Source organism: Petaurus breviceps, unplaced genomic scaffold, assembly GCF_028583685.1.
Source record: "Petaurus breviceps papuanus isolate PSGF00001 unplaced genomic scaffold, PetGlider_PUasm1.0 90644, whole genome shotgun sequence".
Lineage (NCBI taxonomy): Eukaryota > Metazoa > Chordata > Mammalia > Diprotodontia > Petauridae > Petaurus > Petaurus breviceps.
This window is the reverse complement of record NW_027187298.1, coordinates 4770527-4842615: the sequence shown is the minus strand read 5'-3', so window position 1 is coordinate 4842615 and position 72089 is coordinate 4770527. Positions and strand designations below refer to the sequence as shown.

General features: G+C 37.8%; 3 pseudogenes; 2 read left to right on the top strand and 1 right to left on the bottom strand.

Moving 5' to 3' along the window:
- Positions 1–22290: 22290 nt before the first annotated feature.
- Positions 22291–22955, bottom strand: LOC138143515 (jupiter microtubule associated homolog 2 pseudogene; annotated as a pseudogene).
- Positions 22956–29339: 6384 nt separating this feature from the next.
- LOC138143514 (WD repeat domain phosphoinositide-interacting protein 2 pseudogene) lies at positions 29340–31122 on the top strand (annotated as a pseudogene).
- A 6403-nt stretch (positions 31123–37525) lies between these two features.
- Positions 37526–37884, top strand: LOC138143513 (cAMP-responsive element-binding protein-like 2 pseudogene; annotated as a pseudogene).
- Positions 37885–72089: the final 34205 nt, after the last annotated feature.

Genomic DNA, 72089 nt, shown 5'->3' with positions numbered 1-72089 from the left:
ATTCAAAGCCCTTCATAACCCAGCCCCCCTCCTACCTTTCCAGTCTTCTAATACCTTATTCTCTGCCCTATGTATTCTTTGATTAGGTAACAGTGACCTCCTGGATAGTCTACAAATAGCACATTCCATCTCTTGATTCCAGGAATTTTCTCTGGTGATCTCCATGCCTGGAATGCTGTCCCTTCTCATCTGTTCCTCAGCTTCCTTTATGCCCCAAGTAAAAGCCCATCACTTACAGGGAGAGTTTTCTAATGCCTCTTCATTTTAGATCTAGTCCTTTCTTATTTATTCCCTATTTGTCCTGTATATAGCTTGTTTACACATATGTGTTTATTTTTGTGTCCCCTATTAGATTGTCAGCTCCTGAGAGCAGGGACTGTCTTTTGATTCTTTGAATATCCTCAGCATTTAGCACAGTGTCTAGCATATAGTAGGTACTTAATAAATGTTTATTGACTGAGTGGATGGCTGATTTATTAAAAAGGAGATCAATTAGATTCAAGGAGACTAATTTGGAATCTATTGAAATAGTCAATTCAAAAAGTGATGAGGGTCTCAACCAGAAAGTTGACTGGAGAAAGGACAGGTAGCAAAGCTATTGTGGTGGTAAAACTGACAAAACATGGCAAATGATTGGATATAGGAGATAAAGAATGGGAGAAGAAGATTTCAAACCTGAGTTACTCAAAGGATGATGTTAAGCTGAACAGGAAAAGGGTAAGTTTGGAGGAAGAGGATGTTTAGAGAGGAAGAAAATAAATGTTATTTGGAAAATGTTAAGTTTGAGATTCCAATGCTATATACATGAGGAGCCAATTTGTAATGTGAAACTGAAGTTCCAGAAAGGGATTAGAGCTGGTACAGATTTTTAACTATAGTTAAAAACTACAGTTAAACCTATAGGAACAAATTAAATCAGGGGAAAACAAAAATAAAGAGAAGATGGAATAGACCTATATTGACCTTCGTGATTATATGCCTGTAGAAATATATTGAACTAACAGGGTAGCCTAAGGGAATAATTCAAGAAATAGGAGGAAAATTGCATAGAAGCCAAGGAAGTACAAAGTTTTCAGAAGGATGATCTGTTTTGACAGTGTCTGAAGCTGCAGAGAAGTCAGGTTGAATGAGGACTTTAGTGTTCTAGGAGTAACCCAGAAGGATTCTATGAATTCTTAGGTCAAGGAATTTAGGAGTTAAGAGATCACTGGCAATTGATCTAATCATTCTGGGAATCCATCTATAATTATGCTAAAATATTCAAACGCTTTGATGCCAAGGTCCATTGGTACACATAGACTCCAAGGAGCTAAAAACTAGACAGGTTCAACATAAACCTATTTATAGCAGTATTTATTATAGTATGCAAAATACTGGAAACAAATTAGATACTCCATGATTGGAGAACAGCCAAATTGTGTCCCATGAATGCAATGGAATATTACTGTTATGAACATTAATATTGAAAAGAAACAATGAGTATGAAGAATGCTTGGAGACACAGGAAGACATGAACAGATGAACAGGGATGAACAGAAACAGAAAAACAATTTACGGAGTGACTGCATTTGTAAATATAAAGGACAGTAGCAACATTGACAACAACACAAATCAGAACTTAAGACTGCATAATTATAATTATCAAGTTTGAAACTGAAGACAGTATTTGAAAAAAAACCTTTCCTCCCTTCTTTGCAGATGTAGGGGAGTGATTTAGAGATAGAATATAGAATATACTGGATTCAAATCTGTGTGTTGTTTAGTTTGTTGAACTGTTCTTCTCCCCCACTCTTTTTTTGTGGTGGGGGCAAGGCAGGGCAATTGGGGTTAAGTGACTTGCCCAAGGTCACATGACCAGTAAGTTTTAATTGTCTGAATCCAGATTTGAACTCAGGTCCTCCTGACTCCAGGATCAGTGCTCTATTCACTTCACCACCTAGCTGCCCCTCCCCCACTCCTTTTAAAAATTCTTTAATATATGAGACTGCTCTCAGGATGTGGAAGGGGGAGAAATGTATTGGAACATGATGGCTATCTAAAAACAAAATGTACATGCATACATACCCATACATATATGTGTATTCATAAATACATACATACATATATATATATATACATATATATATATATATATATTCTTTTTTCCCCTAAAAGGATCATTTGCAAACCTTGTTGTGAACAATGTAATATGAGTGTTTCAGTCAGAAGGCAGATTTTAAGGTCTTAAGAATTCAATGATGGGTGAAAAAGTGGGAAGCAAGGAGTATAAAAACCTCTTTCTAGGAACTTGCCAGTGAAAGAAAGAAGAGACATATGGAAATAACTTGAGGGTATAGATAGTAGATGAAATTAAGATTTTTCTTTAAGATAGGCTATACCTGGAAGTGTTTGTAAGTAATGTAGAAGGAGTCCATAGATAAGGAAGATTAAAGATGGGGCAGGCATATACGAGTGGGAGGGACTGATCAAAGAATCATGCTCCCAGAAGAGATAGGAAAGGATGGGATCAAAGGCAAAATTAGAAATGTAGGCCTCTGCCAGAGGTTACTCAGACACTGGAGTAAATGAAGACAGTAAGGGTTTTCAAATGTGGCTTAGGGGGGAAAGGGGAGCTCCTATCAAGTGGTCTTGATTTCTTCAGTAAAATTGAAAGTGAGGGCTTAGCCTTAGAGTGAAGAGGAAAAAAAAGGTAGAATAGTACACTTGAGAAGAGAGTAAAATTTGGCAACTAGTTTTGGATGTATGACAGTCAATCAGTGAATAATCAGAGGATTGATGTGCATCAGTGACAACCCATTTGAGATTATATGACAAATTTATAGTGTAGCTGAATGGAACCACTGTGTTGTTTCTTCCAGTAGCATTCAGTAGCATGCTAACAGAATCAGGAATGATGGGTCTGGTAAGAAATGAATAGCAATGTGACAAAGAGACAAGGGATTCAAAGGTAGGCAGTAGTGTATTGTTGAATGGTCAATTATAATATCAAGAATGTGAAGATAGTTGAATGTGGGGTCAGAGTAGGGATGATTGTTTAGAACAGAGGACAGATAGAGATAGGGGGGACTAGAGTTGTGGGAAGTGTGATAAATTTGAAAAGATCAAGACAAATGAGTTGAAAAAGGTAGAAAATTATAATCAGAGGCGAATTTCAGAGACCAGGATCATGGAAGTAGAATAGTTATGGATCATGAGAAAATTGAAGGTATGGTCATCCCTGTGGGTGGTTGAGCTGGAAAGAGTACATAGGTCAAGAAAGTTTAGGTTCATTAAATAAGAGACTAGAGTGTTTGAGGGAACATTGGCATATATGCTGAGGCTGCAGAGGAAAAGGGCAGGCGTTTGGGGATGGAAAAGAAAACTGAACCTGATATTCAGCTCCTTGGAAAATAAATAATTGAGAGTAACCTGGAGGCTAATGGGTGACTTAATTTCGTGAGAAGGGTTAGACTGAAGATGAAGGCTTGGGAATCATGGTTAGAGATTGCTAATCTATCATCATTGCACTCAACAGCTGGAGGATGTCACCTTTTCAGAAAGTATTGAATAGTGAAGATATTATAAGATTTCTTCATCTTTACAAAATGGATTAGCACTCTTTAGGAATCCACCATTAAATATGACTAGAATAATTGAACATTACTACTGAAAGGATCCCAAAAAGCCATTCAGATCACACCTTCATGTTATATATTAGGAAACTAAAGCTCTGAGAATGTCATAAAATTAATCATGAAATATTCACTTCCTTCTAAGACAACCCATTCAACATTTTTGGAGAGCTCAGAAATAAGTTAATCAAAATCCCATTAAAAAATAAAGCATATGTTTTTTGGAGGTGGGAAGGCAAGGCAATTGGAGTTGTGACTTGCCCAAGGGCACACAACTAGTAAGTGTGTCAAGTGTCTGATGTCAGATTTTAACTCAGGACCTCCTGACTCCAGGGCTGGTGTTTTATTCACTATGCCACCTAGCTGCCCAAAATAAAGTATTTTTATAAGTGATATTGGATTTAGATAAGAGGGATTAAAAAAAAGCTGACAGTGAATAATGTGAAAGGTCACAAGTTATGACCATAAAAGTCTTGATTTGTGAACATTGTGAAAATACTTGAGAGATTAATTATTTCATCATTTTAGGTTGCACCCACCTCTGATGCAGATAACCATCTCTCCATGCTTTAGTAAACATTTTCCTGAATTATTGTGACCAAAAACTTTATGCTCTGTGTGATATTCTGGGGCTGAACCTCTTTGAACTTACCAAACTTGATCCTCAGACAACAGATGTAAAGGGAATTAGTGAGTTATAACCTTTGAAACATTAACTGAAGAAATGTAAGTCTATATTATAGTAGTCAAAAGACAGATTTTAAAGGTTTAAGAATCCAATGATGTATGAAGAAGTGAAGACAATGAGACTAAGAACCTCTTTCTAGGAACTTGGCTGTGAAAGGAAGAAAAGACATAGAAATAGAGTCATATGGAAAATGGAAAAATATTAGTTTTACCTTTCCTTTTTCCCTTCCTCCAGATGCCTCAATGGCATGGTCTTGACTGATGGTTTTAGAAGGCTATGGCAATAAGCAGAACTGAGGTAGACTGGAAGTCAGGGAACCCAGGTTTCAAGTTTGGCTCTGATATTATCATTTTACTCATCTGTAAAATGAAGAAAATAAAAATTTCACCCCTCACTTCTAACCTCTCTCTCTCTCTCTCTCTCTCTCTCTCTCTCTCTCTCTCTCTCTCTGTCTCTCTCAGTAAGGTGTGTTGGAGGTGGAAGAAAGAAGTGCACCCATGAAAGCAGAGATATTTAAAATACAGTCCTTCCTTTTCATTTCTCAAATTCATCAATGAAATTGGTTTATTCACCAAATAAAAAGATCATTCCAAAATCCAGAGCAATGATCAAGATAATGCTGAATGTAATTAAAACCCTGCTCCCTCTGAAAGTCTATTCATTCAGTCCATTTCAAATCCACAAACATTTATTAAATGCCTACTAATTATATTCAGGGCAGTGTGTGAGGAAGAAATAGTCCTCATCCTCAAGGACATTACATTCTACTGGAAGAATAGAACATGTATAGAAGTGACCAAACATAAATTAATTTATTATTAAACAGTGCTGGTCACATGACTATTACAAATCATAGCTAATATAGTTTTTATGATAAAATGAAAATATTCAGGTAGCATTTCCTCAACTAAGTACAAAACTGATTAATGATGGTGACAGTCCATTGTTCTGCTGCATATAAGAAATGTAACTTCTTGTAAGAGATTTTAAACTTTATACATATAATATCTCTTATAAATATACATATTTATGCATACATATGTATATGTATACATACATATCCTTAGAACTTATTCTGTCAAAAAAGAAATTAGCCTTTGTTTATCTTTTTCATTTGAATAATGATCTCAAATGATACTGACTTTTTTACTGATTAGTAAGCTCTTTTTTTCTTAAGCTTGTTCAGGATCAAAGGAGTTTCCTCTGACTGAAAAACATTTCCAGCTTCTTAAGTTCACAAATGAAATATCATTTACAAGACTTTTTTCTTTCCTTTAATAAAAACATAATTGACCTATTTGACAGAAGTATGTTCACACAAGAGTAGTATTTATAATGCACTTATTCTGTTTATAGTCATTATTAAGAGAGATTACATATTATGCCAATGAGCAGGTCCTTTGGCATAATTTCCAAATTTATGTGATGTTTCTCTCATTTTCAGTTGTCCATTAAATGGAATCCTAAAATGATGAAAAAGAAGGGGTCTGAGGGATTACCTTAAGCAATGATTCCTTACCTCTTGTCTACTCTCAGCAATTCTCACAACTGACAAATGTTTAAGTACCAAAGATCCATGCTTCTTTCCAAGAAGCAGCAGAGTATATTAGGAAGCTAGTTAGACCAAAGAGGAACTTTGATGAAGAACAGGAATAAAGCAAACCTAGGGCAGAAAGAGAAGATGTACATTTGCTAATGCCCTCACTTTGATGAGATCACAGATCCATTTGAGTTGAATTGAGTTGCACCATTAAGTCAGGAGAATTAGGTTTGAATCTTGGCTCCATGTATGCTCATTATCCTTCTCTGTAAAATGGAGATAATAATATTTCCAACTCACAGGGTTTATTATGAGAAAGGTAATAGAGATCGCAAATCCCTGCATAAATATGAGTTATTCTTTAAAAAATTTGTAAAATAAAAAAAAACAAATCTGAAGATTTTTATCTTCCTTATAAAGCAATGGTTCTTAAACATTTTGTTTTATGTATTAGTTTTACTTGGTTTATTTTTAAATGTTTTTTATTTGCTCGAGGCATACAGACCGCTGGATATTAGCTCCTAAAAGGCAAAGAATACTATGATACTACTGTTGAAGAACTGTTCCCATCTTGTCTCTTCTTCCACTCCTCAGTAAAGTCCAGCTGTTGTTCCCTATTTCATCCAGGATCAAATAAAATATCCTCTGTTTGGCATTTAAAGCTCTTTATAACCTGGCTTCTTCAGGTCTAACTTATTCTTTCCTCTTCATATCCCTCTACATTTCACTTCTATTTTTGAGTCTTTTCATACTTTATTCCCCACCATGCATTCAATGATCCAGGTATATTAGCCTACTTGCATTTTACCCAAATAGTGCCCCTTTTCCTAACTCTACAGCCTTGTCCTACCTGCTGCCCATGCCTGAAATGCTCTCCCTTAAGTAGGTGTTAAATTCAGTTATTTCATCCTATTTGGAATCCAACAAATCTGCCTTCTAGGAATGGAGAGAAGAGATGATATTCTTATAGCAAACACATGCTTTGGGGGAGATGTTTGAAAGAGGGCTTGAATTCTTTCCAATCTCCCCAAAATAAAAACTCTCAAGATATAATGTTATAGCTAGAAGAGACATTTGAGACCACCTGATACAATTAATTGAGCAGCTATGTGGCATAGTGGATAGAGTACCAGGCCCAGAATCAGTAAGACTCATCTTCCAGAGTTCCAATCTGGCCTGAGACACACAGATGTGTGACCCTGGGTGAGTCACTTAACCTTGTTTGCCTCATTTTCCTCTTTTGTAACATGAGCTGGAGAAGGAAATGGCACACCACTCTAGTATGTCTGCTAATAAAATCCCAAATGGGATCTTGAAGGGTTACTGAGTAACAACAATACAATGCCTTCACTTTACAGTGGAGAAAACAGAGGCCCTGTGATAGAAGAGGAATTAGAACCTAAATCTTTGAATTCCTACCTAGGCCACATAGAGGACATGGGGGTGGGCATGTGAGTAGCTACCACTTACATGTTCACCACTCCAGTTCCGGCCCTCATCCCTTCTTGTCTGAACTATTGCAATAGCAATTGTAATTGGCTTCTCTGACTTGATTTTTTTTTCTCTGCTCTAATCCATTCTCCACACAGCTGCCATAGTGATATTCCAAAATTGTAGCTCTCACCTTGTTCTCTTTTGGCTCAGTGAGATCCAGCTCCCTTTTGCCTAAAGGAGCAAACATGAACTCCTCTGTTTTTCTTTGAAAGCTCTTTGAATTCTGGCCTGAACCTATGTTTTCTAAACTTATTCCATATTAGTCCCTATGTACTCTTCAGTCTAGCTGAACTAACTTTTGTGCTGTTCCACACAACTATTAATGATTTTTTTCCCCTAGCTGTGTGTCTTTGGGGCTATTTTCCATGCCTGGTATGCACTGCTATCTCTACTCCTAAGAATTCCTCCCTACCACATAAGGGCTTTCATTCTTCCACCATCTAATGTCCACACCCCACAAAAAAGTTACCTTCAATTTACAATGCTTTGATATATAAATACATGGAAACATATACATACACATATATGTATATATATTTTTATGTTATGTGTATAAACATACATATCTATATCATGTATCTGTCTATCTATCTATCTATCTATCAGCTGTTAGTACAGTGGATAGAGTACTAGACCTGAAGTCAGGAAGACATTAATTCAAAAGTGACACACACCTACCAGCTGTGTGGCTCTGGTCAAGTCATTTAACCTCTATTTGCCTCAGTTTCCTCATCTGTAAAATGGAGATAATAATAGCATCTATCTCCCAGGGTTGTTGTGAGAATCAAATGAAATATTTATAAACATGCTTAGTTAGTACCTGACTCATAGTAGGTGCTATATAAATGCTTATTCTCTATCTATCTCCTTATATGTGCTTCTGTTTCCTTTCCTGATAGAATGAAAGCTCTTTGAGAGTAGGATCTCCTGCATTTTTGCCCTTATTTCCTTAGCTTCTAGCACAGTGTCTGATACATGGTAGGCTCTTTAGAAATGATTGCTTATTGGTTGAGTGAATTATGAGAGGATAGAGAGGGAAGAGTTTATCAGAAAAAGGCATAAAATAAAACAGAATGATTTGAATTGATGCAAACGTGTAAGTTGTGGTGGCCAGGACCACAATATGAAACAGGACACAGTTCAGTGACTGTTCCATTTTCATTTCACAAACATTGGATGTTAACTGAGAATCATTCACCAGATTAAGAGATGTTCCATTGTTTCCATTTGATTTTTTTCTTTGCCTTCTCATCAAAATCTTTCTGTGAATCATATCCAATGAAGACAACACTTCCCAGAGAAACAAAGGTAATAAAATGGAAAATTCTGAGAGTCAAGAGGAAGGGATTTTAGTGAAATTGCACTTAAAAAAATTCAGAAGCTTCAGAACTAGAGATTCAAATTTGGAATATTTGAAACTGAAGGCAATATAACTCAATAGCTAACAAAGTGGGCTTACTGGTAAAATATATAAATAACATCTTCAGCTTCAGAGTATTGCATGAACATAAAGAAGGGGGATCATGAGCACTAAAATACGGAGAGATGTTTAGTAAAATTCATACCCATCATTTTCTGCCAAAATCACTATATCAATTGATAACAATCTTTTAAACAGTGTGCATTCTCAGCACTGAAGATACAATTGCCATTAATGAAACAATCGCTACTCTTAAGGAGTTAGAGGAGACAAGTACACAAACAAATATATAGAGAATACATTTAAAGAGAGTAAATATAAATAAATATATGGTACTGAATACAAGTAAGTTGTGTGATACTAGAAGTTGGAGGAATTTGGAAAGGCTTCATGTTACAGGTAGCGTTTAAACTGAAAAAAAAAAAAAAAAGGAGGATTATGTGAGGCAAAGGTGAGCTCATTTCACCCATGGGAAATGGTCTGGTAAAGACATTTTTCCAGAGACAAAAGATGGTGTGCTGACCCTAATGAACAGGAAGAGAGTCAGTGTAGCTGCATCGTAGACTGTGGGAAGGGAAATAATGCCCAATGATCCTGGAAAGATCCAGTGATTCCAAGTCGTGATAGACTTTAAAAGAAGAGTTTATATTTAATGCTGGATGCATAGGGAGCCACAAGATTTTATTGAGGAGGGGAGTGATATGGTGAGTTCTTCACTTAAGGAAAATCATTTTGGAAGTTGTATAGAGGTTGAACCATTAAAAACATTATTAAGTGATCTCTTCCTATCATAAATTTCCTTGATAATATCGTTTATTCCTGTTTTTCAAAGTTTCTCGTTGTATGTTGCAATCTGATTGCACTTACCCTATATCTTTCCATTACACTCTTTATGAGAATCATTTTCAAATCTTTGGAAACTGTTAGATGTCTTGTCTTACTGCCCACTATATGCCCAAAATGATTTTAATGCCATTATTGTAAGATAAAGGAAAATAGTAGCTGTTTGATAGCTTGGTGTCCGGGTCATTAGAAAGTCATTCAGTAAAGGTTTATTAAACAGGCTCTGTTTGCCAAGCCCTGTGCTAACCTCTGGAGATAAAAAAGAAAGGTGAAAAATAGTCCCTGTTCTCAAGGAGCTCACACTCCGTGTAGGCCGCACTACCTTGCTCATAGAAGGTATTGATTGATTGTCTATGCTGATTCAAACAAACAGCAATGACGCGTTTCCTCCATCCTGGGGAGGCAATTGTATAACTTTCTATCATAATTTTATGGGTTTTAGAGCATAGACCTTAGAAATCACCTAGTCCATACACTTCACTTAACAAATGAGGAAAACAGTCTTTGCGAGGTTATCTTCCTTATCATCACATAATTAGTCAGTAGCACATTTGGGACTTGAATTCAGGCCTTCTTTATCTAAGTTAAGTCTTCTTTCCTCTGCAGCATTGCTTAGAAAGACTTTTGGGTTGGTGGGGTTTTTTCTTTTTCTTTTTAAATCAACCATCATTTTTAAAAGCCCAGGATAAAACAAAAAGGCGGCCGGTTGGAATTATAGACAAGCAAGAAAGTTTTGAAAGTTACATGTTGAATTTATTATGTACTTGAACAAAAACACACATGGTACATAATTCAGTTTCACATACAATCTTCTTGGTCTGCTCTGCTATATAAATGGAAGTGCTCATTTTATTTGGTGTTTGTTAGGTTCAGAATTATAAGTAAAAGAAATGGTACAAATGATAAAACAAATCATCTCTCCTTTTGCAATCCAAGGCCCTTGTTTTCATCCATTGCTCAGGAATCCACAAGAATTGTCTAGAATGTACTTTTTAAAAATGTCTTCTCTGATTTTAGGGAAATTGTAGGAGCTCTATTAACGATGTGCATGTCTTTGCTAACTGTTCATCCCAGAGGCTCACAGCTGGCTAGAATACGCAAAATGTGCTGAGCAAGCTTGCCATGTGTGCATTACTCCCAGCAGGCTAGCCCAGTAACTTATAGCGGCTTCCTTGCTGTCTCAGCAGTCCAAGAGGGGCGATTTCACAATTGGAATTTGCATTACCATTATCTTATTACTAATCCACATCCTAAGGGTCTCCTTGAAGTCAGTCTCTTCAGAAACCCCAGGTTCCTATAGATATTACCTGGCAAACATACTGTATACAGTAGTAAAGAAGTACAGTTGATTATGTATTATAGAACCTATTTCTTCATCCAATGGTTATTTATTGAACATTTATTTCAGGCAAGACACTGAATTATTTGTAAAATGTCTTATTTATAGGCCATATTCGCAACAATTCTGTTTTGTTATCATTATTCCACAGTGAGGAAACTGAGGCACTCATTCAGAAAGATCTATGTCCCAGGGCACCATTATTTCATTTATGATTGTAAAACCAGTCAGTGCTTTATATATGAAAGTAGTGGTTTTTTTGCAGGATGTGTGAAAGCATTTTCTTGATGTAGGAGCTTTAAAATTACAATGTACTTTATTACTGAGAGCCAGAAAACATGATTTCTAGTTCTGCAACTGGCTAACTGTGTGACATTCAGCAATCCCACTTAACCTCTTTGGGACTCAGCTTTTTTCTTTGGAAAAGGAGAGAGATGATGACTGGGATTACTTTCAGATCTGACATTCTATTGCTCTATGTTCTAAGGATCCTTCTACCTTAGACATTCTATATCCTATACTCTAACATTGATGGCTGTGTTACATTAGACTTTTGCCATAGCTAATCTTTTCATCTTCTGCAGTACCTAGCATATAGCAAGTGTTTAATAAGTATTTGTTGAATAACTGAACAAATGAATGAATTTCAAGTAAACTACATTGTACTAGAGTGCTACTATAATTCATCATACAATAAAATTCTTGCACATAAAAGAAGTTTATTAAATGTTTGATGAATTGAACATTACAACATATCATTGGGAAAATTAATTTAGAATGCTGAGAAAAGAACTAAAACCCAATCCGTGACACAAAACTTCACAAATAGTGGGAATAAATATATTTCTGAAACCACACATGCTTACTAAAACTTCTCTATAAGGAATTGAGGAGAGGATGGTGTTACAATGTCTAAGCATGGTGGAGAATCATACGTTTCATTAAATATTTATTTCACAACTCTTAGTACATGGAATTATAAGATCTTTATCTAGTATGGAGAATAAAGTAAGGGTCATCTCATATGGCATTTCAAATCTTCAGTCATTCCTTTAAGGGGTGGGGGGAAGGGGGAAGGCAGTAAAAATCATTCCTGTGCATACATTGAGCCAGCTAAATGGGGTCAGATTAAAACAGATGCAGTGCAGGCCATGTAGTGACTTAGAAAACTGGATATTAACATGATCTATGTTCCATTATATTTTTATTTGTTTTGTTAAGTATTCCCCAATGACACTTTAATCTGTTTAGGACTACGATGGTCTGTTTGATACCTCTGAGCTAGGCCATGTGTCCCAGCTAAGGTCACTGATAATGGGATTGCACAAGGCTAGCCTTTAAGACTATATTCCTGAGATCTAGACTCCAAGGCAATTGGGGTGGGAATGAATGGATGCCTGGAAGAATGAGGGGGTCAGTGCTTTTGTAACAATGTTCTAGAATAGGAATCAGAATATTTAGGTCCAAGTACCCACTTTTTGGGCAACCTCATAAACTTCTGTGAAGTTTAATGTCCTTATTTTATAAGAACAGACTTTAGATGATTTCTAAAGTCCCTTCCCTCAACCAACAACCCTCAACTCAAGCAATCAATAGGCATTTATTAAGCACTTATTATGTGTCAGGCTCAGTGCTGGGTGCTGGATATAAAATTCAAGCTCTACAATTTTATGTTCTGTGTTAATATTGGTGATCTCATCCAATCCCTTGTCTTCAGCTACCACCTCTAGCTAAATGACCTACAGGTCTCCTACTCTAATCAATCACCTTTCTCCTGATTGTCAGACAAGCATTTTCAAATACCTATAGGAATACAAAACCAAAATATGTTTTCCTCAAATTCAGCTGGTCTAAGATTGCATTCATTTCCCCCTTAAATCTAGATGGGGGCAGCTAGGTTGCAGAATGGATAGAACTTCAGGCCTCAAGTCAGAAAGACTCATTCATCTTCTTGAGTCAGTTCTGCCCTCAGACATTTACTGTGTGATCCTGGGCAAGTCACTTCACCATATTTGCCTGAGTTTCCTCATTTGTAAAATGAACTGGAGAAGGAAATGTCAGAACACTACAGCATCTCTGCCAAGAAGTGGAGTCACAGAGTTAGACACAATTGAAAATAACTGAACAACAACTAAATCTAAATGTCCTTATTTCTATCAATGAGAGCCTCATTTTCCAAGTAGCTCATACTTACTATGTCAGAGTGACCTTTAATTGGTACCTCTCCATTATCTCACACATAAAATTGGTTATTAAGTCCTGTCAATTTTATTGCTCTTATATCATTTCAGTCCCCTCTTTACCATTCCTATTGCCATTGTGAAAGTTCAGCTCCTCACCTCTTACCCATGCTATTCCAAGAGCCATGAAATGGGTTTCCTTGCATCCAATCCATTCACACACTGCTGCTAGATTTGTCTTCCTGGTACAAAGGCTCCTATTTGTCACTCCAGTCCTCCCTTAAGTGGCTCTCCATTTACTTACACAATAAAGATAAAACTTCATAACTTTTCATAAAAGACCTCCTTAACAACTTTGTTTCAAATTGCATATCCAGCCTAATCCCACATCAATTCCCTCACTCACAAAAACTCACATATCAACCAATCAAAAACATTTGCTTAGTGCTTATTATATTACTATGTGATTAATATATCCCCATGCTGAACTGAATGATTCTACGTGCCCTGTAGCCTCATGTGTTCTTTCGTCTTAGCCTTTGTCAAAACTATTTCTATGTCCCACATGCTCTTCTCTATCCGAACTATTAGTATTCTACCAATCCCTCATGGTTCGTGCTATGGTTCCTCAAACATCTCACCAGGACCTCCAAGAATAGCATAGAGAAAAACTGATTTAATCAAAATATTTTATTGAGACTAGACTAGGATCAAATAATCAAAATATGCAGAGCCCTTTTCAAGACCCTCTTCTTCCTCCTTCTCTTCCTCTTATCTTCCTTCTCTTGTCTCTTCTCTCCTCTTTTTTCTCTTCTTCTTTCTCCCCATCTTCCTGTCCTTTTTCCTCTTTCCCTTCTTCTTCCTATTCTCCTTCTACTCTACCTCATTTCTCTCTCCTCCTCCTCCTGCCCTTTTCCTCTTTTTGTCTTTTCTTTCCTTTTCTTCTTCCTGCCCTTGTTTTCTTCCTCCTGATCTCCTTCTCTTTCTCCTGTCCTTCTCCTCCTCCTCTTCCCTCTTCTATTTTTTTCTTCCTGCTCTTCTGCTTCTTCCTCTTTTCCCTGTCCTTATCCTTTCTTTCTCTTACCATTCTCCCCACCTCCTTTTTCCCCTTTTCTTCTTGCCCTTCTCCTACTCTTTTTTCTGTTTCTTCTTTTCCTCCTATCCCTTGTCCTATTCTTCCTCCTCCTCTTTTCATTTCTTCTTTTCCTCCTTTTTTCGTCTTCCTCCTCCTCTTGTGTTTCTCCTGTCCTTCTCTTTCTCTTTCACCTTAAAGTAATTGGAAGAGAAGCTCACGGTATAGTTTGAATATTTTACTCCCTAAGAGTACAGGGCAGTATCTTCATTAAGATAATGTCTTTCCCCATTCCTATGACATAGATACTATTCTTCCTTCTCTCCTATCTAAGTATCATTTAATCATCATATCTGAATGTTCTAGGGTTTAGCCTTAATTTATAATTAGCATATATGTCCACTATTTTCACACAATCAATTCAAAAACTAGTTAGTAAGATCCTCTATCAATTGATGAATAAGTACTTATTAAGTATCCACCATAGCACCTGCTAGGCTCTTATGATATCAAACAATGAATGAAACAACCCCTACCCAAAAGGAGCTTACATTTTCATCCTGATAAGGATCTCATTGTCCTATGTTGATGCCTCAGTTAATTAATGTGTCACCTCAGCCTGGTTCTTGCTGATTTGTTACTCCTGTGATCTTCTGGGATATTTTCATCACTTGTTTTCACTTTCAATGAATCTGAAAGAATTCATAGGTCCAGTACCTGTCCTGGCTCTTTCTGTATTTCTTACGAGAAAATGTTTGATGGGAAGACTTGCATGAACTGATACAGAATTAAGCAAGCAGACAAGAAAACAATACATATAATGTCTGCACCAATGCAAATGGAAAGAGAGAAAGAAAATGAGAGAATGAGAAAGAAAAAAGGAAGAGAGGAAAGGAAAGAAGGAAGGAAGGAAAGAAGGAAGGAAGGAAGGAGCGAGCAAACTCAATGCTTTTTTACTCATAATGATGAAGCATGTCCCCAGAGAAGAGCAAAGAAAAAGTATCTATTTCCCCTCTTTGTAGAGAGGAAAAATGATAGGTATGGAATACTGCAAATTCTTTCAGACTTGATGTGTTTGTTGGTTTTGCAGAATTTGTTTCTAATCTTTTATTTCTAAATCTTTGTTGCCAGAAATGGCTTGCTGGGAAGGAAAGAGGGAGAGATACATAGAGAAATTAAGGTGCTGCTAAAACAAAAGATATCAATAAAATAAGATAAAAATATAAAATACCTGATCCAAATAAAATGAATATACATTCTTAAATTATTATACAACTGAAGCTAGTGAGGTAATTTCTAAATGTTATTTTGACCCATCCTGAACAGGCTCCTGCCCACCTTTCTTTCTATTTTTGCTGCTCTTCTTACAAATTTTAAACATTTTAGCTCCCATAAAAAAGTATGTATGTCGCCTCCTCTAGGAATCCTTCTTTGATTCCCCAAGTTGGAAGGTATTTTTTCCATCATATGATACTTCACATAACCACATAGCAATTTATATGTCCTTTTGTTCTAATCTTATTATATTTTTTGTATATATAATATTCCAGGCTCCACTCAGACAGGCCCCAGAAAAGTAACCAAAGGTTTATAGCCAGTCAACACACTCAAAAACAAAAAATAAACCCTACCAATTTATAATTTTTATCACCCCCAAAAGACCACATTTATCTCAAAGCTGTTAATCAAACAACATGGCAAACTAATTAACAAGAAAAATTCCGTCCATGATTACAAAGGTTTGATCCCCTTTCATCTAGATTAGCATACCATTGGTGCAGAGGGACATCTGAAAACATAGATGACCAAGAACCACCTGTGAAGGTGTACATCTGCAAGCTTCACATGTCATTAGGGCAACATGTGGAGGGTACGCTTATAGTGGCATATATGTCTAGAGCGATTCACCTCTCCAGTGCTACAGTGATGCTAAGCCAGGCCTTCTGGTGATGCCATTGGGCCTCAGGAGGCTGTTCCTAGCCAGTCACCATTGGCCTCAGGACTACTTAGTTGTTTTTGCTACTATACCCCAGCTCAGTGAACTGTGGGCTATCTGCTGATCTTTGCTGGAATTTGCTGGAATGTGGCAGCTTGTTAGCCTCTCCCTAGAAAGAAAGAACTAATGTTCTGTTAATGAATAGTCTACAATTATCCAAACAGACAACACAAGCTAGCACAATGCTCCCAAGATAAGATTTTCTTTCTTTTGACCACTTTTTTCTTGGTGCTAATTTGAAGTGCTGACTCCAATACAACTACTACTTTTAGGGTTAGAAAATTCTTTTCCTCTTCTTTATACCTCATTGTCATTTTAAAAAAAAATTTCCTTCTGGGGATTCCTCCCCACCTCCAACCCCAACAAACTCACAGTAATTCTGTGGAGACTGGAGTGACAGGGTTCCCATTACTCCAATTATATTTCTTGATTAGCTTGTAAATGAATCTGGGGGCAGGAACAAATAACTACTTAATAAGTAGAATCATTGACCTAAATCCTATTGCAAATTCCTTGTTTTATAAGGTATAGCGGCCACCAATAAAACTGTTGACTTGGCATTGCTTTCTGGCCTGCACAATAATAGTAGCTAACACTTATATAGTACCTACTATGTGCCCCCTAACAATTAACACCAAAAAAAAATAGAGATTTTCCACCAGTTAGCACTATAATATCCATCTGTGCAACCATTAGTTATAGCAAATGGAGAGATATTGAATGCTGTGGATATGTTCCCTCATCTTGGAAATATGCTTTCCAGGGATGAACACATAGATGATGAGGCTGATACATGTGTTGTCAGAGCTAGCTCAATGTTTGGGAGGTTCGAAAGGAAAGTTTGGGAGAGAAGAGGTATCAGACTGACTGCCAAACTGAAGGTCTACAGAGCTATGGTGCTGACCTCGTTGTTGTATGCCTGTGAAATCTGGAGAGTCTACCAGCCCCATGCCAGGAAACTGAATCTGTTTCATTTGAATTGTCTTAGGAAGACTCTGAAGACCAGATAAGGTACTGAACACTGAGGATCTTGCTTGAGCTCAACTGCCAAGCATTCAAACTGCTACTGCAGAGATCCCAACTCTGATGGGCTGGTCACATGGTTCAAATGCCAAAGATACATTTGTCTAAAAGACTATTTTACAGAGAACTCACAAAAGGTAATGATTACTCACATGGAGAAGAAGCAATATAAGGACCCTCTCAAGGGCTCTCTGAAGAACATTTGAATCAATTTTGAGACATGGGAGACACTGGCATAATAGGACCCTCCCAACACTGTGTGCAGGCATCAAAGAAGTCAAGCAGAATTGTAGTAGTTCAAAAAGGAAGTGAGATGCGCAAATTTAGAGACATCTTTCCTCCCACTGTTTACGTGAACTCATTGTACCCAACCTGTGGTAGAGCCTTCTGGGCTCCTATTGGTCACTGATCAGTCACAGTAGGACATACTATAACTTGATCCTAACATAGTGGTTCCATTTTGGTCCTCTTTGAGAATGAAGGACAAAACCAACCAACTATGCACCAGGCACTGTGCTAAGTGCCTTAAAAATGTCTCATTTGATCTTCACGACAACCCTGGGAGTTATGTATTAATTATTATCCCCATTTTATGGTTGAAGAAACTCAGGCAAACAGAGGGTAAGTGATTAGCACAGGGTCACACAGCTAAGGCTGGGTTTGAGCTCAAGTCTTCCTGACAGTAGACCGTGGGTGCTCTATCATCTGCACCACTGAGCTGCTCATCTGTAGAGATAAAACCAATTGTTGTTTCTATATCTGTGCATTTCTTATCTATCCCTGTGTTACTGTTGTTCAGTATGTGACTCTTTATGACCCCATTTGGGGTTTTCTTGGCAAAGATACGGACTGGTTTGTTATTTCCTACTCCAGATAGTTTTACAGATGAGGAAACCAAGACAGACAGGGCTAAATTACTTGTTCAGGATCACAAAGTAAATATCAGAGTCCAGATTTGAACTCAAGCCTTTGTCACTCCAGGTCCCTCACTCTGTCTACTGCACCAGCTCATTACCCTATCCGACCTCTACCAATCTCTAAGATCCTTCAGTCCTCTTTATCTTTGTATCCATTGAACACAAAAGTGTCCAAATAATGGTTTGTTGAACGAATGGATGAGAGCAAACCTCACTCCCATAAATAAGTTATTAGAAACACTTATTTCTGAAACTCTGGGTTACTTATTACTAAAGTGTATCTTGCAAGACAGCCACTTTTATCATGGAAACTTAGTTCCCAATGCTTGCTTTAGAAAGTTGAATGAATTTTTAATCTAAGTTATTGCAAGTGAACTTGATAGATTCACATTGATCCAGATGGAGGTGGGGAAGGAAGGCTGGGTGCATGTGTGTGTGTGGGGGGGTGTGTGGGGGGAAGGGAAATGTTCATTTTTCATTAGCAGCAGCCCTGTCAGGTCTAGTCCAGTCACGGATTATGAGGAAGGCACTGAGGATATTTATATTAGTCTGAGCATTGGGTGACTATGATAAGATTAGAATGAAGTACATAGGGTTTGTTCAAAACAAAGTCAACAGCAGATATATTGGGAGTCTTACAACAGTTCTGCTGTGTATACCACATTCTACCATCTCTCTGACACTACAGGATGGATGTCTGATACAAGGAAAAGAGAAACAGTGGTAGATCTGAAGATACATACACACACATATATATTACTGTATATATACATGCAAATTCATATGAATGGTATACCTATGTTTCTATTTCTAATAAATGACATTGTTTACATCTACTTAGGCAGCTAGATGGTACAATGGTACAGACCACCCAGGGTATGGAGCCAGGAAGAACTGAATTAAAATGTGACCTCAGAAATTTGCTAGCTGTGTGACCCTGGGTCAGTCACTTAACTTTTGTGCCTCAGTTTCCTCATCTACAAAATGAGGATAATAATAGTACCTACCTCCCACAGTGGTGGTGAGGTTAAAATGAGATAGTTGTAAAGTGCTTTGCAAACGTTAATATGCTACATTAATAATAGTTACTGTTGTTATTATTTAGAACAAAATTAATTCTTCTAGACACCATTTTAATTCCAAAAAGTTTTGTCCTCTTAGTAAAAGTGTTAACTTTTGTTTAGTGTGGTAAAACTATTATAAAATCTCATCTCTTTTAAGATAATTCACACCTCTTCTTTTGCTTTGGGCTTCCCATTTTCCTCCAAATTAATGTCATTGACAAAATTACTTAAAAGATGTCACTTTTCACTTTTTATCTAAATAGACAAAGGTACAAATGATGAATGAAATAGTGAATGAAATTTGATATAGCTTTAAGAATATTTATGACATTGCCATAGGAAATTGATCCTAACCCCACTAAACGCAATTTATCATCATTAAAAAAGGCATTTTAACCTTACATTTCTATGGAATTTGTTGTTCAGAGAAAACACATAAAAATAACTATAATTCTTTTTTTAAAAAACTTGGTTACTTTATGGTGGGACACTGGTCAAAAAGACCAAGAACATTACATTAAATATATCTATACTTATATATAAACACAAACATGTATACATAGAAAACATACACATGTATATACACATACATATGTATGTCACTATGTCTAAATACATATGCATGCGCACATAAATTCATTGTACAGTAGTTGCATGTCAACATACATATGCATGTGTATGTAAACACAAAATACATATACACAAACCTATTTCTTTTATAAACAAGCACAAACATACACAATACACATAAAAATGTGTGCTCATATAAATATGCACACACAAACATGTGTGCACACAAGTGCAGAAGCACACATGCACACACCCACAATCATACATTGTTATATGAATGCATATGAACATGTGTGTATCTATACAAACAGATGTTACATGCTAGACATGTAAGTACAGTCAGTGTGTACTTATAAATATTTACATAATGTACATACACAGAACAAAACATGAACACACATCGGAACAAGTACCCATATGCATGCACATGAACATATATACATATATAAATATACATAAACACATATGTGCATAAACATACATGTACACATAAGCCTATACAAAATGCAAGCATGCATGTCTAAACAAAATTTACAGGTCCAAAACCATATATGCACACAAACACATACACATAAACATCTAAATACATATATACAAAACTACATCTATACACCTACATATCTCTACATATAAAGAATACACACACATATACATATATACAAACACATATGCCATGGGGATATATGTACAAATGCATAAAATAGAACTATAACCATATGAACATATAAGCCCAGATATACATATATGTAATCATATCTATAAACATATGTACATAAACACATGTGTTTGCATATACAGACACACAAACTATACAAATATAATAATAACAGCTAACATGTATATAATACTATGGGCCTGGCATTATACTAAGTGCTTTACAGTTATTATTTCATTTGATATTCACAACAACCCTGGGAAGTGGGTGCTATTATTATCCTCATTTTAAGATGAAGAAACTAGGTCTGAGAGATGTCAAATTAAGTTTTGCCCAGGGTCACACAGCTACATATACAAATGCACATGTGTGTATATCATACATATTAATATATGTATATATAAATACATGTCTACATATACACACATACATACATATACACATAAACACAGAAGCAAATGTATACAAGCATATATAGCTATATGCATGCATATGTGTGTGTGTGAGTATGTGTGTATACAACACAGGATTCATTTTTAACATCCCATTCAACCCTAATGGGGAACAATTTGGGTCCATATCCACATAGGAACTAGATGGGGTAAAAGCAGAAGTTCTGTCCCCTGTTTTAGACTCAGCACTCAATTTCCCTTCATTTTCTGTTGTTGCAGTTTTGGAAGCAATGCATAACAGACAGTATTCCCAAAGTACCTGGCTTTCAGAAAGGACTATGTGTGTTGGGGTGGGGGTGAGAGTAAGGACAGTTGATTGATGGAGTGCATATGCAGTGGGGGAGGGTCAGGAGCTGGACTAAACCGGACCAGCCCACAGTTGCAGCTTCAGCAGCCCTTACCCTAAAGAGATTCCTTCAGCCTTGAATGGTTCGGTCACGTGACTCCCACAGACCTATGGGGGGGGGGGTGGGTGAAATCAACAAGCTCCCTCTCTGTTTCCTTCCATCCAGGTAATGCGTGTGCATTAAAAAGGGGCAATCAGAGGCTTCCTCCTGAACTGGTATGGTAGTGGATATTCATGAAATGGAATTCTAAATCACATCATTCTCCTTAAAGGTGAATCCTTTAGTTAATCAAAGTCATTAGGCAGTCCCCACACCGCAAGTCTGTGACCAACATGCTGGTTGCTTAAGTGTTTGTTTTTAATAGTGTTCTTAAATTTTACCAATTAAAACTTTATTTCATGAGAATGTTCTTAATCTTCACTTCAGGACAATTAAAATCTATTGAATGCTTCAAAATATTTTCTCTCTGGATCAGTGTATTTATTTAATAAGTTTTATTGATGCTTTTGTTTCTGGAAGCAGCTAGGTGGTACAGTGGATAAAGCCCTGGGTCTGGAGTCAGGGAGACCTGAGTTCTAATTCAGATCCATTTACTTAATTTGTTGCTTGACCTTGGATAAATCATTTAACTTCTGTCTGCCTTAGTTTCTTCAATTGTAAGATTTTAATAGATAGCCCTCTTCCCTCTGGGTTTGTTGTGAATAATTGAAAAACCATTAGCACAGTGCCTGGCACAATGTAGATGCTAAAGAAAAACTTATTCCCTTCCTTTGTTTTTGCATCACAGAAATTTTTGGAGCTTGCCCTCCACCCTTGTAACAACAACAATAAAAAAGGGTTAAGGAAAAATAAGTGATGCAGTGACTCTTCCTGATCATGACTACAAGGCTGCCTGCCCTTCCTCCACTTAATAGTTTAAAGGAATGAATAAATCCAAATAAGACAAAAGCCCCATAGTGGAAAAGAGTGCTGAATTTGGAGTCGGAATCTGGGTTCATGTTCTGATTCTATCGTTTACCTAATACATGACACTGAGTATGTCAATTAATTTCTGTGAGCCTTAGTTTTCTTTTTTTTCCTTTTTTTTTTTTTTTTTGCTGGTATTAGTTTCCTTTAGTAGAAAGAGATGCTGGATTTGCCACCTGGTGGGTTGAGGACTTTGTTGTGTGAGTGAGGCCTGGGGCCCAACCTGGGCTCATGGTTGTCAATCTTGAGTTTAGACTCAGCTTCCTTGGCTCGTTTCTCCTTTCCTTTGTCACATTTCTCATCAGGTCCTTCTCTTGAAGATTGTGTATTCTCTGTAGCTTTGAGTTGCAATTTTGTGTCCTCACCTTCACATAAAACAATATGATCCTTGGGCTTGTTTGGGTGTGCTAAGGGTGCAGTGATGGTGACTGGAGACCCAAAGATGTCACTTGTCTTCCCACCAGGGGGATTCAAACGGTATCGAACCTTGCTCTTCAAAGATGCCACTTCCTTTGCCTCCTGGAGGATTTGACCTTTTGGGTGTATTCTGAGGCTCCTCCAATGACCCAAAGATATTCGATGCCATTCTATTTGGTCTACTGGAAGGAATCACTTCTTCTGGAGTTCCAAAGAGATTGCTTGAGTCTCCTCCAGGTGGTTTCATTACCCTGGAGCTTGGCTTGCCGCCCTCGTTCTCCCTCCCTTGGAACATGTAGGCAGCGATGGTGGTTGTGTCAGCCAAGGCGGCGGCGGCAGCAGCAGAGATCCTCTCGCACTGCAGACCGAGCCTTAGTTTTCTTAATTATAAAATGTAAGTAATAATAGCACCTATTTGTCGGGGTTTTTATGAGGGTTAAAAAATGAGATAATATTCATAAAGTGCTTTACAAACAAAAAAAAACAAACAAGAAAAAATAACCAAAAACAAAACCAAAGAAACTATGCAAATTTGAGCTATTATAGTAATCGTGAAATGAGGAGCTTGGACTAGATGAGGTCCAATGTCCCCTGTGGGTAGGATCCTCAGGGTATCTATTTCCTTGTTCTGAGGTTTGTTTCTTGAGATTTCTTACTTTGGGAAAGGCACATTTCTTCTGAATAGTCATATAGGATCATAGACAGAAAGCTGGAAGAAAGCTCTAAGATTTCAACCTCCTCATTTTACAGTTGAGGAAATTAGGGTGAAGTATCTTACCTAAGGTCTCACAAGTAGTAAGCATCAGAGGTGAGATTTAAACCCAAGGTTCTCTGACTGTGTTCTTCATCAAATCATGTCCCATCTAAATGGAGGGGGGTTGAAAAAATAAAGAAATGGTGGCCTTCAACAGGAATGGAAAGAAGCAAGATCTTGGAGTGTTATTGGATTCCCTTTCAACCAGATCAATTGTTCTTTACAATTTCTAGACTATGACTAGGTAGACTAGGTCTATTGTTTCAGAGAGTTTTTCATTTTCTGAAGGCTCATTAAAGCTTCCAGCTCTGGTTTGGGTTAGCAGCATTCCCTTCATCAGGAATATCCTGTGAATACAAATCCTGTACTTCACAGTAACCCCTCTCCTCCCACCCCTCACTTTCCTCTGCATCCCTCTCCTTGTGTATCAGTGACTAGGGAAGAGAGCAATGGAGGATGGAGAGGCCCTGCCCTCAGCCTGAATTGATCAGAACCCAAGGATTACTGCACCACTGACTGCTAATCAATAGATATTGAGTGCAAACTCTGGCTTTAAATTCAGTAAGGTTAATGAGTGTCTACACCAAACAATGGGCTGAAATACGATCTGCCCATTCAAGGACCAGCTGGGGGAGAATTGTTCACCCTGATAGCTGCAGAGGAAACTGGGAGGGAGAGGCTTCAGCTGAGTTTCCCTTATATCCCACCCTCTATTTGTCCAGTTGCATTCTTCATCTTCAGGGCATTAGTGAAAGCTCTGTGACCAACAAACAAAGCATCAGATATGATTCCATGTATCCGGACTCCCCAAAGTCTGAGTCTGGTATCTCTTAAGGACAGAAACTATGTGAAGCTACAATGGTTTCTTGAATGAAACCTTCAGCTCCCTCACCTTTGAGATGGGCTGTTGGGCTCAATGCACACAAGCTTAGAGAATGGAGAGAATGGATGATATTTCCTGGCAGGCAAAAATTATCCCAGTTTTGAAAAAGGAAATGCTTTGTTTGGAAAGTAAAAAGCTTATAGCATAGGCCAATCAATAGAAACAAAGCAAAAATTATAAAAAAGGATAAAAAGAGTATGGCTTTTGATACTGAAGGGGAAAAACATCGATAGATTTGGAGAAAGACTGTGTCAATTTGTCACATATATACGATAGGATGTGGTGTAGATAGAAACATAAAGTTCAATTTAATTCAATTCAACAAACATCAAATACCTACTACCATGCTCAAAGCAGGCATTTTGACTTCCCTGGGTAGAAAATGATGTTGAAGAATTAAACAGAAGGGGAATTCTCAATTCACAGCATTTGTCTATCTTGTAGGTAGCAGGAAAATGGTTCATTAGGGAATATTTCTCTTCGATTCTGTTGTTCACATTGACAAACTGAGAAGAGTTCACTAAGGACCTTTGATTTGAATTTTATTTATTTAGGGCATGATCAATCTATGCCCATTGCTCAAGTGTCTATTATGTGGCTAGGTCCAGTTAAAGCTGAATGACATGAATTTATAATGTACTTTGCATGGCTGTACAACTTCCTCATGGCCTATTCAACAGCAGCAGGTGTGGAAGAGGAGAATGGTGGGAGGTCTTCCAGTAAGGTGCCAGGGCTTCTGTACAAAGTATCACAAACAAACATCAACACAGACAAAGCAGACAAACAGAGTTCCAGGATACCACAAGTTTTCTCCTTCTTCACTCTGCCACCACAAGAGTCCTCTTCTCAGTTCTGCTGTCTCTAACCTGGGCCTCTCCTTATATATGGTCATTAGCTCCTCCTCTTCCTGTTGCAGGAGTTCATGAGTTGTAGGGTTCACACATTCTGTCTTACCAGACTTGATACAAGGCTCAAAAGAAACTTGAACTAAAAAAAGGTGTTAATTCAATAGCTGAAACAAGGTGTGAACTACTTCTGTGCTTGCCATTACAGATCTCAGTATCAGTATTGATGCTTCCTCAAATTCCCTAACCTTCTGATTCTTCTCTATCCTTAAATACTAGGTCCTATTCTTTCATTATACCTTAGTCACACATCCAGATGATTGCACCCTGAATCTCACCATAACATAAAAATAGTCAATTTCTTTCATCCAAAATTCTAACATTCCTTTCTGTCCCAAATCTCCTATTGTTCTTCTCCCCTTATTATTCATATGTCTTGAGCCTACTTTCTGCCACCATAGAGATTTCCAAGCTCTTTGCCTCTCAGTACTTTCTCATATATTTTTGCCATGACTTTACTTCCCTCCCTCTCTCAGCCTGATTCACTAGTTAGCAAATACAACTCTAAATTACCCTCTGTGCATAAATCACTTTTCCTCTTGTCTTATAGGCACTCACCCCTTATCAAACCACTGTCCTGAATTATTCCCACTCTGTCTTCTCAACTCCCATTTGCTGTCCTGCTGAATGGAGCTAGAAGAAGTCATACCATCTTGTGGACTGGATGTATTTATGCTATCCAACTTCAAATGGGCCCTCCGGCAACAAGTCACTTCTTTTATTATCTGATACCTTATTCACCACAAGAACTTTTTCAAATCTTCTCTCAAGTTTTATGCTGAAAACTTCCTTCCCTCATGTCTATTACTTCAACTACTACTTAACTGAGAAAGCTGAGTCCATTTAATGTGAGTTCTTGCTGAACCCCTTCTTTTCATCCCAAAACTCCTTGACATCATCTCTCACTCTCTTCCTTTCTTCTCCTTTCCTCAAATCTAAGCCTCCAACACTTACTAGCTGTGTGACCCTGAGCAAGTCACTTAAAGTCTGTTTGCCTCAGTTTCCTTGTCTGCAAAATGGAACTAATAATAGCACCTGCTTCCCATGGTCTTTGTGAGAATCAAATTATGATCATTTTGAAGGTTTTATCATGGTGCCTGGTACACAGTAAGCTCTATTTCAAAGTTAGCTGTCACATTGTCATCACTCTCACTCTCACCCTCATCCTTATCCTCATTATTGTTATTATTATTATATCACTTCATTACACCATAGACTTAGGTCAGAATTAGCACAAGTCCTGGGACTCCTGGTGCTAAAGACCAAAAGAACCTGTTTTTTTGTTTTCTTTTGAGGTAAATAATGCCTCAATGATCATTTGGAGTTCCCTATCTCTGTTCTTCATGAGAGCAAGAAGTAGCCTACAGACAGCCATTCAATGTTTAGAGAATGAAAAGAGGCCCCGAACATATTAAGTGGCCCCCTCGTGCCAGATTAATGGGAGCACTGGAGAAGAGTCACACAGGCCAAAGAGGCATTGGATGACAGTATTTGAAAATCGTCCATGAGGTCTCAGAGTCATTGAAGTATTTTGCAGTATCCTCTTTTTTGACAGTTGCCTATCTGACTGCCATGTCTAGGCTCCAACCATCCTGCCACCTTCCCTTTTTAAGGTATGAAGATACACACACACACACACACACAGATGTATATGTATGTATGGGTGGGCAGCTAGGTTGTGCAGTGGATTGAGGCTCAGAAGGTCCTAGGTGATGAGGAAGTTCCAGGGAAAAAGCCACTTAAGCAATGATAGGAAAGTCTACACAATCATATCGGGGTTGAGGGGAGGAGACAGGCATAAAGGATGGCCAGTAGAATGCACAGAGGGGAGATGGATTATGGAACAGGAAGATGGCCAATTTGGTTGTGCTATTGAGAGTAAAGAAGGGAGTAGTGTATAGTCAGACTAGCAATATTGGGATAAGGTTATGAAGATCTTTAAAAGTCAAAGAGAAGTTTATATTTAACCTTATAGGCAACAGGGAACAATGTGATCAAATTTGGGTTTAAGGAAAATCAATCTGATAGCTGCGTGCAGGATGAATTGGAGTGGAGAGAGCCTTCAGTCATGGATGTCCATTAGGAGGCTATTGGAGTAGTTAAGTAAAGAGGTGACGAGGACCTAAAATAATGTGGTGGCTATGTCAGGAGAGAGAAGGGTGTAAGATGTTGAAGGGTTAGCAACGATAAGAAGCACCAACCAATAGTTGACTGATTGGATATATAGGAAAGGAGACTGAAGAGGCACCAACAATTGCAAGACTACTGGAAGAACAATGCCTTTAACAAAAATAGGGGGTTTTAGTAGAAAGGCAGGTGGGAATGGGGAGACACTATGTTGATTCAAAGAAACAGTAAAACATTCAAAATCTCCTCTGCATCCCTAATCCATCCTCAAGTCATGATTGGTCTCAGAATGAACTTACAAGAGTGACCCACTACTGCTAGGTGTAGCCCTAATGTTAGAACCCTATTTGGGTTTAATTTAAGGACAAGTCAAATGCTGAAATAATTGAACAGCTACCAAAAGTAGTTTTAATTTGTCCTAACAGAGTAGGTTAGTTTTTGAAGAAGTGAAGGAACTAGACACCAAATTGCCAATATTTTCTAGATTTTGGAGAAAGCTAGGGAGTACCAGAAATAAACTTCTACTTCTGCTTCATTGACTACACTAAAGCCCTTGATTCTATATATCACAACAAAATATGGCAAGTCCTCAAAGAGATGGGAGTGTCAAATCATCTTGTCTCCTGAGGAACCTGTATGTGGATCAAGAAGCACCAGTTAGAACTGAACATGTTATAGCTGATTGGTTTAAGATTGGGAGAGGACAATATACAAAGCTGTATGTTTCAGGTTATTTATTTAAATTATGTGCAGAATATGTCATGCAAAATGCCTGGACAAATAAAAATCTGGAATTAAGATTTCTGGGTGGGATAGCAACAATTTCACATATTCAGATGGTGCCACTCTAATGGCAGAAAGTAAAGAAGAATGAAGAAGCCTCTTGATCAGGGTGAAACAGGGAAGCGTAAGCTGGCTTGAAGTTTAACATAAAAAAAAAAGATCTTGGCAACTGGTCCCATCACTTCCAGGCAAATAGAGGATGAAAAAAATGAAAGTAGAATAAGATTTTATATTTTTGGGCTCAAAGATCACTGCAGACAATGACTGGCGTCATGAAACTAAAAGATGCTTGCTTCTTGGAAGGAATGCTATGCAAATCTGTACAGCATGCTAAAAAACAGAAACATCACCTTGCCAACAAAGGTCCATATAGTCAAAGCTATAGTTTTTCCAGTATGGCTGTGAGAGTTGGATTATAAAGAAAATTAAGATCTACAGAATGGATGCTTTCAAATTGTGATGCTGGAGAAGACTTTTGAGAGTTGCTTGAATGAAAAGGAGGTCATATCAGTAAATACTTAAAGGAATTAATTCAGGCTATTCACTGGAAGGTCAAATACTGAAGCTCAAGCTTAAATACTTTGGCCACATAATGAGAAGACAGAACTCATTGGAAAAGACCCTGATGTTGGGAAAGATTAAAGACAAAAGGAAAGGGGGATGGCAGAAGATGTGAAGAGTACCTAGTGTCATGGAAGCGATGAATGTGAGCTTGGACAGACTTTAAGAGATGGTGGAGGATAAAATGGCCTGGAATGCTATGGTCCATGGGGTCTGAAAGAATAAGGCATAACTGACTGAACAACAAAAAAACGACATAGCAAGCATACACAACAGTGATCAGTGGTGCTCAGCTTCCATAGACATGGGCTCTCTCATCTCTATATGTAAACTCATGTGGTGACCAACATGTTCTTCATACCAATCCTCAAGTCAGAAGGGTCCTAACTCCATGGGGTGGAACTTTATATGCCCTTAAGGGACCAGGAAATGGTAGACAGGGTGTGAATCAGGTTTCAAGGTTAACTTTTTCAACTTTTCAGAAGTATATATCCCTGTTGCATCTCTGTATGAGGAGTGGAGAAAGAAACCTGGTAAATATTGTTATATCATACCTGCCAAGGAACACTAGTTGAAAAAGAGAAGACATAGAAGAGAAGGGAAGGGATGAGACCACGGCACAAGTTGGAGCAGCTAGCGGTGGTGGCGGCGACAGCAGCAGTAGGAGCAGCAGCGACAACCACAGCAGCTGGAGGACCCACGATGGATGAGATGGCAGCGGCGGAGAGCGGGGCCCGGAGCCGACCCTGACTCCCTCGTCTCTCCCGGCCTGGGAGGCAGAGCGCCGGAGCCCAGGCCCCCCTCTCAGCCATGAACCTGGCCAGTCAGAGCCGGGAGGCCGGCTCCAGCCAGCTGCTCTTCACCAACTTTAACGAGGACAACACCTCCTTAGCTGTTGGTAGTAAATCTGGTTACAAATTCTTCTCCCTTTCCTCTGTGGATAAGCTGGAACAGATTTATGAATGTACTGATACCAAAGATGTATGTATTGTGGAAAGATTACTTTCAAGTAGCCTGGTGGCTATTGTTAGCCTCAAAGCTCCACGAAAGCTAAAAGTCTGCCACTTTAATAAGGGGACTGGAATATGCAATTATAGCTATTCCAATACCATATTGGCAGTCAAATTGAATAGGCAGAGGTTGATAGTGTGCCTAGAAGAATATCTATACATACACAATATTCGAGATATGAAGGTACTGCATACAATTAGGGAAACTCCCCCTAACCCTGCAGGTTTGTGTGCACTGTCACTAAATAATGATAATTGTTATCTGGCTTATCCTGGGAGTGCAACTATTGGGGAAGTACAAGTCTTTGACACCATTAATTTGAGGGCTGCCAATATAATGCCAGCTCATGATAGTCCCCTAGCAGCCTTGGCTTTTGATGCAAGTGGTACCAAACTTGCCACTGCTTCTGAGAAGGGAACTGTGATTAGAGTATTTTCCATCCCAGAAGGACAAAAAATCTTTTGAGTTCCTGAGAGGAGAAAGAGGTGTGTAAGCATCTGTTCTTTGGCCTTCAGCATGGATGGAATGTTCCTCTCTGCATCCAGTAACACTGAAACAGTGCACATCTTCAAACTTGACACTGAAAGAGAAACCTCAGGAGGAACCCACTACCTGGACTGGTTACTTTGGGAAAGTGCTTATGGCCTCTACCAGCTATTTGCCCTCTCAAGTAACAGAAATGTTTAACCAGGGTAGAGCATTTGCTACTGTTCGACTACCATTCTGTGGTCAGAAAAATATCTGTTCACTTGCCACAATTCAGAAGATTCCCCGATAATTAGTGGGAGCTTCTGATGGATGCTTATATATGCATAACCTGGATCCTCAGGAAGGAGGGGAGTGCACGCTGATGAAATAGCACAAGTTGGATGGCAGCATGGAGCCGGTCAATGAGATCTTAGAATCTGCATCCCATGACCATCCATTAGTGGCTCAGACCTATGGTGCTGCTGTGTCAAGAGGTAATTATGTACCCTTCTCGTCTACAAGACATGCATGCACAGAGGAACTGGGTGCAGTGGGTGGTGCTTGTCTGGAAGATGAAATCAATGCACTACGATTAGATGAAGACAGTGAGCATCCTCCCATGATTCTTCGGACTGACTGAACTTTAACCTGTGAACTCTAACCCCTTCAAGCAGAGAACACTGGCTTGATATTTCTTTGAGGACTATGTGTTAAGCTGCTATGAACTTTGACGTGATTTGGGGAAACAGGATGGCAGAGACATTAAGTTGTAGCTGTAGACTAATTCTATACTATTGAGAACATATATTGTTTTCACTTCTATGGCTTTTAATCTTATCTATTTTAGCTTTCTTGCTTGTGTTTTTTTCCCCATTTATTTGCCAAAATCAGCTGTTTGGTGAACCCATAGAACCTCCTCACTTTGCATGCATTCATGGGCCAAGCTATCATAGGACAAAGAGAAGCCACTTTATAACAAACTAAAGTTTGTATTTCTTTTTATACTTGTATATAATAGTAAGTATATATAAAGAAAGTGTGAAAACATGAAAAAAAGAGAATATATATAAGGCGATATGATCCCTGTCTCCTAATTATTTCAAAGATTTCTTTGGAGAAAAAAAAAGATTATGCTTCTTCTGTATGGCACCAGAAGGTCAATGAATGAAATTAGATTTCTAAGTACCTTTTCCATTCTTAAGTCCTATTAGCCCATAAGTAATACAGAGGAAAATTATGTTTGAAATGATAAAAAAACTCTGAATAATTAGAGCAGTCCAAATGTGGAAAAGTGGTGAGTTTCTCAGCACTGGAAGTGTTAAAGTAGAGGGTGAATTCCCAGTTGTTAGGGATATGGAGGAAAAGATTCCTACCTAAGAATTGGACTAGATGAGCCCTGAGGTCCCATGAAACTCAGATTTTGATAGTCTGTCACTGTGAAGTGGGTGGATTCTCATCCTTTAACAGAACTAAAAATCATAATGGCCATTGGTAATTTATTAATGGTGACTTCTAGCAAAGCAAAGAGGGAAACCAGGATCATTGAGTTTGAGGTACAAAGTTGGGTCTCATTGGTACAAGGGCTTTCTAGGACAATTCAGAAAGAGTTTCATGAAGTACATTTAAAACCCTTTGAGAGGTGTGAAATTTGTCCTAATTCCTAAAAAAAAAGAGAATGAACAGTGACCTCCACGGTTTTTTTTTTTTTCCTATTCTAGCTTTCCTGTTTGTTTATCAATTTTAGGATATTTCTTCTTACGGCATTTGTTTTGTTTGTGTTATTTTTTTAAGTGATATACATATATTTCTTTCAAAGAGAAGATCTATGGTGTGTTTCAGTCATTACTTCAGGTCCTGCTTGTTATATATTTGCATGTTACAAAGGCCCAACACTTGTGAATGGTTAGTGGAGATCAGTCTGATGACATTTTGGTTACTGGTGACAGTAACTACATGAAGCTTAATCAATTCCTCAAGTGAGTCTGCACTAGTCAGAGAGGCAGAGTAGGAGTCTGGAGGCCCAGGCCTTAAATCAGCCTCTCACTGTCATTCATTAGATAACCCTGGACAAGTCATTCCCTACTATGAGCTTGAGTTTCCTTGTGTAGAAACTGTGAATTCATGTAATAGATAGATCAATGGAATTGCAGTCAGGAAAACCTGCTTTTGAATCCTGCCTCAGATACTTTCTAGCTGTGTATTCTCAGATAACTCACTTGATTAATCAATGAGCTTGGGTTTTAAAAGCACATACTATATTCTGAGAATTAAAGATACAATTACAGGGAATGAAACAATCCCTACTGACAATGAGCTTACATTCTAAACTTCTCTAAGCCTCAGTTTCCTCATCTGTAAAACGAAGGTGTTAGACTTGACAACCTCTAAGTTTCCTTCCTTTCTATGATCTCCATGTATTTTTCCTGCTCTGTCAGTGACTGGGAGTTTCAAAGAACCGTTCCTTCCTGGACAGTGGTATGGCTGGGACCAGGGGGCTGAAACCACCAGGGGGAGGTGTCTGACTTTGCCTGAGAGAGGTGGAAAGCTGATCCCTTGACCTACCATTGAGATTTGAAGACAAAGCACACCCACCTGGCTGGCAGCCCTGGTTAACATTCTCACATCCCTCCACCCCTCTTCCCCCAGCTGCTGACAAACTCACTTAATGAAATAACTCTGCAGGCCAACATGGCTGCAAAACATTTCTCGAAATATAAACCATTTCATCTCCTTTTGCCTTGATCATGGTGACATCTGACACTCAGCTGAAGCAGGCATGGCAGGGCGGGTTTGTGGATATGTCTTTTTTAATGCCTTTTAAGCTGTCATGTAGTACTTATCTGTGGCAAATACCTGGACCTAGGCAAAGAAAACATTCAGTTGAGTCAAAAGTGCAGAATTACTCATCAGTCCAGGCAAACAAAACCTCTATTTGGCCCCTGTAGAGTTGGTTGGTAGGCAGATTTCTCAGAGCCCCAGAAATGAAAAATGGTGGGTCTGAGCAGGGCCTTGATCCTTATCAGGTTGAGTTTATCTCAGCTTCACGTTTACTCTTCATTACCTCTGAGCAAAAGACAAAATTGGCTTGGAAAGGATAACCAAGCCCATCATGTGTTGTGTGCTTAATTGCTAACACCATTCATTAATCAAATGTTGGAAACCCAGTCTTGGAAGTGCCACTGGGGAGCTAGCCGGTTTAGGCCTACCTAGTTTAGTATGCTAATGACAACTGATTTTCCTAATATGCCAGTCAAAAGCTACTTTCTCTAATCTGTCCTAAGCTTTTGTGACAATCAGAGCAGTGACAGCTGTGGAATGAGAACTGCTGCATCCCACTCTGAGGGGCTTCGGGACTCTGTTTAATATCTCAGGGGGAGATGGGCCACCTGGAAGTTGGGAGCCTGAGATTGCAGGATCATAGACACTCTCACAGGAAGGCTCACAACAGCAATCTATACACTGGAAAGGGGCAGGGAAGAGGACAGGGAGAGGAGATCACCAAGTCTCTGAAGCAAAGACCACAATGGTTTGGGGCTTCAGGATGATGTTGGAGAAATGGCAGTTTTAAACAGTCATTATATGTGACTCCAGAATGATGATTTCCTCTCAGAAGAGATGTGACTTGGGCTTGAGCTAAGTCTTTTTTCCTATCTAAATTCTGAAAATTTGAGGGAATGGACATCTTCATAGACTTCTTATCTTAGAGGGGGAAATCTGGAAAGATTGTGATTAAGATGTGAAAACAGATGGGAAGCAGTTTTTAAGGCACGCCTCTAGCACGTATTTGTTGTTATTATTCAGTCATTTTAGTCATGTCTGACTCTTTGTAATCCCTTTTGGAGTTTTCTTGGCAAAGATACTGGAGAAGTTTGTCATTTCCCTCTCTAGCTCATTTTACAGATGAGGAAACTGAGGCAAAGTGTTAAGTGACTTGCCTGGGGTCACACAGCTAGTAAGTGCCTGAGGCCATATTTAAACCCAGATCTTTTTGATTCCAGGCCTATAGCTATATACACTGTGCCCTGGCTGTTCAGTTGGTTATTTTTTATCAACTTTGATTTTTTTTTAAGATGGAAGGATCTCATCTTTGTTGTCTTTTAACTCAGTTATTTGCAAATATATTCCTTTCTTAGTGAATGTTCCCTTGTAGTAAAGAAAAAACATCAAGCAAAACAAACTGACAGAACCAGTGTGTCTGATAGAAAACACTGTCTGACAATGTACGCAACATTCTGTTCCTGTAGTCCCTCACTTTTCTTTGGAGAGAAGGAAAGTGTTTTTCAACATCTGTTCCTTAAAATCAAATTTGAATTTGCAATTAATCTAAGCTGGTGTAATGGTAATGGGAATTTGAAGATCTTCCCTGCCCCTTAATATAAGCTTAAGGGAATTTGAAGACCTTTCCTGCTTTGAAGATGTACCTTTCCCCCTAATAGGCTGAATGTAGTCACATGGAACTTATGGTGGGAAGAGTTTGATGAAGGGTGGAGCAGAGCCCACAGGAAGCTGGGAGTCAGAGCAGCAAGAGACTGGAGGTAGGAAAGGACACATCCAAGGGAGACAGCTAGTGAATAAATATATGTTTGTGGAAAGGCTAAAGGAAGCTACAACTCTCTGTGCTGTCATGGCTTATTAATTTTTTTGCTACTATGATGGAATCAGCTGACTGGTTTTGGGATTTGGTTTTCTGGTGTCTGAATAAATGTTTTGCTTCTGTCTTATATAGGGAGAGTCTGTTATATTTTGTAATTGAACACTATGCAGGCATATTTATAGTGACCATTGGTACTGTGAATATTGCATTGGCACTACAGTAGGCTTCCCCTAAGGATTGTTTAAATGACTCCTCCTCTATCTATTATGCTGAGCTTCTTCCCAAATGCTAACATTTGTTATTCAAATTCATTTTATAAAACCTTATAGCCTTATTATGATGAATGACTATTGAATATAAGTCATAAATTATAATTTATTAATTTCATATATCATATATGTCATATTAAAAAAATAATGAACAGAGAGCTAGGTTTGAAGTCAGAAAGATTTGAATTCAATTTCTGACTCAGCTATTTTCTAAATGTGTGATTCTACATGTCATTTAAGCCTCAATTTCTTCAGCTATAAAATGAGGGTAATAATAGTATCTATTTCATAGGGTTGTTGTGAAGAACAAATTTGATAACATATGCAAAGTACTTTGTAAGCCATGCAAGTCTATATTAGTGCTGCTTTATTGTAATCATTATTACTATTATCGACATGTGTGAGAAATAATGTGACATATTGGTTTGGGGGCTGACCTTGGAACCAGAAAAACCTGGGCTCAACTTGCTTCTGAACATACACAAGTTATGTGAACCTGGACAATTTCCTTAATTTCTCAATGCCCCTAGGAATCTCTTTAAGACTAAAAGTTTCAGATGAATTGCCAGGCTTCAGCAGTAAAATGTGTCTCTATACCAGGACAACTTTGCACTGATGAATGAAATCATAGTTCTGCCCACCCATCCGAAGGTCAAAAAAACAAAAGAGCCCTGATGTATATAATTCTCCTAGTTCTGCTTATTTTTCTCCTACTTTGCAGTGTATTTAATAATCATTTTTCAGAGTTTTATAGAAAGGGCATATACTTATTTAAGGTATTTTTTTGGTTGTTGTTATTGCATACGTACATGGAATGGGACTTTCCTGTACAAAGGGCATTATGAAAGTAATGACTAGACATATGAGAGTTTGTTTATGTTAGGATCCATGGTAAATCATCTGTGAAATTTCAGATAATCCCTTTCTCATACTAGAATGATCATCATTAAGAATAATTGCACTGGAGAAATCTTAGGATTATGGGATTTAGAGCTGCAAAGGATCTTTGAGGTCATTTAATTTAAACTTTTCATTTTACAGGTGAGGAAACTGAGGTCTAGAAAGTCAAGAATTTGCCCAAGATCAGGCATGAACTTTGGTTTTCCTATAATCAACCATTTTCTAATATGTGTGTGTGTGTGTGTGTGTGTGTGTAAAAACACATACACGTGTAGTAGATATACAATACAGATCTGTACATATAATAAGTATATAGAAATGTCTTAGATATGATATAAAGTTATATTGTTTAGTTATGTCTGACTTTTCATCACCTTGTTTGGGGTTTTCTCGGCAAAGATACAGAAGCAGTTTGCCATTTCCTTCTCCGTCTCATTTTATAGATGAGAAAACTGAGGCAAACAGGTATAAGTGTCTTACCCAAAGTTAAGTCACACAGTTAGTAAGTGTCTGAGAGCATATTTGAACTCAGGTGTTCCTGACTCCAGGCCCAGTGCTCTATCCACTATGCCACCTATACAAATAGATGGCTTTCAGTAAAACAAGCAAATAAAATATTTCTAGTTCTGCTTTGATCAATACAGTAGATTTTCCTTTACCTTAGTCTTAGGGGAAGGATGAAGAATATCTAATCAATTAATCAATCAACAAAGCATTTATTAAGTACCTTTGACATTCCAGACACTGTGCTAGGCACTGGGAATACAAAAACAAAAAGAAAGCTGTCCCTGAACTAAAAAATATTGCATTCTATAGTGGGAGTTGATAGAGAGATAGACTGATATATATGTGTGTACACATGTATACACATGTGTGTATACATGTGTATGTATATATGCACACATATGTATCATATACCTGCATACATATAAGTCTAAACAAAATATATACAAAATGAATGCTAACTAACCCGTTCACTAGGTACCAGCCCTCCAATTGATTTAATCTTGCCTTTTCTTCTCTATGATATTTCTTTGTTCACTGATGCAATAGCTCAGAAAATAATGGTTCTTGTAGCTGACTGCTTTAATTTTCCCACTCACAGTCCAGCCCCTGAAGGATAAAGGATAAGTACTAGCCAAGAGCTGTAAATAGTGATGAATCAGCAATTGAATATTTCAATAATTTACACCAAGCCTGTGATTTCATTGGTTCCCTATACCCATGCGGATCATTACCTGGTTTGCAGCTTATAGACTTTGTTGTCTAGAAGCCTTGCAAGGGTAAGCAATTTTCCCAGGGTCACTTAGCCAGTATTTGTCATAGGTAGGACTTGAACCCATGTCTTTCTGACCCTGGGACCATCCCTCTATCTTATCCACACTATCTTTTTCTTGGTATTTCAAGTCTGTAATAACAACTAAAGAAAAGTATAAAGCCCTCAGACTATGGCATCCATGATGATAATTCACTGAAATATCTATTAAATTTATCAGGGAGAAACTCATGGAAGGGGAGGAGGCATTTGGGAATGCTCCTGGGGCTTCCCTGCTCATTTCTGAATGGGCCCCCTTTCCTTGGGATTTCAGGATCTGAGAAGTCTAGAGGCTAGACCTGAGGAGAGTTTAAAAAAAATAAATTCTTGTCATTTTCTGTGGGTGTAACCAGCCTTGGACATGGATGATAGCAATATAGTTGGAGACAAAGTAAAGAAAGCAGGTAAATGTTATTGGAAACCAGACAAAATTGCCTTGAAAGCAAAGCTTGAGAGAAGCCAGCAGAGTGCAAGAGAATGTTGGGCCAGAAAGAAGCTGAGATATCAATATCTGGAAGAATTGGTGTCTAGTCAGGAGAGAGCCATCTGTGGTCTCAGAGAACTGGAAATGTACAAGCAATGGTGCATGGCAATGGATCAAAGAAAACTCCCTGGAAAATAAAAGCTCTTCTAACTGGAGAGGAGCAGAACAAATTTCAGCAGAACTCAAGCAGACATACCAAGGCTGTAAAAACAGAAGCTAATAATAATTCCTGGTGAAGATCATTTCCACTTAGACTCCTGAATCAATTACTGAATTGAACATTCAGAATCACGTGAAGAATGGACAAGATTGGTCTGTGAAGTTTAATTTGCTACCTACGGTTCACTGGTCATTTATTTTAACCTGCAATTGTTGACTAAAATCTGTGATCATATGTGTTGAAGGACCTTGCTTTAACCTCCAACAACAGGAAAATTCAGAATCTTCAGTACTCTTTCATTTGATGTTGATAGCTGCAGTAAATTTGCACATGACGTGATGCTTAGAAAAACCCCATGTGGCACGGAGGACAATAAGTTAAAAGACAGTGGTTTTGCACCTTAGCTCCATATTGGTTAATTATGTTCTTTTCATTTCATTCTGTGTGTTGGTGTTAGTTCATTGCCTTTGTTTTTTGTATAGTCTTATTCAGAAAAACTAATGCTAAATTATAAGTTTTCAGCCTTTAAAATGGACCTGAACACCTTTTATCAAATTTATTTGAATGTTTTGTAACATATATATGCATATATATGTGTAATATGTATGTCTGTGATATATATGTGTGTAATATAATTATATATGTGTATAGGTATATATGTGTGTATACATACATATATGTATGTATATGTATTATGTGTATGTATTTTTTTTTCCTTGCAGGAACCACAGATCTGTTTTGTGCATCATTCCAGCATAAATTGTGCATATTTGTTTAACAATTATATGGAATTCTATTTCTGTAACCCATGATGATCTTTCTGTTATACTGCACCCATATCGACAATCCATATCAAAAGTATTTGGAAAAGCATGTCTTGGAAACCTTTGTAGCTATCCCAACTGTATTTATAAACTATTGAAATTCCCCCATCTATATTAGCATGTAAATTAATCTAATTTTAAAATTACTTCTCAGGTATTCGAATGCAATGAACATTTTGTTATTTCTAAATGTGTATATATGTGTGTGTATTATATATATATAATACATGCACTCACACAGATATATATATATATATATATATATATATATATATATATATATATACAGACAAGTGTATATAAAGAGAGATACTAAAACACTTTTTGCTTTGTATACTCAATAGCTTAGGAGACTGTTCTAGAAAAAAAATAGGTTAAAATTAGCTGCTGGTCCTTCAAGATCTTTTTCCTGCCTCACGATTTATTATAAAGTGACCTACAGATTGCTTATAGCTTTAATGGCTGCTATAGTAACCAAAATGCCAAGCTTCTTGCCTGATGGGAAACCAAAAGAGATTAGGCCTGATTGGTGCTCCATCTAAGAAATGCACAATAGAAGGGTGATATTTCTGTTCTTACTTGTTCAAGCCAGAGATGCCTCCCTGAGAGAAACCTATATTTTGTGTGTCCAAGGAAAATCCAGGATAGATGAGTACTTTAGTCCTGTCCAAGTCACAACTTTATTTCCTGAGCCTCACACTAGATTCAAACGTAGGTGTTATGGCTGTACACATCAACTCCATAGATGTGTGAAGCTAGGGAGAGTGGAACGATTTTCCTACTGACCTCTGCCATTCATATCCAAGCCCACATTTACATGAAGGTTTGTTTTCCCCAAAGAGGGTTTGATACAGTATGAGGAATTAGGCTTTTGACAAAGTATAAAAATCTTTGAAAAATACACTTGTTTAAAACAAATACAAATAAGTAAGTCTGTTCTTGCTTTTGTGATGAGGTCTTTTATCATTGTTTCTTTCTTAGATAATTAAATCAGAAGTTGTGATCTTTTACTACTAAACCACACTTATATGTAATTGGTCTCCCATTCCCTATTCATTGACTTTTTCACCAAATACCTGGTATGAAATGTTATTTTAGGGAAGATACATCTTCCCCATGAAGATTATGTGGACTGTTTTTGGGAGCACACAAGTGAATGTATATCCTTCTTGGACTATAAAATATATCATCAGCTAACCTGGGAGCCTAACAATCCGTTGTTCTTTTGAGTTCAAAGTCAGGTGTGCCCGATTGATGTTATGTGACTACCATTAGTAGACTGCTAGCTCAGCCCTCAGTCCCATTTCAGTTATAGTATAACATTTGTGAAAGTTCTCACATTGCTCATATGGTTGGACAGCAAAAAGCAGAGAGAAAACCTAAGATGATGAGACAGTCCCCAGTTCTGAAATATTGCATGCTATGACATACTTTGGATGAATAGCTATATTGACACTTTTCTTTCCTATTTAAGAAAGATCTGGGGAAAAATGTATTTTTCTAGGCATTGGATTCTCAATTAATTTTCTATAAAACTTTTGTGCTTTAAATTAGTAGAGTATAATATTAAATGAGTTCTAAAAAATGAAGTTTAGAATTGAGTCTAGCTGTTTAAAATATATCTTTCCATGGTACTTTATGTATAATCGCTGTTTCATTGTAGCCAACTTATATCATTGTTCACCATCTCACTGACAGTATTTACCAGTGCTGTCTTCTAGCAATTGATCATCTTTCAATTATAATAGACCTGATTTGGCTTATTATAAGGGATACTATCTGGAATTTTAATTGAAATAAAGGCAAAATGTTGTAAATAACATAATTGATAAATTTCACAAAAAAAATCAGTTAGACATACATATATATTGCTTAAAAAGATATATAACTTTTAAACCATGTGGTAATTCTGGGACATCAAATGATGGTACATTTATATTTTCTGTTAAAAATTTAAAAAGGTCTCAAAAATTTTATCTAGCTATGTCACTCCCTTTCTCTTTGTTTCTTCTTCCATTTTTTTCCATTCTTCTAGGTCTGTTCTCCTTCTGCCTGGTTCTCCTTTGCATGGAGAACTCTTTCCCATCCCATATCTCCCCTTCCTTCTCTTTATCTATTTCTATGTATCTTTCTTCATTTTTACTCCTCATCCTTCCTCTTTTGCTCCCACATCTTTAATTGACAACAGTATGAAATTGATTTTGGGGGGTATTTATCATAGTATTTTAGGTATAGAAAATAATTTAGAGGTTATCTAGTTCAACCACATCATTTGACAAATGAGGGAAATAATGGTCAGAGAAATTAAACAATTTTACCATGGTCACACAGTTAATTAGTGAGCCATTTGCATTTGGACCCAGATCTCTTGATTCTCTTCTCATTGCATCAAATTGTCTTCCTTTTTTCTTCTGAAAAATTTTTTTTCAGTGTCATAATGTAAAAAAAAAAAGGAGTTAAGCATTCAATACTTTTAATTATTTTATGTGACAGTGAAAAGAGCATTGGACTTGGGTTTCAGTCTGCAGCAGCTTTTCTTAATTCTGTGTGAAAAAAAGTAATGTATATACTTTAAATTTAATTGAATGTGCCCTTTAACAGATCCCCCCCTCGCCCACAGGTGTGTGGTCCTTGGTAGAAAAACAAAACAAAACAAAACAACTTGTCAGGCTCCTCTGTGTCAGAAGGTACTTCTAATTTCTACTTTGTAAATTGTGTTTCCTTTTGCTGCTGAAAGGACATGGTACACTTAATCTGTGTATTATCTTAAGCTGTGTTATAATAGGGGGTTAACTGTAGACAGAGGAGTGATTTAATCACTCTGGAGAAAAATTGATTTGCTGGAGAGCTTTATCCTCCTTAAAGATCCATAATAACTCATGTTTATTTAGTGTTTTCAAGGTTAATCAAGGGGCGGCTGGGTGACAGAATGAGTACAGCACCGGCCCTGGAGTCAGGAGGACCTTGGGCAAGTCACTTAACCCCAATTGCCCTCCAAAAAGCAAAAAAAAAAAAAGGTTAATCAAGCATTTTCCTCCAACTGACCTGTGAGGTAGGTAGTGCAAATATCATCATTCCCATTTTATAGCAGAAGCAACTGACGTTCAGAGAGAGGAGCTGACTTGCCCAGGATTACACAGTTTTGTAAGCTTGGGTCCTAAAGACTTAAATCCCTGTGGTGACACAGAAGACAAGAATCAGAGAAAGGTTCTGAAACCTTGGCCCTCTTACTCCAGCTCCTCTGCTTTTTCCAAATTGAACAAGATGGTCCAAACTGTGAAAAGGGCTATTCAAGCAGGTTCAAGGGAAAAGGAAAGGAATAAACATTTATTAAGCACCTACTATGTGCCTGACACTGTGCCAAGTGCTTCATAAATATTATCTCATTTGATCCTCACAACAACCTGTAAAGTAAATATTGTTATTGTATCCATAATTGAGGCAAAGGGAGTTAAGTGATTTGCCCAGGATCACACAGTTAGTGTCTGAAGTTAGATTTGAACTCAGGTCTTTCTGACTCCAGGCCAAGTACCTTAGAGTACTTGGGTTGGGTCTAACCCCCTCCTTCTGCTGTTAAGAAAGCTGGGCCAAGAGAAGCTAACTGACTTCCCTAAGCTTAAAGAAATAGTGTGTAACAGAGATGGAATCTGAACCCAGGCCCATCTAAATCTAGATGTGATGCATCTCCCACTCCTTCTAACAGCAAAAACCAACTAAGGAAAGTGTACCTTCTCCCTTTCTTCTAAGAGAAACTTCTTATCCCAAATAAGCTGAATAATTTTCAATTATTTTCTCTTGTGAGATATTTAGCAGTAAACATCCAGGGACCATACCTAAAATTTTATTGAATATACATTTTTTGGAAAGCTCATTTTCCTTATTGAAATGGATTTTAGACAAAATGTCACTTTGAAAAGTCAGTTTCAATTATGGATCCATCATCAGGTTAAAATGTTCATCCCAGGGTGCCTTTTCAGGCAAACTAAGATAAATACACTCAAGAAGTGTGAGGAGCTCAAGGAAAAGTCAAACCAGAGATGGGAGAAGTCTCCAAATTGCATCTGTGAAATGAATTTCCAGTGGGGATTCATGAGCCCAACTATCAACAACAAGAAAAAGAAAAATCCCTTCCTCTCACATCTGAAAGAGTATTTAAGGATTTTAAATAATCTAGGGGTAGCAGATTGCACAGGCTCAAAAAAGCCTATAAAAATGGATGAGATCAGAAAGATAAGGAAGTGCTAATCCATGGAGTATTTGAAAAAGTGATCAGTCCTATTTTTAAATGAAACTCAGATTTTACAAGTAGCCATGGAAGTTGTCTCAAAATACACCTTAATAAATCTACAGGATTTTTAGGTCAGTTTATGCATTTGAGACCGTAATCTCTCTAAGTCAGGGAGGGAAACATAATGTACAGATGAACAGTTTGGAAAGAACAAAGGCATAAGTTTAAAGTTCTGACTGCTAAGTCTAAAAGGGGAGATCTGTATGTCTAACAAGTAGGGAGTAAAGAAATAGTGATTAAGAAAAATTCTTGAAACTGGAAGGGAATTTGAAACATTGTGTCACCATTTCAAAGATGAAGAAACTGAACCCTAATGAGGGGAAGCATCTCGTCCAAGGTAATAGTTAATTGATGGCCACAATAATAGCTGACATTTATGGAACATTTTAAACAGTGCCTTACATGCATTTGATCTTTAAAATGCCATAGTTCAAGGACAGTGGTATGCTGGTAAACAGTTTAACCACCAGCTCTCTGGGGGGAAAACGTTTTCCTACAACACACTTCTAAATTTAATCTGTGTTACTTATATATTCTCTATCACTTGTCAGGATGTTGTGAGTCTCAAATGAGATAGTATTAGTAAAGCCCTTAGTGCTTGACATGATTGTTGTTCTTCAGTCATTTCTGACTCTTTGTGATCCAATTTGAGGTTTTCTTGGCAAAGACACTATAGTGGTTTATAGTAGATGCTTAATAAATGTTTATTTCCTTCCTCCTCCCTGCCCATTATAAGCATCAAGACCCCCAGGGATCAGGAGTCTTCCATAGTGAATGAAAAATAATCAATAACATGCCTACTATATGTCAGGTACATTGCTCAGTGCTGGGTATACATTTCTTTTTTAATGACAGTCTCTGCCCTCAAGAAACTTAGATTCTTTTGAGTGGTGGACAGAGTAGGGAATTTTGGAGTTGGGAGTTATAGGGATTATGAGTGTTCCTAAAACAATTGTTGAAAGGTGTATGTGTGGAGATGTGGCAAGGCAGATGGTTTTTCTCCTATGGTTTTTGTCTTTGGCTCTCAACGAAGACCAAAATGACATCATTCTGCTGGAGTGAAGTTACAGTGTGTCTGACTGTGGCTGATCAGACCAATATGAGCTTGGAATATTATACCACAGGTCAAGCACAAATAGTCCTCATGAACATTTAGGGTGAATTCTCTAAATCTGTGCATCTCACATTTCGTTTGAGCCGTTTCAATTTTCCTTTGGTCATAGAGCACAGCGCCTTCTCTGATGTGGGCATGCCATGCTGAGCAGTCCTGTGCTCGTGTCTCCTATGTCACACAATCAATTCCAGAGGTCTTAAGAGAGACCTTAAGTGTGTCCTTGTATCATTTCTTCTGATCACAATGTGAATGCTTGCCCTGTGTGAGTTCTCCATAAAATAGTCTTTTTGGAAGTGTAGCAAGGTGCCCGTAGCACCTGATTTTCTGGTGGATCGTTGCCAATTAGAGTCTCAAATGAAGTCATACTTTGGCTCCAATGAGCCTTAATTGGAACAGGGTCACAGTCTAAAAATATATGTGCATAGAGTGGTCAGCAATGAGAGAACAGTAGATCTTGAAAGGAGAGAGGAGGAAAAAACAATACAGTCCAATGGTAAAACCAGTAAAGAGAGAGATCAAAGGAAGGGTCTGCATCTACTCAAAGTATTTACCACAAAGTATAAAACTTAATTCCGAGAGCACTTATAGACTTTTCAGTGTAGGAATAAGTAAGTGGGGGGGGGGTGAGGCAGGTGGCAACAAATACTCGTCCTACCACCTGTGTGTCTCCGATCAGACACCACAATGTGAAACTCTCGTTCATTTCCACATTTTCCTAAATGGTTAGTTTTATTAGAGACAAGCGCTGATAGAATCTCCATAGCTCATCTGGCTGCATTTCAGTCTTCATCACCAAATATCTATGCCAGCTAACCTTCTTAATGGGACCACAAACTTGCCTTAATACACTGACAAATGAGGTTTTATAGGAAAAGAAGAAAGTTTCATAATGGAAACAGCACTGTCTTTAGATTCAGAGGACCTAGGTTCAAATCCTGCCCTTGCTAGTTATTATTTGTGAGACTTGCAAAGTTTAAAAAGGTAAAGACTCCTCTAAAAAAGGGGCAGCAAGGCCTAGTGGACAGAGCACTAGACTTGGAGTAAGGGAGACACGGGCGCAAATCCCGTCTCAGAGGCTTACTATGTGTTCCTGGGCAAGTTACTTAATCTCACAGATTCCAAATTTTCACATCTGGAAAATGAGGATAGTTATAACGCTAAATTGATAGTAATTGATTGTAAAGGATATACATATGTGTATATTAATATCTATCTATTTATATACAGAAGTGTATTTATATATATGCACAGATATATGTGTATTTAGTTTTATGTATGCATATATTACACATAGGTGTTGCAGCAAGCACCCCAGTGTCCCCAGGGTGCCTGCTCACACAGGTTCTTGGATCTGCTTTGTTAAAGGAAAGCAACTCAAAATGGGTTAACAAGCTTACTTTAATCAGTCAGACATATATCGTTTACCTTGTTCAGGAGAAAAGGTCAGCACCCTGAACCTCAAAGCATACAGGCATAATTATCAAGACAGAAACATCAAGTAGACAGATTTCCAAATTGTCCAACCATTACATCCATACCCAGTCAACATCTGGGTTTCCACATTCTGGGTTTTTCAAAGCCGGGGGACTCTCAACAACGGCTTCCCAGAATTCAGATCAAATCACAGAACACTTTTCAAAGTGAGTCCCAAAAACAAAGCTACACATCAGGGCTTATATAGCCTTCTCCTGGCTCAGAGAATGTAACAACCTTATTGACTCACTGGCCAATCAAGAAGTATCTACTGAAAAACAAGCCTCCCCCACCCCAGGCTTCAGGTGCACATTAGCCTAGGGGCAGGGAAGATCTTTAAAATTTACATTCTTATTACAATAGGTCTGAAATACATGATGATGATCATCTACAATCATTATGTAAGATAGATAAACGGAGTTAAATAATGAAGTCATTACATGCGAAGCATTTATCTGAATGTTTACAAAGTAATATTATAATATTTTATATACATACACACAGAAGTGATTTCAATAGCAGATATTTAAGATCTTACATACATTATTAAATAAAATCCACCCCCAAAAAATTTCTTTCACGAGGGATAGTTTCTTTTGTTTTCAGATCTTTCAGGAACTTTCCCCCCCAAATATGACAGGTGTCAATTCACCAGTTATGGTGATCTCTTTGATCAGTTATGCGGGACAGCTTTAGAAGGTAAGCTTTTCACTTGGATTGAAATCTTCAAGGTAAGCTCTGTTGCTTCATCTATCTTACAAAATTTCTTATATATCAAAACATTTCATGAGGAAGATAAAATTCAAATTAGTGCATACTAAGTTTCCTGCTTATATTGAAGAATAAGAGGCTTACCAGAATTGATAATAGACATAAATTTTAAAGAAAGTAATATCTAAAGATTATATAATCCAGTCTCTTAATTTAAGAAATGAATACACTGACACAGAAAATTACCTGTACATAAGATCAAATAGTGTAACAGTCAGACCTTGAATTCAGGGGTCCAGACTTCAAGTTCACTGTTCCTTACTCTCTGCTTTTTAAATCCTAATTTACTTCAACTCATAGATTATGATTTGGCTAGCACACCCCCTCTACATTTAAGTTTCTCTCCTCTGTGGCTCCAAGAAGCTGTGGCCACACTCTGGTAAAACTGTCTCAGTAAATGGGCTAAAACATGTAGAGGGTAATCTACAGGTCTCATACTCATTTGTTAATTAGGGGGATATCTATTCCAACCATGTGAAGACTTCCCCCAACTCCAGCAGAATGGGCAGATGAGAACAATTTGTTCCAATGGCAATAAAGGCGGCCAAAACAAGCACTGTGGAGAGCTTAGAGCTTGGTCAGACACCAATCAAAGATGCCAAGGTCATACATTTCATCCTGGGCCATCACCAGTTGTTTTGACTTTTGCCTTACCTCTGATCTTTAATAACTCTGAAAGAGAGTGAGGCTGACAACTCTGTGCAACTCTTCCTCACTTAAATGCAATTCATGTGCATGTCAAGACATCACATGTGATGCCACTGGTCCTCTTTGAAAATGAAGGACAAAAAACAACCTGAAATCTATAGAAATACAAACTCTTTCTATCGCCCACAGGACTTCGTTGTATAAAGAGGTAACATGGTCAGACCTGGGTTTGGGGGAAATCACTTTGACAGTTGAATGAGGATAGACTGGAGTGGGAAGAGTCTTGTGGCAAGGTAATTAACTGAAGGTTGTTAGTTTAATCCAGGTATGAGGTGATGAGGGCTTGGTAACATCAAATGAGAGAAGAGAGCATATCCAAGAGATGTTACAAAACCAAAATCAACAGACCTTGGCAACAGATTGGATGTGTGGGCCTGAGAAAAAGTCAGGAGTCAGGGCTGATATCTTTGTTGCAAGCCTGTGGGACTGGGAGGATAGTGGTGCCATTGACATTGATAGGAAAGTTTGGAAAGGGCTGGGGTTTAAAGGGAAAGATAACGAGTTCAGTTTTAGACATGTTGAGTTTAAGATGAATACGAAATTTATGTGTGCCATACCTGAGAAGAAGGAAGAATTCAGTTAAGGAGGTAATAAGGCTGCAGGATATCATTATTAGGGAGAGAATTTCAGTCTGAGTTTGAGTCATCTAAAATAACTAGGAAAGCTGAAGACCAGACATCTGGACATGATGACCTCCTGGATGGTTATTTCTATCACCTGCTGCCACATAAGAAGTCAATCTCACCTCTAATCAACTCATCTCATTTGTGGCATAGTTAGAGGCAATCTGGTATAGTGCACTGGAAAGCAGGAGATGAGGGTTTGAATCCAGTCTGACTTTTTCTAACTGTGCATATGTAAAACTCCATTCATTTTTCTGAGTTTCAGTTTCCATACCTGTAAAATGTGGATGATAATATGTAGTCTACCTAATTCATGGTGTTGTCATGAGGAAAATTCTTTATAAACCTTAAAGTGACCTGAATGAATCATCACCATTTAGTCATCATTATTGCCATTCTGCAGCTGGACACATCAGGAGTAGTTGGTGTATGTTTTCTGGCCATCATCTGGGCAGAGTCAGACTTTAGGAGCAGGTAACCTGGTGGGAGGAAGGGGAGAGAGAAGAAAATGAAGGTACAGAAAAGAAGAAGGAGACAGAGAAAGGGGGATGGAAGAGTACAGTCTTGTATTCTGCCTACTTCAAAATATTGACTAGGGACAGACCTGCTCTGAAGAATCTCTTGGGGAAAAAGAAATGGACAGCAATACAAGGACTAGTAGGGAAGATATTGTGGAAGACAAACTTAAGTATGAGAACAGCATTAACCACTAGAAAGATTAAGTCCGAGAAATGCTTTTAAAAAGATTAGGAAATGGATCACAAAGGAGCGAAAGGAGTATTAAGTTTCCCCCTCCCCCTAAATTGCCTGTTCCATACACACTCACACCAAACACTGAGCAGAAAATCACCACAGATGGGTCTTACATAGAGTGTTAGTAAATACTATGATGATAATAATGATAATGTTAATGATAGTTATTATCCAATCATTTAAAAATACATCCCCACCCTCCATCCTCCCACCCCACCCCTCATTTAAAGGAATCTATCATAGAATAAGCAATTGTTTGGGAATAAAATCATGGACCAGCTTAGACCGTGGGCAAGTCATTTGATTTCTCTGACACTCAGTTTCCTCATCTGAAAAATAGGGTGCCTGCTTAGTGGAGAGGAAGAAAGCCTTGCTAGAGAAGGCCCAGAGAATTAGTCCCACAGACATCTCCCTTTCATCTTTTCTAATTTATTTATTTATTTATTTTCATAAAGGTGTTTGGCAAAGCCCCTTTCAGACTTTGGTTAGCTGTATCTACATTTGAAAGTCAAGAATGCTGCTAAACAGGTTGAAGGAGGGGTGGAATGGCTGGAGATAAAAGTGAAAAAGAATGGGTTTAGGTGGGAAGAGAAATAAGAATAGGAAATTGTGATCAGAGAAAGAAATGATCCCTTTTAAGCATTTAAGTCCCATGGGTGCCTCCACATGTCTACTGTTGAAGAGCTCTCACATAGCTAATTTATACAATGATTTAAAGTTTGCAAAGTGGTTTACTGCATTTGATCTATGCAATAATCCTATGAAGAAAGTGAAGTATTTCCATGTAACATGAAGAATCTGAGGTGAAGGTTAAATGATTTGCCCAGGATCATGCAGCTCCATTAAGTATACGAGTCAGGAGAGAAGTTTAGGTCTTCCTGTCTTCAACTCAAGGGCATTGTCCCCTATACCAAGCTTTCTAAAGACCTAGACATGGCATTAGGTCCAATTTTGGTGATTATCTGCCCCTTCCCTGACCCAATTCTTTTTTCATGTGAGTAGAATGCTGGTGGTTGAGAACTGTACCATTTAGAACTGTGCATATGACAGAGTTCTATTAACACCATCTATAGGACTAAAATTGCTCTATTGGGAAGGCACTAGAAAGAACATTCACTCAATGCTGCCAAGGGTACCCTCCTGGGCACATTGCTTGTTAATGCTTCATTTTCTCACTCTCTGAGAAATCCAAAGCTCTCTATGGATAATCGCCTTATAGACATTTACAAAACTATCAGAAATCTGCATTTGACACATCCCTAAACTGATTGGGAAACCACAACTGGGCACCTTCCAACTCAATCACAAATTTCTCATTTCAGTCAAATTCCTCCCAGTTGGACTCCCACTCCTACTGTCCACATCACTCCAATGGCTCAGATAATAGCCTTAGTTCTCCACCAAGATTCTATTATCAATGAATTGCTCTAGATGCCTAAGAAATATTTGGGACCTGCTCCCTACCCAGATCGACTCCACTGATTAACAAAATCAGGATATTTATTATCTTTACTCTTCCTCTATAGTTTGTGAATAACAATTCCAGAGACTGTTTCTTTTTTGACTCAGGAGCACATAGGCAAATCCCTTTCTTTATCCACTTCTTCTGCTTCCAGGTAGCTATAGAACCACCTGATATTTTGAGGAGAGATCTTTCTCTGAGGCCACACCAAACTTCCTCAGGGTCTATAGGCTTCTAAACTTCTTACATCTTAAACAATTATTCTGTAACTTGAACACTGAGTTTCTCTCCTCTAATGACCCTGGGAATTGGATTTTGGTGTTACAAAGGAGTCCTAAAAGGCATTTTGTCCATATTCCTCTTAGCCTTGGTTGGAGGAAGCACATTGCTGAAGACTTCCACTAAGGTAGGACATGAATTACATGCAACAATGTCATAGATGGCCTCGTATTCCCACATATTAAACAGATGACTATAATAGCCACAAATGTCTACATTATGGGAACTGGCTATATACATGGAATTTCTCAGTTGGAAGGGACCTCAGAAGTCATCTAGTCCAGCTCACACAACTAACAAACTCTCTACAATAAAACAGACAAGAGGTGTTAGAGCTTTGTATAGACATCTCTCCCCCCTGTTCATAATTATTAGGCTAATAATTCCATTTTTCTATAACTTTGTTGGCAGCCCTTCCTTATTTAAATCTAAATCTTCCTCTTTGATACTTGCTACCATTGTTCCTAGGGCCCAGCAGAACAGGTCTATCATTTCTTCCACAGGGTAGTACATCAGAGACTTGGAAGACAGTTATTTAGTCCCTCCCCATGTCTTCTCTTTTCCATCTCATTCTTTCAAATGAGCCTTACAATGGATGATCTCGAAGCCTTCTAACATCCTGGTCCCCTTCTGAAAATTCTCTAGGTTATCAATGTTCTTCCTTAAATGTGTACAGAACAGCACTCCAGATGTGACTGATCAAAGCATAACTAGTAAGACTTTAATTTCAATGGGTAGGGAGTAGAATCAAGATGGCAAAGAAAAGTCAGGGAAAAGCCTGAATTCTCCCAAATTCTCCTCTAAACAACTTTAGTTAACGACTCAGAATGAATTATAAAACAGCAGTGAAACAGTTTTCCAGCCCAAGACAACTTAGATTGGCAGGAAAAGTTTTTTTCCAACAGGGTCAGAGTGGAGTGTTGTCCAGCTCAGCTTCACCTAGTGAAGGTCAGGTCCCAACAAATCAGCAGCAGGTTTTGGGAGGGACTGAATCAATAGTGCCAGCAGTGGCTCCCAGAGCTCTTAGCCCACAGATGGTAAAGGGGTTGGACAATTGGTCAGAAGGAGATTAAAGGAGAGCATTGGCTCTTCTGTAAACAGACAAGAAAATTGTCTTTCAGGGCTTCCAGTAAAGTCCCAGGGCTTCTGTACAAAGCATCACAAGCAAAAATCAACACAGACAGCAGAGACAAACAGAGAACCTCCACCACAAATGTTCCCTTCCCCTATCTGCTCTTTCCCAGCTTGGGCTTCTCCTTATATATAGTCACTAGCTACAGGACTCTGCCCATACACAGATATAGGTCACAGTCCTGGGTGGCAGTCCCAGGATAAGGAGGAACACTAGCACATCAGAACATGTGGCCACAGGAGCTATGGGGACCCTAGTCACAGTTGCAGAATGGAAAAGAGTGTTTGTGGTCACTCACAGACTAGAGCATAGGCCAAGAAATCAATGATGGTACCTCTTATTGGATGACACCACCTTGGGAGATCTGAAAGCTTAAAGACCCCTAGAACTAGCTCTGAAAACAGCAACAAGAAATACCTCACAAGAAAAACCTGGGACAATCCCCCTCCACCCTAGGAAAAAAGGCTCACTTTAATATAGAGTTAAAAGTCAAGAAATAAGCTGGAAAAATGAGGCACAAATAAAATCCCTAACCCTAGAAAGTTACTATTGTGACAGAGAAGATTAAAAAAAAAAATCAGGAGAAGACAACAAAATCAAAACTGCAATATTCCAAAGCCTCAAAGAAAGATGCGAATTGGTCTCAAGCCCAAAACTAATTCCTAGAAGAGCTCAAAAAGGATTTTAAAAATCAAATAAGAGAGGTAAAGGGAAAATTGGGAAAAGGAATGAGAATGATACAAGAAAATAACTAAAAAAGAGTCAACAGTTTGGTAAAGTTGGCACACCTTAAAGAATAAAATTGGCCAAGTGGAAAAAGAGGCACAAAAAAATCACTGAGGAGAAAAGCTCCTTAAAAAGTAGGATTGACAAAATGGGAAAAAAAAAAAAAGATACAAAAATACGCTGAAGAAAAGAACTCCTAAAAAATAGAATTGGACAAAAAGAAAAGAAAATACAAAAGCTCAATAAAGAAAAGAATTCTTAAAAATTATAACTGGATAAGTAGAAGCTAATTACCCCATGAGCTATCAAGAAACAATAAAAAAAAAAAATCAAAAGAATGAAAAATAGAAGAAAACATGGAAGAGCGAGTGCTTGGAATTTGATATCATTGGGATTGGCTTAGTCCAGTACTAAAATCCATCTTTCCCTATAGGAAAATAGGAGAAAAAAGGAAAAAAGGGAATGTGTGAGACTAATAGAAGAGAGGCCAGATTCGGGGAGGCATTGTAATGGCATGCAAAGAAATACTTAGCACCTTGTTTCAGCTATCAAATATTTAGCACCTTGTTTCAGTTCAAGTTTCTTTTAAGCCTTGCCCATGATTATATCAAGTCTTTGTTAAGAAACGGAACCTGTGAATCCCACAGTGGGAGGAACTTGTTGATGCAACAGGAAGGGGTAAAACAGGGAGGAGCTAATGATGGTATATAAGGAGAAGTCCACGCTAAGAAAGAGCAGATTTGAGAAGGGAACATTTGTGGCAGAGGCACTCTGTTTGTCTCTTCTGTGTTGATTTTTGCTTGTAATAATTTGTGCAGAAGTCCTGGGAACTTACTGGAAGTCCTGAAGGAGGGTTTTCCTGTTGTCTGTTTACAGAAGTCCTGGAGGAGGGTTTCAGAGGTCCTGGGACTATACTGACAATTTGTGTTGAGTTCCCAGACTTTGTTTTTAGGTCTCTGTTGATTTCATAAGCAGAAAGTGAATTGATGATGGTGCCAGCAATGCAACTTTGAGGATGGACAGGGTGAAAGGAAAGAGAGAATAGATAAACACAGAGAGAAATAGTATGGAGGAAAATACAAAATAATCATAACTGTGAAAAATTTTTTTTAGCAAGTTTCTCTGATAAAGGCCTCATTTTTTCAAATATATAGAGAATTGAGTCAAATTTACTTTAAAAAAAAGAGCTGTTCCCCAGTTGATAAATGGTCAAATTATATGAACAGTTTCTAGATGAAGTGATTAAACTATCTATAATCATATAAAATGCTCTAAATCACTATTGATTAGAGAAGTGCAAATTAAAACTACTCTGAGGTTCCACCTCACACAGATTAGCTAATATGAGGAAAAGGAAAATGCAACATATTGGAAGATATGTGGGAAAATTGGGATATGAATGCATTGTCAGTGAAGTTGTGAATTGGTTCAACCATTCTGGAGAACAATTTGGAAGTGGAAAATACTAAAATCCTTTGACCCAGAAATACTGCTGCTAGGTCTGTATCCCAAGGAGATAAAAACAAAAAAGGAAAAGAACTTATATGTACAAAAATATTCATAGCAGATCTTTCAGTGGTGGCAAAGAATTGGACATTGAAAAGATGCCCATCTGTTGGGAATGGCTAAACAATTTGTGGTATATGATTGTGATCGAACACTATTGTGCTCTAAGAAATGACAGGTAGGATGCTCTCAGAAAAAAACCTGGACTGACTTATCTGAACTAGGAAACTAGGAAAAAGTGAAAATGAACAGAACCAGGAGAACCTTGTACATAGTAACAGCAATACTGTACTATGATCAACTGTAAAGGACTTTGCTATTCTTAGCAATAAAATTATACAAGACGATTTTGAAGGTCGTATGACGAAAAATGCTATCCATCTCCAGAGAGAGAACTGATGGAGTTTGAATGAATATTAAAGCATACTCTTTTCAGCTTTCTTTTTGTTTCCTCTTGGCCTGTGTTTCATTTTACAACATGACTAATCTGAAAATACATTTTGCATGACTGCACATTTATAACCTATATCAAATTGCTTACGGTCTCGGGGAAGGAGAGGGAGGCAAAGAGGGAGATAATTTGGAACTCAGAATTTTAAAAAACAAATGTTAAATTTTTTTTACAAGTAATTGGGAAAAATACAATATTAAATATGCAATGTGAAATAAGGTGTATGTGGGGAAAGACTATGATGTCTCTAGTTTGGGCCATTATGTGCTTTTCAGTGCAGCTTAAATTTTTATTAGCTTTCTTGACTGCTGTATCACACCCTTATCTTATATTGAGCTTGGAGTTTGCCAAGAATCCTTAGATTTTTTCTTAGAGGAACTACATTCTAATCATTATTCTCCTGACTTATATTTGTGAATTCTATTTTTTGTCCTGTGTAAAATTTTACTTGTCCCTAATAAAACTTAATTGGATTACATTATCTTAAAATTCCTATTTTTTCAAGAATTTTTTGGGTCCTGACCGTCATTCAGTATGTTAGCTATATTGTTTATGTTCACAAATGGATAAATATTTCTTATATGCCTTTATTCATGAAATTTATCAAAATATGTTAAACAACAGATTCCACTAAACACTTCCAACTAGTTGACAGTAAACCATTAATGACTGACTGCTTTGGGGAAGTCTGACCATTTAGGTAGATATTTTTCCAGTCTTTCTTGGCTACTTCCAATATTCCTGTCATTCATCTGGATTCCAGACTCCCAAATAAGAAAAAACTAAATGTTCTTGGACATTCTCTTAACACTGAACATCTTTTACCTTAGAGTGACATGATGGAACACCTGACTTTGCCACATGGACCCCAAGTACATAAACTCCTGATAAGGCTAGAAGTCACTGAGGTCTCTTTCAACTCTAAAGTTCCATGAGAATTTTATTCTGTGGCATTAGTCAATTAGTTCTGCCATAGTTTTGCCCTAGAATTCATTCACACTCCTGATGATTGGTTTGTTTGACTTGCCAGCCCCAATATTCCTTCCCTCTTAGACTTAACCCCTCACATCTGAAAATTTTCTTGCCTGTCATTAGATATTTTATGTCAGTGCCTTCTGCTACTCCCCCCTCCCACCTGCCTCAACCTTGGCCTTGCCCACATCTCTGCTGCCTTCTTTTGGCTTCTGCAGCAGTTGCAGTTCTCATTAATTCATTAACTCCTGCCACCTCCTTGAAGGACAGTGATGCTACTAGTCTAGTGTCTGAGATACAACTAAGATGAGCCATATTTTCTAAATGCAGAAAAGGAGTAGAAGAGGAGATATTTGTCAATAGCGATAGTCTTAGCGGTCAGCAGCAGATATATTATTGACCTATGAATCAGTTTGAAAAGTATAAATCCTGTATTTAATCTGTTTACCTTCAGTGTATACTGTTTTGCTTCCCTATTATATTTAATAACCTATTTCCCAGGAATTAACTTCTTTCAGTGTCTAGCTTTCCCATCAGAATTAGGTAAGGCAGATGCCAATAGATCTGAGCCGCTGTTTCTTCCCTAATTGTACTTTATACAATGTCAGAGAGGGAAGATTTTATCTTGAAACAGTAATAAAGCCCTAAGTTGCAGGACATAAACTCACAGAGACTCCTCAACTCTCTGAGAATTAGTCATAGTGGAAAAAAATCCAAGTGGGTAATTTTCCACCAAAGCATTAAAGGGTATAAAACCCTCTCTGCTCAGGCAGTAACTTTGCATCATTCAGTGCTGGGGTAATGGTCTGCCTTACTGCAAATTCCTGGTTGCTCAAAAACAGAATTGGCCTTGCTTCTAGTAAATGAAAATCTTGCGTCCAGGGTGATGCTTGACTGTTCAGGTCATTCCTGGTCTAGGGCCTTCATTCAACTTGGTTGTTAGTATTGGGACTGATGATTGATTCCTCATCCTGTGTATTCCTGTAAGAAACCTTATTTCCTTCAATAACATTAAGTTTCCTATAATCACTTCCATTCAAACTTGAGCTTGTCCATCAGTCTAACACAGTCTCATTGTTTCATGTCAAAGAATTATGTACCTTAAGTAAGACCACTTTACATCACATTTTTCTTTTGAAAAGTGTGTTTTACCTTGATATGATCAATCATTCTGTAAATCATGAAGGCACCAAACAATATAACTTTCCATTAAAAATGGTTTTTAAAATTATGAAAAAATGGTGAAAAACCTTAATTCTACTAAGCATGATCTATTTTCACTCATCTTAACATACAAGATTGCTTTTCTTTTTCTCTGCAAAAGGCAAGATGCCTTAATCATAAGTGTATTGGGCAAAAAGTCAAGAGACACTTGGATTCAGTTCCCAGGACTGACACTCATTCTAGGACAAGTCATTTTACCTTTGGGATATCTACTTCTTCATTTATAACATGGGAATAGTAATACTTATGCTTTTCTTATGGAATTCTATGGAAAGTACTTTGTAAACCTTAGAGCATCTTAAAATTGGAACTGTTACTATTTTCTAAAGAGTTGCTTGAGCATATAACAAAACTATGCCTTTGTCACTTTGCCATATTTCTTCTTGGAATTCTTTCTGACTCCATTTTCTCATCATCCTACCTAACTATCACTGTTATTATGGTTGTTGTTGTTCAATCATTTCAGTCATATCTGACTCCTCTTGACTCAATTTGAGCTTTTCTTGGCAAAGAATTACTGAAGTGTTTTGCCATTTCTTCCCTAGCTCATTTTACAGATGAGGAAACTGAGGCAAACAGGATTAATGACTTGCCCTGGGCCACACAGCTAATAAGTGTTTCAGGTCATATTTGAACTTAGTGCTTCCTGACTCCAGGTCTGGTGCTCTATGTACTGCATCATCTAGCTGCCCACTACATAGTTAAGACACAGTGCTAGGTTTGGGCTTAGGATCACCTAAATTCAAATCCTGCTTCAGATACTTACCAGCTGTGTGACTCTGGGCAAGTCACTCAAGGTTTCCCAGTCTTATTTTCTTGAGGTTCAGGCTAAGTAACCTCTGTGGTTGTTTCCAGTTCCATATTCTGTCATCTTAAAATCTATCTTGCCTACATCATGTTATTTACCATATCTTTAAAAACACCATCATCCTCAGGAAACGTGAACAAATTTCTGTTCATTTATGTCTTTGAATCACTAAGCTTATATCAGAGTCCCTTCCAATGTCACCCTTGGGATTTCTTTAATTCTCTTTCTCCCCCCTGAGGAAAATAGACTTTTTAAAATTGCATTTTACAATATGGATTTGAGGGTTTTTTTATGAGCATTTTAAAAATGTAGCTTCAATAGTAGATATCGAGGCTTCAAATCTCAATGCTTTGTGTAGATATGGCTTGTTTCATGTGCCATAATTAGTTTTCAAATCATAAAGGGACTACATTTTACTCAAGTGGCTATTAAGGAAAATAGTCGGCATTTTTAGACCAATAATGTTAACTAGAATACTTCGATCTATTTTCTATTTTTTGACAGCTTTTCCACCCCCCAACCCAAGTTAGATTTTAAAGGGCTTTCCCCTTACAGAATGTATTAGTCTGAGACTGCAAACCAAATTTAGTTCATTTCTGGCTACACAATGTTTTATAAATAATAGCTCACATTTCTCTACTGCCTTGAAGTTTACACAGCACTTTCTTCACAACAACCCATAGGTTGTATAAATATTATCATCCCCATTTTACAGATGATAAAACAGAAGTCTTCAGGGACAAAGTGAATTGCCCAAGATCACACAGACAGAACAGGACTCACATTTCTTGATGCTAAGAGCAATGTGCTTTCCCATATACCTTGCTGCCTTATAAGCCTTTCGTGAAAAGGCCTCTTTTTAACATAGGACATCTGATTTTTAATCATTTTGGTTTCTAGTCTATGTTACCAAACCTCTTCTTTTTTCCAATGAGGAACCCTCTGATTTAGTTCCCTTGTGTTATAATTACTCACAATTCTAAATGACCTTTCTCAGATCAAATGCACCTTTCTGACAGTCGGAGTTGTTTTCAAATGTAATAGACTTTCTCTAGGATTAAGACCTTGAATGGCCATCTGTTAGGGAGACAAAAAAATAAAAAGGAATTTCGTTATTCAGTAGGGCATTTGGTTGGATGTCTTCAGAGTTCCCCTCTAATTGTAAGATTCTTTCTATGGTCCAGAACCAAAATAATCTCATTTTGCTTTTTTTTTATATTTTCATGCTTGAAGATGTACAATCTTGACAATATATTATGTTCTGCTTTCCAAGGACTAGCATGATTAAGCAGAGCCTCTAAGTATGTCACTCATTTGGTAGTGAATTCTTTGGCCATGATAATTTAATAGTGTTAACTTACATTTTTGTAATATTTTAAGGATTCTAAAATGCTTTTCTCAAAACCCTATGATGTAGGGAGTGAAAATGATTTTATCCTCATTTTACAAATGAAAAATCTGAAACATAGGGAAGGTGGATAAGAGGTGTAATGTTAAACATACTGCATTTGTAACCAGAATCCCAGTTTGGTTTGCTACGTTTGTTCCCTTGGGTAATTCACTTAACTTTTCCAAGTCTTATTTTCATCATCCATCTCAGAATGAGAGCATTGGGACCAGTTGGACCTTGAAGCCTCTTTCAGTTCTAAAATATTTTGTTTGTCCGAGGTTCAAGCTTCAGGTTCTTGTCTTTCCTATTTCAAGTCATTTGGCCTTTCTACTATATCATGGTATTGTTCAGAAGGTTTACTTGACATCTAAGAATCTTTGTTACTACAAATTGGAGAAGGCTTTTTGTCAACCTGAGGGCCTTTCCAAAGTCTACTTTTATGACCATAGTTATTACTCAATTATAGTTAGATATAACTTTGTTTAGAATGGGTAGGCTGGATTCTTCTTCCAGGAAAAAAGCAAACCTGAAAAGAATCACATGACTTCTTTGACATCGAATAGTTCTTTAAAAATAACAAACTTTTGTGATAAATGGAGTGCTTCCAAATCAGAGCCAGATGGGGCAGACTCAGTCTACAAGGAGGCACCAGAGGCTGAGGTAATTGGAGCTACTGTGGAGCAATTGTCCAGGAAGCATATTCCTTGACTTGCTTATCACCATCCACAATCTGCAGACACCATGTCTCTATGACTGTTAAATACTTTAGATGCTCATTAGTCACAAAGATGAAGCATAATTAGATTAAAATGAACATTCTGAGATTCCTTAGAGGAAGGAGAGGAGAAAGTGCATTCATTATCAAATATCTATGAGATCACATGAAGCAATGGCTTGGATTTAGCATTTTAAGAAAGGAGGGGAAAAAAACACTCAGTGTGATGTAAGGTGTGAAAGAAAATTAACTAGCAGTTGGTATTGTCATATGAGGACACACAAATGATCTGAAGGAGCTGAACTGATCAGCATAAACAAGACTAATGAGGATGTAACTAATGGCCTTGGCCTCTAACCAGAATTATTTAACCTGTTTAGTGATTTCAAGCAACCAAGAATTTTACAGGATGAAAACGATGAGTTTCAAGGTGCACTGGCTGAGGAAAGGCCCTTGGATGAGATTACTTGTCCATCAAAATATTGAAAATATAACTTTTTAAAGAGCAGATTTCAGTCTTCTGGAATTATCTGAAGGGCAACGACAGGAGAAGTTTAAACAGTGTATATGTGTGTATGCATTTACACACATGTGTGTGCATGTATAAATACATATACGAATATGTGTGTGTACATATCACACATACACACACATATACTTATATATAAACATTTATATGCACAGTATATACATTTATGTGTATGTGTCTACATATATGTGGGTGCATGTGTACGTATATATGTGTGTGTACATATTTGTTGTTCTTAAGTTGTTTTTTTCAGTTGTATCTACTTCCTGACCCCATTTGGGATTTTCTTGGCAAAGATACTGGAGTGCTTTATCCTTTCCTTTTCTAGCTCATTTTATAGCTAAGGAAACTTAGGCAAACAGGGCTAAGCGACTTGCTCAGGGTCACACAGCTAGTATCTGAAACCAGGTTTGAACTCAGGAAGTTGTCTCCTTATGTCCAGGCCTCGCATTTTGTCACACTGTCACACACACACACACACACACACACCAGTTGAAGTGTGATAGATAAAAGCAACAACTGCAGCAAATAAAATAATAGTAACCACAAAGGGAGCTTTTATTTGTGAAGTTCCTATAATGTTTCTGGTACTATTCTAGAATCTGGGGATACAAGGAAAGACTGAAATAATTCTTATTTTCAAGATTACATTCTAACAACAAACAAACACAGAATTTACACATTGATAGTTGATTTTGATAATCAATAATACATTGATACATTTGAGAGGAAACTTAGTGAGCCATAGAGCCAGGAACACCTGGGTACAAATTCTGCCACTGACACATACTGAATGTCATAATGGGCAAGTTATTTAAATTTCACAAGTATTGTTGGCAACTGCCCAAGACTATAAGCTACAGAGAAGGTGACTACTTGAATTGGCAGAGGAGTTTCCTTATTTAGGATTTCTCTATACCCAGGAAATCAGAGGTCTGATCTCTATCTCTATCCCTGTCCCTATTCAGACAGTGCTTTACAAAGTTAAGTTACTTTATCTCATGTGATGTTCAAAACTACCCTATAAGGCAGGGAATGGTATTATTATTACTCCTATTTTAAAGATGAAGACACTGAGAATTAGAAAAGAACAAAGACATGCCCACAGTCATACAGCTAGTAAGTGCTAAAGATGGATAGAGAAACTGTAAGCCCTCTCATTCCAAGGCCAGAGTTCTTTCTACAAACCCACCCCCCCTTTCTAATTAGGACTCATTCCTACACAATGCAGACTCAGGCTCTAAGCAGGGCCCAACAGGTCTCCAGTAGAGCTAAGTATGTTAAAAGAAGAGCATCAAAATCAGGCATGTAATCTTGAAACATTTTTTTGGCACAATGATAGTCAGGATGATATCTTGATACTCCCATGAATCTGATCCATTCAAGTGGGGCTTCACTCAGGATAAAATATTGTATACCCATATCTTCTTGCCCCATGTGATGCTTGTTGTGAAGTGACTAGGTGATATAGTGGATAAAGATTTGGAGTTGAGAAGATCTGTGTTCAAATCCCATTTTTAGACACTTAGTAGCTGTAGGACTGTGGACATGTCACAATCTTTAAGCCTCAGTTTTATCCTCTTTAAAATGGGAAAATAATATCCATAATACTTACCATTCACCAGGTTATTTTCAAGATCAAGTGAAATACACACACACACATATTGCTTTGCAAAACTTAACAAAAATCAGATAGTATTATTCTCCCATAGATTCTCCAAAAGACATCTGTTCCATGTCTTAAAGGACTTCTGTCTATTTATTTTTCTTTGTTACTACTGAAGCTCTTGAGATGTACATCTACTATGATTTGATTTTGCTAACATTGGCTAGCCTGTATCCTTTTCTAATCACATATATTCTGTATAATATCCCAAATGATACTTCTTACATGTAGGCAAGTATTGCTAATGGCTTCTTATAGTCACTATATGCCTCTCCATTGCCCTATGGGTAACCTAGAATTTTAATTATTAGGAGATTGAAGAAAGGTACTCTTGGTCTACTATACCAACTATTTGGCAATGTGTGAGGGAATACCATTTCTCTTCCATTAACTTATTAGTGTCAGCCTTAAGAATAGTTCACATTTTCTACTTAATCTGTTTTTGTACTTGGTATCCACTTTGGAACAGTATTATCAGCAGAATCACATTTTTAGGTGACCCAAAGAGAAATGGAAGGATAGATGGTAGGTACAAGCAAGGTGCTGCATATTACCAATAATAATTTACTTGAGAAGTGTCACCAGGAACAGGTACATTTAGAAATAAAGCAAGGCTAGTCATATAGTAACAGTCAATGAAAATAGATGGGCAACCCTTGTACTTAACTCTTTACTCATCAAATGTTTAAATGACACAGAAGAATACCTCTAGTATTCTGGATAGATGTGTAAAGCCATGCACAAGCAGCTTTCCAGAGGGCTGCTGATGTGAACAGCTTTCAAGGTTATGATTGCATAGTACAGTGAGCTCTCTACTCAATAACAAATCAGAATGAAACATTCATAGAAAATCAAAATTCATCATTCACCGTGTCACAACTCAGCAACTTATCACTAAAATGGCACATGGTTTTCACCAAAGTGGTCACATATTTTTAACAAAGTACACTCATTTAGCCAATCACAAAATCCTTAATTCAATCACAACGTACAAAAGTCAAAGTTATCCACCCCTAGGTCACAGTAAATCATAATCTTCTCAGTCAATACACAATATCCAAGTAAAGACTTCTTTCAGCTTGACTTGAGGCTGGCTCTCAGCTTCCATGGTCTCAGCTCCAACTGTCACCTGGGTTCAAAGGCAGGCAGCTCCGAGTTCTTTGTCCTGTTCCCATTCCATATTGAAGTTCACAGTGTCCAATCTACCTCAAGTCCTTCACAGTTCCTGTTTTTGGGAAGACAAAGCTTGACAGAGCCACAATAATATTCATACATATTGCTGGCACCATCATCAATTCACTATCTTCCTGTGAAATCAACTCAGACCCACCAACAAGGTCTGAGAACTCAACACAAATCATCAACATAGAAATCAACACAGACTCACAAACAAGGTCCAAGAGGTCAGCACAAATCATCAGTAAAATCCCAGGACCTCCAAAACCCTCTTCCAGGACTTCCATAAACAGAAAACCAGAAAGCCCTCTTTCAGGGCTCCCAGTAAGGTCCCAGAGCTTCTGTACAAAGTATCACAAACAAACATCAACACAGACAGAGCAGACTGAGTGCCGACATACCACAAGTTTTCTCCTTCTTGACTCTACCACCATAAGAGTTCTCTTCTCAGTTCTGCTATCTCTAGCCTGGGCCTCTCCTTATATATGCTCATTAACTCCTCCCCTTCCTGTTGCAGGAGTTCATGAGTTCACATTAGTTCTGTTTCTTACCAGACTTGATACAAGGCTCAAAACAAACTTGAACTGAAGCAAGGTGTTAATTCAATAGCTGAAACAATGTATGAACTACTTCTGTTCTTGCCATTATAAGATGTTCTGTGGAGGATTTGGGGGAGGATATAAATTGGAAACAAGGACAGGAAGGCATGAAAAGTTTACATTTTGCGTCAATCTGTCAATTAGCCTCCATTGATTAAGTGCCTTTGATATTCTGGGTTCTGTGCTAGGGACTAGAAATACAATGAATAATCTACCCAATATTGGTACTCTAATGGCAAAACAACGACATTTTGTTCATACAATTTAAAATAGGTAGCTCAGCAGGCCACGAGCACACTTTTTCACACTAGGTGAGACCTAACAAAGTCAGCCTAGACTGGTCTTTGTTAAATAGCTGACACCTAACCGTTGGAGTGTTAGAGTATATTCACCTGAAAGTTTGGAATAAGAAAATATCAGCTACCATAGCATATATTTTAAATCATTAGTGATAAGGAAAACAACAATGACAATAACAAAAGCATGTTGTCCCCAGGCAGTAATAAGCTTCTAATTAAAATCTCATTCAGCATTTTTCATAGATCTGTATAGAGCATATTATCGTTTTATCCTGGGTATTAAATTTGTTTTGAGTGTAAATTCCACAAGGATAGCAAGTGTATCTAATTCAAGCTTTATACCTCTCCTAGCACCCCACACAGAGCTCTGAACCTAGTGCATGAATGCATTTTGTCATTGGTCTGTTGTCCTCAGTCATGTTCAACTTTTCATTAGCCCATTTGGGGTTTTCTTGGCAAAGATACTGGAGTGGTTTGCCATTTCCTTCTCCAGCTCATTTTACTGATGAGGAAACTGAGGTAAACAAGGTTAAGTAACTTCTCCAGGGTCACACAGGTAGCATGTGTCTGAGGCCAGATTTGAATTCAGGTCTTCCTGACTCCAGGCACATGCTATATCCATTGTACCACCTATCTGTCAGTGCATGTTTAATAAATGTTAAATGAAAGAACATTATTCCCAAGAACTCATACAAAAAGTTTCCATTGGAATGACATTGAAATAATAAAAGAAGACATTCAATTTTTTTTCCCATATTATTTCATTGCTCAAAAACCTTCAGTGACTCCCAGTTGCCTTCAAGGTAAAGCCCAAACTTCTTACCTAGTATTTAAAGCCATTCAGAATTTGTTGACATTTTCATCCATTATTCCTCAAGCATCAATGGTTTGTCATAGATAGGTGGGTTACTTCAGTGCGTTTAGACTATGGTTTCTGCATTACTTCATTATTATATACAACCTGTGGTCATTCTCACCCTCTTCCCCTCCCCTCCATTTCTCTTCTCTACTCATATCTCTTGCATCCTTTGAGGCTCAGATAAAGATCCAGGTGCTCCATGAAACCTTTTCTAGCATCCCCACTACATGCCCCCCTTCCAGTCCCAAATGCACTGTCTCTCTTTTCTATATTTCTCTAGCATTTACTGTCATAACCATCCATTCTACACATATATTATATGACTTAAACTTTCTAGTTAATTTCTCAATTATAAACATCTTACTCTTCAAGACAACTTTAGGGTCCCAGAGGGCATGGGCCATCTATAGTTCTTTATATCCACCATAGCACATAGTATATTACCAGACAGAGACTAAGTATTCCACAAATAGATGTTGATTATACCTCTAGTAATGGAGGGCAGAATTATCTTCTATGTCTTCACTCATTTTTTTATTAGTTAGAATTCCATCTCTGCCATTTACTAGCTATATGACTTATGGAGAAGCAGAGTAGTGAGTGGAGTTTAGTGAAGAGAAAGCTCTATCTTTATTCAAATCCATTTTAGACATACTGGCCCTAAGTCCCTAGAAAAGTCATCTAACTATTTAGTGTCCCAGGCAACAATCCAAGATGCAAGAGAGTTGTTGATTAACAAGGACTGAGAATTTCTTCACCAAGAGAGCCCAACAGCTATGAAATCACAGTATTCACACACAAGCACACAACCTAATAAAATAAAACAATACAACACAAACAAAACAAATTACATCAACCACAGCAACATACCTCAGGCCTATCTGAACTATAAAAGCCTCAATTTCTTCTTATGTAAAGTGGAGATGATAATACTTGTATTACTTACCTTACTGGTTGTTACAAGCATCAATGATACATTAGAAATAGTGTGGGCTTCGAAGAGTCAAAAATCCTGATTTTAAAGCCTCCATTTGCTATTTAACATACACAAGACATGGAATAATTCATTTAAAATCAAAGTCATATTTATAAGATCTTCTGTGATGTTAAAGCTTTCTCTATAGTAGGGTTTATTATTGTTGCTGTTATCATTATTCAGTATTTTCAACAGGTGTTGAAAAGATGGATTTGGTGGAGGTTGCCTGTACATTGTCATCTCTCTCTCTGACTGTCTCTGTCCCCGTCTTTGTGTTTCTGTCCCTGTCTCTGTCTTTCTCTTTCTCTCTTCTCCTCTCTCCCTCTCCCACAATGCTCCCAGGCTGCTCTGGAGCAAATCCATCTTTATTTCTTCACCATTATCATCACCATCCATAAATCAGTTTTCGTCCACTCAGTAGTTGTTGTGACAGGCCTTCCAACTGGCCGATGCCAGCAAATGATCTTTTTTTTTCTCTTAAGCTCATCATCACCAGCTGTTCCTGGAGCAATGTGGCCCCCTTTATTTTCCAGACCCCATAGCACATCGACCAGTGTCTCATCTGGAAAAATCATTCTTCTTCCACCTCCAACCCCCACTCCTCATTGTTCCTGGCAGCTGCCCACAGAGCTGCCCTCCAGGCATTTATCTGCTGAGCACCTACCACATGACCACGGCTGCCCTGGAGGCAGTAAAAACTGACATCCAGTAAATCATATCAGTAAGGAGCCCCATGAATCTTGTTCTGGTTTTGCACACATTAGGCTTCATTGTCATGAATGCAGTGAGCATGAGTCACTAGCCAAACTCACTGATTTGGGAAGTAGTCACTGAGTGGCTGTAATCAGGTGTGGATGGTGTCCTAGAAGGGGCTGGGGGGTGGGGCACACAAATGAATGCATGCCTGGCTGAATAGTGAATTATAGCTGATTTAGAGAAATGATAGAGAGTTCAGTGGGCCCACATCTTCCCATCCCATCTGCCTCAAGGCCTTAGTATAGGAAGTAGTATAGGCCCCAAACTTTCTCAAATATGACTAAAGCATTTGTACAGAATTCTCTGTGCAACTGAAATCATACTCTGGATTGTGTTACAAGACTATGCTGGAAAGAGCACTGTACTTGAATAAATAATAATAATAGTATCAATGATCGTCACTTACATATCTTCAATGTACACAAAGGACTTCACATATATTATCTCATTTAACCTCACAGCAACTTTGTGAGATAGATGCTATTATAATCTCCATTTTACAGATGCGAAAACCATAGGTGAGAGACATATAAGTTACCTATTCAGGATTATGCAGCTGATAGGTAGGATGTGAACTCAAGTCTTCCTCATGCTACATTCAGATACAAAGTCCTGAGTGTAAGTATGGTTGCTACTACTAACTTTCTTTGGGCAAATGACTTTTCTTCTCTGGACCTCATTTTTCTTATCTGTAAAATGTGGGATGTGGCTTATGTGAACTCTTAAGGTAATATTCCAGTCCAAAAATCCTGGAAAGGAGGGATATTTGGTCACAAAAACAATCTACTTTTGCATCAGCTGACAGCTTTAAGAAAAGACTTGTTCAGTCATTTCAGTTGTGTCTGATTCCTCATGACCCCATTTAACGTTTCTTGGCAAAGAATTCCACCCAAGCTTTCTTTCAGCCAGAGAAAAACAATGTTTGTTAAAGATCTGCCACAATGGCCAGACTCTTAAGGAATCTGAGCATTTGTGGCACTTGTATTGACAAGTGAGTTAGACTGAATCTGAGCACTTTAATGGAAACAAGATGAATCTTACATACAGAAAGACTTTGGGAGGGATCTGGGAGTAGTCAAGTAGTCCCAGGTGACCAGAGGAAGGGTCTAGGGAGGAGCTTGAGGGCAGTGTCTAAGAGACTGGGTTGACTGGAGGTCAAACACCTGGACAAAGAGAGTGGGGTCTCAGTAGGAACAAGGGTGGGAAGTAGTTGGGGCGATCCAGAGGTAACTGACAATGGAGGACTGGGAACAGAGAACTGGGAGATTGGGCATAGGCCACAATGAAAGGAGTTCAGAGGATTACTGGAATGGCTAGATACCTCAGATGAAAGCTAGAGATTTGATGGTGTGGGAAAGTTCAAGGAAGAGTTCTGAGGCGTTTCTAGAACCTGTACCTATCACTTGTAGTAAAGTGAAGTGGCTGCTGCCAGCCCTGGTTCTGCTTTCTAGGTAGGGAAGCCAGGTTGAATAGGTGCTCTGTGTTTTTGCCCGGGGGACCTGGATGGGATTAGTTCCTTGGTGGTCTTTCTGCTTTTGAGAATGGTAGGGGAAATAACAGTAGTGGTCACTTCCTGACATAGTTAATTGGGTTCATTTTAAAAAATTCAACTTCTGGGTATGACCAACTTCCTCTTTCAAAGCTGGAGAAGCCAGGTGTGACTACCAGGCATGCCAACAAAATAAAGAAATCCATACTGTGAACTCTTTAGATAGAAGTCTAGAGAGTCAAACAAACAACAAAAAAAAACAAAAAACAGGGTTATACATAACAAAAGAAAAAGAATATTGAAAACGTTCTGAATTTTATTATTCCTTTTACTATTGATCATTTCCAAATTTAGGCTGGTCCAAATGTGGGAGAAAATGAATCTGAACTGTACCTCCGATCTTCCTGTTTGAAAGGACCAGCTTAAGCTGATGTCCTTTTTCATCATCACCATCATCACTCACATTTTTATAGCACTTTAAGGTTTCAAAAGCTTTTAAGGTTTTGGGGGCAGTTCCGTGGCTCAGTAGATAGAGAGGTCTAGACCTGGAGTCAAGAAGACCTGAGTTCAAATCCGGCCCCAGATACTTATTAGCTGTGTGATCTTGGGCAAGTTACTTAACCTTTCTTTGCCTTAATACAATGGAGAAGGAAATGACAAACACTCCAGTATCTTTGCCAAGAAAACCCCATGGAGAGCATTAGTGTTAGGACCCCTGTGGTCCTTAGGACACAAGGATTTTGATGTAACTAAACAACAACAAAGGGTTCAAAAGCACTTTTCTGCCCACACCACTTTGAAACAATAGCCTGATGAGGTAGCATGTGTTGAAAAAGGATGACAGCTTCTGGAAACTCTTTTGCAGCAGTCCTCAAAAGGCTCCTCTTGGGTATAATGTTGCTTTTCTGCCATACCAGTTATAAAATCTTGGACCCACTTTCCTCTTCTAATACCTTTTGTCCTTTGTTCTTGATGCAAACACTGCCATTACCTGTGCTACTAATGCTTCTAAGATCCCACTGAGAAGTCCAAAAACTAATGAGGTCCACTTCAGATCAAGATGGGAGGGTGGAGAAAGAAGCTGAGGTTGGAAATGAGGTAGACTCTACCTCCCCCACTACCAAAATTCCTTCTTCCTTCTTGGGTGTTCCACTTATCTCAATGATTTTACAGATCCCACAGGGTATTACTAAGTCTATAAGACAAACCAAATAGGTTTCCTATAAAACACAAGGAAGTAGCCAGGCCTTGGTAACATTTAGTGAATAATTGAAATGTCTTCTGTCCTTCTAAATGTACCTGGGCATAGCAACTCACTGCTTACTTTAAGTGTTATGGGTGATTTTATTGATTTTATTGACTATTACCTTTAGAATTATTTCTCTGAAACTTTCCCTTACACTGTTTCTTATGGAACAATTATATTCTGCTCCTGGAATGCAACCACAATCCCAAGGTCCATTGTTATGGGACTCTTTCCTCAAAGGTCTGCAGGGTAGGGTGGAGTTAGGAAGATCAAGAAAGAAGAGATCTCTTCAGTCTCTTCAGCTTTCTTTGAATTGTCCTGCAGTGGTTTTGAGCCCTGCAGTCATTCCAGGTGCTTCAGGCTTCCAGCTTGAAGAGAGAAGGTGGATGAGTGTAATGGAAATGCAGATTTAAAGATCTTCCCTGCCCCTAGGCTAACATGCACCTGGAGCCTGGGGTGGGAGGCTTGTTTTTCAGTAGATACTTTTTGATTGGCCAGTGGGTCAATAAGGTTGTTACATTCTCTGAGCCAGGAGAAGGCTATATAAGCCCTGATGTGTAGCTTTGTTTTGGGACTCACTTTGAGAAGTGTTCTGTGATTTGATCTGAATTCTGGGAAGCCGTTGTTGAGAGTCCCCCGGCTTTGAAAAAACCCAGATGTTGAAACCCAGATGTTGACTGGGTATGGATGTAATGGTTGGACAGTTTGGAAATCTGTCTACTTGATGTTTCTGTCTTGATAATTATGTCTGTATATTTTGAAGTTTGGGGTGCTGACCTTTTTCCCCTGAACAAGGTAAACGATGTATGTCTGACTGATTAAAGTAAGCTTGTTAACCCATTTTGAGTTGCTTTCCTTTAACAAAGCAGATCCAAGAACCTGTGGTAGCTGCAAACCCTGAGGACGCTTGGGGTGCTTGCTGCTACAATGAGGAAACCCTACTTCAGGTTGCTGAACTGGGTTACACATATACCATGATTTATTCAAACATTCCACAATTGATGAGTATCATCTTTATTTCTAGTTCCTTGCTACAAAAATAACAAAAAGATTACTAGAAATTTTTCTTGTATATGTGGGCATTTTTCATTTTATCTCCTTAGGATAAAAACCTACTAGTGGTATCTCTAGGTCAAAGGTTATTCACTGTTTGGCAATGCTTTGGACATCTTTCCAAATTCTACCAACAGTGTTTAATATGTCTATTTTCCCATAGAGCCTCCGATAATTCTCATTATCCTTTTCTGTAATTTTTGTCAATCTGATAAATGTGAGATGGAACCTCAGAATTATTTTGATTTCTATATCAGCAATTATTAGTTAAATGGAGCATTTTTACATGGCTTATTGATTGCGTAGCTTTCTTTTTTTGAAAATTGTATTTCCATAATATCCTTTGGCCATCACCTATCAGGATTGACTGTCATTCCCATACAGCAGAATGAGTTCCTTATCTATAATATATATTAGACTTTTGTTGGAGAAACTTATTGCAAAGATTTCCCCCCAAATTGTTTTCTTTCTAATGTTAACTTCCTTGATTGTTTGTGTAAAACCTTTTCAGTTTTATGAAATCAAAATTATTCATTCTATGGTTCTTTCCATCCTTCTTCTAGTTTGACTTTCTGCCAGTTCTTAGTAAAAAAAAAATTCTTCTTTGCTCCTCTAATTTGTTTATGATATGGACTTATATGTCTAGGTCATGTATCCATTTGGTTCTTACTGTAACATGTGGTGTGAAATCTTAGTCCAAAGCTAATTGGACTATTTTCCAGTTTTCTTGGAAAATCACTTAACTTTTATTGCCTCAGTTTCCTCAGTTATAAAAATGGAATAATAATAGCACTTACCTCACAAAATTGTTGTAAGGATCAAATGATATAATTGTAACAGCATTTAGCAAACTTCCTGGTATATAATAGACACCATACAAGTTCTTATTCCCTTCTCCCTTCATTTTCCCTTCCCCTATTATTTGTATTCTTCAAGTTTATCCAATGTTATACTACTATATTCATCTTTCATTTCCTTTTTATATTGTCTACCTAATCTGTTCTACTAATCAACTTTTTTTTTTAAAAGCAATTGGGGTTAAGTAACTTGCCCAAGGTTACACAGCCAGTTTTTTTGTGTGGGTGTTGAGTATCTGAGGCCAGAACAGATCCTGGGTTCTCCGGACTCCCGGGCCAGTGCTCTTACTCACTGCGCCACCTACCCGCCCCTACTAATCAACTTTTAAAGTTTTGAGGGGTTTTGTGGAGAGTATCAAATAGTTTTGATGATTACAACTTTATAGTGTATTTTTAAATATGGTACTGCTGGTTTCCCTTTTCTACTCCTCCTCCCCCTTATTTCACTTGAATACTTTGAACTTTGTTCCTTCAGATGCAATTTGTTATTGTTTTTCTAGCTTTCCAACATAATCATTTTCTTGTTTAATTGGTGTGATACTAAGTACATTAATTATTTTGGAATTATCATCATTTTTTATCACAATTGGTACAGACCAACCACAATGTATGTCCACCTAGTTATATCTTTATTTTCATAAAGAATGTTGTGTAATTGTGTTCATTTAGTTCCTGTGTGTGTCTTTGTAGGTAGACTCTTAAATATTTTATACAATCATGAGTTTTATACAATTTTATATTATGAGATTTTATACAATCATTGTGTTTCTTTAGTAAATTTTTTTTTCTGTCTCTTTCTGGTTGATTTCATCGGTAATAAGTATATAGAAATATTAATGATGTATGTGAATTTGTTTTATATCCTGGTACTTTGCTGAAGTTTCAATTAATTTTTAGTTGTCTCTCCAGGGTTCTCTCTGTAAATTATCACCAAACAAGTAACAATCTTTGCTTCCTTTTTGCCTATGCATATTCTCTAAATTTCTTTTTCATATCTAACTGCTATGGTTAGCATTAGCACTATGTTAAATAATAGTGGTGAAAATGGATATCTTATTAAAGAACTTTCTACCTGGTGAAGTGGGAAAAGAACTAGACTGGTAGTATAAAAACATAGGTCCAGTTACCTTCAGTTATGAAGTTTCTAGAGAACCTAGTTATTAGGTTCATCTCCATTCATAACTAGTTTTGTAACTTCATGTTTGAAATGTGCCATGGCAAATAGAATGGGGAGACTGGGCTTCACTTCTTGGAACTGATATTTACTGGCTGTGTGAACATGGGTATATCATTTAACTTCTCTGACTTTTAGTTTTTTCATCTATGAAAGGTGATGACAATACCTGTATTCATACCTCACAGCAAAGAGATTGATGTACATTTAATATATTACAAATTTCAAAGTACATCAGAAAACATGAGTTGTTTTTATTGTAAGTAAGTTTTTATTGAAAGTAACATATCTCAGTTTCCTCACCTGAAAATAGAGATAATGTTATCTGCCGTGCCCTTCTTATGGGTTTGTTGCTCTACACACACACACACACACACACACAC